This window comes from Nelumbo nucifera, chromosome 1 (assembly GCF_055504915.1).
Source record: "Nelumbo nucifera cultivar China Antique chromosome 1, China Antique-T2T, whole genome shotgun sequence".
Lineage (NCBI taxonomy): Eukaryota > Viridiplantae > Streptophyta > Magnoliopsida > Proteales > Nelumbonaceae > Nelumbo > Nelumbo nucifera.
Window position 1 is genome coordinate 18,845,750 of NC_142649.1, and position 72,089 is coordinate 18,917,838.

The window sequence follows — 72,089 nt, forward strand, 5'->3', positions numbered from 1 at the left end:
TTTGCAAAACATTTTGAAACCATAATATATATATATATATATATATGTATGTATATCTCTATATAAATATATTTTGCAAAAACAAATTTCAATGATTGAAATCAACTGTCGGTAGTTTAGGTTTCCATCAGAGAGAGTGCATTCCCGATCATTCACTTTGTCCGACAAAGGGATTGATCTTGTCACTATGATCACCCACTCAGATGAATTCTTGGACTGCCCTAACATACCCAGGTCTTGACCCCTTCTAAGGATCTCATTGATTGGCATATCAAAGACAGTTCGATCCGACACCTAGTGCAGTACCATAATCGAGTCTAGGAGTTAGGTGTAACATTCCAGTTTTGCCCATCTATCTCCAAGGTCTAGGGCAATACTGAAATTTTGGTCCAGTTCAGGGTTTCAAGAAAACCCACACTACATGTACCTCAGGTCTCACCCTCGTAGCTGAGACAAGCCACCCCAACCAACTTGGCAGCACATCGGTGTCAGCTTTGGTAGGATAAATATCCCCAGATCTATCCAATGGCTGTGAAGATTCTAAACTAACACAAGTCTCATAAGTGTCCATTTTAAAGGTATTACACAGAAATACACCACAATGACATGAATCAATTATGTACTTTATTCATTTACAATAAATGTCAAAAGGTACATCAATCTGATTGGAGCTAAGGGCATAACTGTTTAACACCCGGGCCGGGTCGGGTCAGGCCAAACTGAAATGATCACCCCTAGGGTTTGTTGTTTCTTGGTCCTCATTATTGGTTTTTTTTTTGTTGTAGTGTTTTGTTTTTGTTATTGTTGTGTTTTTTTTCTACTTTTATTTGGCTAGTGTGGCCTAGCCTTTGGTTTTTTCTTGTTGTGGTGCTCTCGTTGAGGCTTCGTAGTGGCCTCCGCTGTATACATCTTGTATACCTTTTTTTTTTGTTCCCTGCTTATAAACTCTACCTTGCTTTCCTCAAGACAAATGACAAAAGTAATAGAAAGAAATCCACCTTTTGAACATTGGAGAAAACCCCTACCAATGCTATCAAGCTCTAGCCTTGTAGGAAGCCATTCAATTTGCTGCTTCCCTTGGAATCACTATGGCCGTTTTTGAAGGTGATGTGGAAATCTTGATTAAACTCTTATTGGAGGGCACAACTCAACCTTCATGGAGCATTTATATGCTCATCGCAAGCTACATGAGTCTCTTATCACATTTTTCCAGCTACTCAGTTACATTTGTTCTATACCTCATGTCTTTGTCGGTCCTATCTTGGACTCTGATGTAACTAAGTTAAATGGATGAATATAGTGGATTTACCATAGATGATGCAATTTAAAACTATACTTCTACAAGCATCAAATCACTTTTTAAATTCAAGAATTAGACAAATGGGCCTTTAAACTAACTAATAGGCCTCCAACAATCTTTTTAGTTAGAGCTTAGAGGGTTTCTAACAATTACTTTGTTAATGGACTACTTCTAATAGCTAGTTTGTTAGTGGGTTTTTACATTAAATGCTCCAACAACTAGTTTTATTTTTTATATAAAACCTTCTATTCTAAACTAGCTAGAGGCAATCGAGTTCTTACAATTGTTTTGAAAAGCCTAGAACTTTCTTTTGAGATTTGAGAGAGAGTCCTCTTTTAGGTGAATGAGTTCCCTCTTCTTTGGGTGATTGAATAACCAACCTTGTTGTTCATTGTAGTCCATCTCTTTTTAATGAAGTTCCATTAAATTTCCTTTTCCTTTTTCTATTTCTTTGAGCAAATTAATTTCTTCCATTATCTTTCTTTATGTTTGAATTGCATAAGTAGGGCATTGATTAAAAATAGCTTATTAAATTAAAAGACAAATTAATTATAAAGACTTTCAGTGGTATGGGTCTCATTCTTTTACATGAAATAGCTTATTATTATGAACTTGATTTATGTTTCAAAATTACATGAGTAACTCAAATTATATATATCAAATAAATAGTGGATCTCAAATAAAGTGGGTTATTGTGTAAAAATGAAACCTCATTTAATCTCCTAAACCAAACACAAAAAGCCAACATAAATTGATAATGAGTGTCAAACAAACTAGGTCAGAATAGGTAATTGTCAATTATAAAGATGTTAGACCATATTAATATTTCTAATTGAAAGATTCTTTCAATGGTGTGGGTTTCACTCTTCTAGTCAAAATATGTAATCAATTACAAATAATTAAACCTGATTCAAAATTTAAATTAATTAAGAAACTCAAATTTGATGTACTGGATCAATAGTGAATCTCAAGCAAAATGATATATATGTATAGTTACCCCATACTTAATATTGATCATTCCAGTTTCAAACAAAAGAAAGTTCAACTAACGTTTGATCAAAAAAGTTATATATATCAACGTTAATATTCAATACTCCTTGGGCGACCCCAGTTTTGTCTTTCACTCTTTCTATCGCTTTTTTCAATTTTGTTTTTTAAAGGGTGTGGAGGGGGTCCTCTGGAACCCTTAATATTGTTTGCCATAGCACAATTTGAGAGATCATGGTAGCCTTAATTTTATTAATTTGTTAATTGTTTATGTTTTCTTTTTTTTTTTTTAATTCAAGAAACAAGATTGGCAACTTGTTCAAAGAGAGAGAGAGTGCTCTTAACAGTTGTTGTTGCTGATTGTATACAATATGTTGTAAAGCATTTTACAGAAAGCTGGCAAAATGTAAGCAACTTGTCAAAGTGGAACTTGCCACTACAGCAGCACGTGGCTTGTGGGGAGGCACGTCCAAGGCACTGATCTTATAGGCCATATATACTAAGTTATATATTAATCCTTCCAAGTTGGCAACGTTGGCAAATTACTTAAGTATTCTTTAAATCCAATTATTTAATAAATATTATATATTCTTATTAGGAGTAAATGGTAGCACAATGTGATTGATTAACCTTTTGTTTTCATTGAAGAATTCAGGTGGTTAGTCCACAAGAAGCTTTTCCATTGGATTCAGCCTTTAGAAAGAAACGAAAACAGTAGAGGTTATTAAATTGGCAACTGAGTCCATCATCAGTTCATCAAAACTTACAGTCATTTGATATTTAGGAAACAAATTAAATTCTAACTTGAAATGGCAGTCATCAACTAAGAACATCTTGATCTATAATCTTTAGCTAGATTCAAAGCGAAACCTACCTTGTTGTTGTAGTTAGACCATAGATTCTAACATTAATTGTGTTTTGGTAGCAAGTATTTAAACAGACTCTAACAGTGGAAGGAAAAAAAGGATGCCCCGGTACTGCGATATTTATTCTTGAGATTTAAAAGGAATCAATTGACGCAAAACATGATCAAATATAAAACCTACTATATATACTGATCAGAAAACAATTCAACCAAGTACAAAGAAGTTAAGGGGAAAAAGAAGATAACTTTAAATTAAGCACATGAACAGGGCAACATTCAAAATAAAACATATTCGATCAGTCTCGTCAGTTCTCACTTTCAATTTTGAATGGATAAGATATTATTAAACCCATATCTGTTGAATTCAAACTGCTGTCATGGACATTATTGACATTACAAAATAAATCAACTGAGAGAGAGAGAGAGAGTAGCTTTTCTGCGAAGGATAATTATTATTTGACCATCAGACCCACTATCTTCATATATATTCCTTTTGGACTTTTGTTTTAAATTTCTTTTATGTTTATTTTATGTCCCTCTCTCACATACTAAAAAATGTTTGCCTTTTGAAAGAGATCTGTTGAGATCTTCTTCCAATTTCTTTGAAAGTTACAACAGATGTTTGTTGGATCAGAAATTTTAAATGCAAATTTTCCAACTACAAACGATCAATTTAGAAATGAAAAGATAGGGTTCGTAAGTTCGCTGATATGTGAAAAGGCACCTTTCCAACACCATGAATGAATGGGTGAGGTCCATTTGTATGTGGCGATTCGTCTATAAAAACCACTAAACCAGCTAAAGTTTGGATAGTTAAGTAGCTTTTTTTATCAACTGAATCAGCTCATCGTCATTCAAAAAATAAAATAAATAAATAAGTAAATTTTATTCCAAAAAAGTAAATTAGGCTAAATAAAAGGAATTTACTAATTATAATTGATGATACATAAGCTTGTGATAAGTAACTTTGACAAGTAATTTACCATAAACCTAGTGATGAATCAAAATGTCACCTTTAAATTTCACATGCGTGCTGGGGTTTTCACTTAACTACTTACTAGTAGAGGTGGCCATGAGTCGAGCTTCTCACGAGTTATTCAAGATAGGCTCATGAAAAGCTTGGCTCGATTTGGTTTAAACTAAGGTTTGAGTCGAGCTCAAGCCCGATACATAGGTTCGTTTGCTAATCGAGGCAAGCTTGAGCCCAGTGAAGCTCGGCTCGTAAGGCTCGTCGCGAGCCTAGTATAATAACTAAATAATTTTTTATTATATACATACATATACATACATATAAATATACATATAAATATAAATATATATATAAAATAAATAATTTTTATTATATAATAATATTTTTATTTTTATGTATATAGTAAATAATTTTATAATTCTTATTTTTTTGTATGCAAAATAAAAAAAATATATATAATTTTATATGTATAATTTTATTTTTTAGAAAAAAGTTGGCTTGTAGTCGAACTCGCAAGCTTTGAACCAAGACTATTTCAGCGAGATAAGCTCAAATAGCTAGATATTCGGCTTGGCTACGCTTGAATGCACCCCTACTTACTAGCCTCATCAGTTCAATTAGTAAAAACATGAGTTTGGATATTGTGCCTAGTGGGTTGGATTAACTTCAAGACTGAAGAACACATGTATGGTGTACCTCAGTTATTTTCGTGTTAATAATTAAAAGTAGTCAAATTGACTTTAAATTATGGTAATTAAACTTTGTGAGATGTGAAAGTGCACTTTGTTAATGTAATGTGAACCTTAAAAAGTAAATAGACCATGTGACAACTTTTAATGTGATTAGTTGAAATTTTGATCTAATGTGAAAATATTCCAATGTACCATAACTATAGACTTCATACTAGAGAGTAGGGGTGAGCATGGGTCGGTTCAGTTTGGTTTCATGGTAGAACTTGAAACCTACCCTGTAGGGGCAGGTTCCAAGTTTTTGGAACTAGAATCTATGCTAAGAAGGTCGGTTCCAAGGACGATTTTGGCTGGAAAGTTCCGGGGTTGGTTACAGGGTTTACTTGTGGAACTTGTTCTTTCTTTACCATCCCCCTTCAAAAAAAAATGAAGCATATTCTTTTAATTAAAAGCTTGACTTTATATAGTTTAAAACTTACATTGTCTTTATTGATGAAATTGAGTAAATTAATGTGTAGATTATAATGATATATTAGTGTATTGTTCAAAACTTAAATATTAACTTTTATATTACTTTTTTATATGCATTCAAATATTAAAATGAAAACAAATGATCAAATTACTTAATTCAATGGTCAAGTAAAACCATGGCCTTTGTAACCATGAGTTTTTAGGTTTAAATCTTTATATCCTTAAAAGTATTTTGGGGTTTACTTTCAAGGAAAATTCAGTTCCAAGCTAGGTCAGTTCCACCAAGGCTGGTTCATCGGGTTGATTCGGGTAGGGTAAACCCTTAGACCCTAGAACCGACCGTTTGGGTGGGGGTCAGTTCCAAGAATTTGGAACTAGACCCTTGTAATAAATTGGGTAGGGTCAATTCAAGGATAGTTCGGGGTCAGTTCCGAGTAGAACCTATTCATTTGCTCATCCTTACTAGAGAGTTTCTCCCTCAAACAAGTGGTAACTTATTTTCTCAAGAAATAAACATCTCAAAAGTACGTAGTTACTTTCAAATTCAAACAAAAACTTCCTTCCTTAGACATGTGTCCACTCATTAATAAAAAAAAATATGAACTTTAAATAGTAATTACCTCCTCTCTAAAAAAGGTTAATAGTAATTACCTTCACTATAAAAGAAAAAAAGGTAAAGAATAAAATATAAACACCTACCCTACAATTTCACTTTAACAAAAACACCACTTATAGTTTTACAAAAATCTGCAGTTACCGCCCTTCCATCTTTGTCCCAGTAATGGATACTATAGGTACATAGTGCTCACTTAATCCTTCGGAGCATAGAAAACACTAAATGGATACCATATAGATGCTTGTGATTGGTCTACTGTTCATCGGTTGCATGCAATGAACTTATAATATATTGCATGCTTGCGATGAACACACGGTTCACTGCACGTTAACAATGGGTTTGTGCTTGGTACGAGCGTAAAACAAGTTTTAGTTAAACCTGCGATGAGTGTTATATGCGCGCGGTTATTCAATGAACCTTGGTCACGCGCGACCTTGCGATAAACCTCATACACATGCAGTTCTGTGACAAACCCTGAAGGAATGCAGTCTTATGATAAACCCTGGACCATTGCGGAACCGCGGTTTGCTGAAACCGGGCTCGAATATCGATTGTACATGTAATTTTAAGTTACATGCATGACCGGGCATATGTTATTTTACATTGTATTATATATTTTATATATAAATATTATAACATGACATGTATAATTTATATTATATATAATATTTTATATTATATAATATATAAAATAAAAGTTTATATGCATATTATGTCATTTAATATAAAATATTATAGATATGTAATGTTTTATATATGAAAGACAATGGCCAAGAATCAGGCCCAGCCCAGCCCGGGCCCGTGTAGACCTAGGCTAGGGCTTATGTTACAAGCCTAGAACCCCGGGCCAAGTTGGGCCCGGGTCTAAGCTATAGCCCATTTCATAAGTGCAAAGCTTGGTCCGGCCCGACCCATGATCACCCCTAGTAAACCCTATGCCAAGAACAACAAAACAAGACTACTAAAAACCACTAAACCCTAGGGGTGTTAATTTGGTCAGTTTGGCTCGATTCGAAAATATAACCTAACCAACATTTTGGTTAAAACATTTTAATGAACTATACTAAGCCAAATTAGACTTGAAAACCAAAATGAACTGAACCAAATTCACATCGGTTTGGTTTGGTTTCAAATTGGTTAATTTGGTTAGTTAAAATGTAAATGTATGTTTTATTTATATTAATAATTACTATTAAAATATATCAATATTTATAATTTAAATACATATATTATAATAGGATGCCACTTATTTGAAGGAAATATGTTATAGGAAATATCAATTAGGCAAAGCAAAATACTAGCCAGACAAAGAAACCAATGCTTATACACCATTACTGAGTAGAATTAAACTACTTGAAAGAAAGGGATTATAGCTTATAAGGGCAACTTTTGGGCCCTAATATCAATAAAAGTAATACTTTTAGTAAAATTTCAAAAATAGGTTAAGTTTTTAAAAATAATATCAAATAAGGGCAAAAACACTGTTCATCTTCTTCTTCTTGTAGATCATTCAGCAGCGTTGCCGCCCACCACCGCCATCGGCAACGCCTCCGCCTCTACCCAACACTGCCACCTCCGCCCATCTCCACCTCCACCTCCAGAGGTTCTTAGAGTGATGTTGCAGAAGCCCCCAGTCAATGAAGTGTGTGCTTCCTACTGCTGAAATGACAAGGTCCTAGTATTTTAATCTTTTTTTTTAAGAAATTTACTACAATTCCAATTCCCGGATAAAATTCAGTCGTAGTTGCATCGTCCTTTGGTCTAGAACACGTTTGATGATATGGGATTTTTCTCCAATTCGTGAAAATATGAAGATACAGTAGTAGTGATAGGCTCAAAATATTGAATCAAAAACCATTTATGCTGCTGAAATGGCTTCTGAAATGGATGATAAAATCCTGGCGGTGATCCATTTCCGCTGCTGAAATGGTTGAAGTCATCACCGCCAGGTTAATGTGTTTGATAAAATCCTGGCAGTGACGACTTTAGCCATTTCAGCAACAGGAAGCACATACTGGGACCTTTTCATTGATTGGGGGTTTCTGCAACATCACTCTAAGAACCTTTGGAGGCGGAGGCAGAGGTGGTGGCATTGGGCAGAAGTGGGTGGCGACACTATGAATGATCTGTTAGAGGAAGAAGATGAACAATATTTTTGCCCTTATTCGATATTACTTTTAAAAAGTTAACCTATTTTTTTAATTTTATTAAAAGTATTACTTTTATTGATATTAAAACTCAAAAGTTGCCCTTATCCAGCTATAATCCCTAAAAGAAAACTACGAGACATCCTCCACCTCAACTCAATTTTCCCAAAAGAGTTGGTGGAGGGGGGGTAGATAGATAAATACATAAATAGATGGTAGGTGTGACTAAGTTTTGATTTAGCTGCCAACCTGGATCAACCTTCCTCCTCCAATCGAGTTTGAGAATTATGACATATAACAAACTGAGAAATGGAGGAGTTTAGAGTCAATTTCAGGTTGACCCACCAAGACCCAGGTAGAAGTGCCCAGATGTGAAGTCCATAATTTTTCGAATGGATGCAACTTAGGGGCTGTAAGGCACATATAAAAGGTTGGTATGATACTCAAAATCTAAACTGATATGATGGTCCCAAAACATGATTGGACTCTACTTCCGTAACACTAACTTTTAACTATCTCACGTTACCACTTAAAGGTTATGGGTTGACTAAAGAATATAAAGTACAAACCTCAAACCGCAAGCAAAGACCAAGGTTGTACTAAAGAAGAAAAAAAACACTTCTGATGATTTTTTAACTCCAATGGACGATTCCCACCACACATAAAGAAAATAAGAGATTAGTATATTTTGCTTATCCCCTTCATATTCTTGTTTATTCTATTCTCCATTTCTATCTTTTTCTTTGTTGATAGAGTACCATATTCCACTTATCCACTGTATAGTACATCGATCTTTTGGGAACTTGGATAGTTTAATTTATTAATGTTTCAGCGACTAAATTAATTAATGTCCTCGTGTTGTAAGCAAACTAAGCAAACAGAATTTTCTAATACCCAGATATGCTTTTTAATATCTACAAGTGACAAATTATTTTAATTAGTTTTCCCTTTCTTTACCCATGGATAATCCCTCCCCTCTTGGCAGACCTCTTCCCTTCAGGCTGACCTGGGTTCAGCTCGTAGGCAGAAACAACATATTGATCTTGGTGTTTTAGATTAGTTGTCCATGTAGGGTCCTTAGTTAACTTGCCTTATTTTTTCTTTCGTTTGTGATATGTTGTCTTTGTTGTTTAATTAATGAATTGTTTCTGTGAAAAAAAAAAACATTAAAATCCCTGGAGAATGAAAGCATTAGAACATTCACTAACTTTCCAAAAAGAGTTCATGTATTCAAGCATAGCACAACGAGTGTCATTACATATCTTCTTATCCATTAAAATTCCGGAAAGAAAACTGTTAGTAGCCATCTCTCGTAGCGTCACTTATGAAATCTTTCACTGGTTCAGAAACAAGCTCTCCTTTAATTAGGATGGACCCATGGAGTGATGTTGAGGGTCAGGTCCTCCGGGACTCAGTCGCTTAGACTCGTACTGGCTTTTGCTTGGCTCTTGTTTTCCTAGCCCAGCCTTGAATGCTTCTCTGGCGCCGTTGATCAATGTTTTAAACGACTCACTTAGCGTCCTCCCCTCTAGAAAAGGCTGGAGCGGACGAGGTTCAGACCTCATGACGAAGGAAGCAAGGAAGAATAGGCACACCCAGAACTTCAAGTTAGTCATTCTTCTCTCAGATTGCTACGAGATTCTAAGCTAAGTTGATTGCTATATATGCGCAGCTTACTCTGATTATTTTTATTCTAGTGGAAGTGACGAATGGCAGCGATTCCGATTTTTTATTTAAATTTAGTAGGGCCGACCATGGATGGTTGGTTTTTTACATGCGCTAACGGCTTTGGATCGATCTACTAGAAAAGAAGAACCGACCAATGTCTGTGCAGTTATGCGCTGTCCATTACATACTCGAGAAAAAAAAACAAAACTTAGGCAGGACCCTGCGCTTCAACTAATTTTTCAGTTAATTCACCAATCTGCTTCATTAAATCTTTAACGATGTGTTTGTCTAGTCAACAATGATGCTGGAAAGATCAGAGAATGAGCTTGCCCTCAAATACTTAATTTCCCTATGGTGCATTCACATGTTGTGTCTATTCATAAGCACTCTCTCTCTCTCTCTCTCTCTGTAAATCCACTGTTCGTAAACGTCCAAGTCCAGGTCTTGTCTGTACTAGTTTTTCTTAGTCATAAGCAATTGGAACTCTTCTTCTGCTGCCTGACGTTTCTCTGGAGTGTTCTTTACTGTGATCAGCAAAGAGATGATATATTGGACTAACCCAATGGAATTGAGCTTAGTGTAGTCAGGACTGATCAAGAGATTGTGGAAGTAGAAAAATATAAGAGATGGCGGCCCTCGGGGCCACCTTAAGCACATGATTGCTCCTTTGAGTGCTCTCCACATCCACAGAGAGTTCCAACACAAATTGATCATTGATGGATGAGTTTCTTCAGAGAAGCAGAAAAAATCATCATTGCAATATTCACTAAAACCTCTTTGAATTGTGAACTGTACATCAATGAAGTAATAAGACGTGTAAGACATTGACTCGTTCTAGTTAAGTTCAGGAATGGATTAATGGATTATTATGTCAACTAGGTATCAGAATTCAGAACCCACATGAATCCAATTCACCAAATTATGATCTATTTAATAAATTAATTATTACCGCCCATGTCATCTTGATAAGCATGCAAGAAGTGTACTACTCTGGAGGATAACTATGACAGGTCTTAAAGTTGGTAAAACAAAATTAAAAAAACGGTAACAATTAATCAAGGATTGTTGGTAAAGTGAAAGTATTGGTTGAGAAACTTGGATCGATATCAGATGCCGACCAAGACATTCTCTATTTAATTATCCATTCAATGGATTCCATTAAAAACCCTGTGAGACTGTGGCCTCACAAGGGTTAATCTGTAGAAAGCCTAATTGCAGATAAGGAAAACAATGCTGAAGTACAGCTACTATTGTTATTTGGCATGTTTATCGTTACTTACAATTAAGTAGTGCTACTAGATAAACATGATCTCTCTTCCATGTTTATCATACCATTAATACAATTTATCAACAGTATCAAACCCTAAAAAAGAAAGGATGGGTGGGGGTGAACATACCAGATTCATCTAAAGTCTCAAATAAGCAGTCTTGGCATTGTTTTCTGATGGTCATCTTAGTCTCAATCAATATCAAGTAGGGTAGTAAGATCATCCTCTGGAGCATATCTAAACTACTAGAAGTTGTATAAATCTAATAAGTGGGGAGAACTGTTCTAAGAGTCTTTGGCAAGTGAGTACTGTGATTGACTGATTGTGAATCTTCAGTTTCTCCTACCTTGTCATTGTGCTTTATCTTTTCCCACTCAAATGACCTCACTAATTTCTGCCATGTTGAGAAAAGATTGGCAGATCTAAATCGTCCAATAGATAAGAAACCCTTATTAATTTTAGATTGGCTACGACTTCTTCGATCACTTCTAGCTAGTGGAGTGCTTGACTGCTCGTTATATTCAAAGCCTTTACTAAGTGATGTTAGCCCTTCCAAAAGTTTCAGTTATTTTTTAATTCAAAAGAAACCCACAAAGAAAAGCTCCTTTTCGATCGACACACATGGGATGTTTTTTCTGGACTGAAATTCGCCCCATTCCATGAAATAGTAGAGAGCGTGGGGATTAAGAGGGTGGGACATCAGGTACGACCGTTTGAAATATTTCTTCAACCATGTCGCCACAACCACTAGAGGAAGATTCTTGTCTGTTAGACTTCATTAATTCTCCAAACAACCCACCCAGAAAATCCCTTCCCTTCAAACGAAATTGGGTTTTAATAAATTAATTGATCACTTTCATTGGACAAGTGTTTTTACTTCTGGCAGGATGAAATTAACTCAATCCTTCAACGAATCATCTTCCACTTGTCAAAGCGTTACAGAGTGTTTATATTCATTTAAAACCTCTTGCGTAGCTGCTGTCAGTTTGGCATATATATAATATATATTCTGTTGAACTTTTTCTTATCTTTTGCCATCTTGGCCGCAGCAGCTAGCAGTACCTAGATATATATCAATAAATAAGTATGGACCGGCCTGCAACAAGTTGATAACAATGAAAAGCTCAAGTCTTAGTGATCGACCATAGTTGGTTGACACTTCTTTCAAAACTAGCTTTCCGCCTTTTCACATCCATTTCCACGCATTCAACTGTCCCAAGATGCAAAGTAAAACTCTCCACCTGAGCCTGTCGGTGATACTATTAGCTTAGCTGTGCGGCCGAGCAAGAGCCTAAATAAAACACCCACACACAAAGCTACTGTCATTGGCGTCGACATAAGGACGAAAGGGATGAGCCCAGATCCATTAACCTCCCCTCACTAGAGGATCCGTACTGGATGGACCCAGAAGGATCAAGCTGAACCAAGTTCCACAGTAACAGATGTGATTTAAAATTTGTGGAAAGAGAATTTGACTCCATTAAACAACTGGGTTATGGATCGATAGTGCCCCACGATAGCAAATTTTGGGGATGGGTCGTTAGTGGGAGAAGGATGGATGGTGGACGAATGGTGGACCACTAGATACATCGTCTGATGATTGTGGCGAAAACCTTTCTGCATTATTCAACCCAAAAAGCCACTAGTCCCATCTTCGTGTCTGTTCTGGGTACACTCCAGTGTCAACTGTCAACGCAGTTTGTTTTGACAAAACTACTTGTCTGCGTGTCAAATGTTGTCAGCAGAGATATAGGTCGGCAAGCTGCCGGACAAGAGAATCGGTGATCTTGTACTGATTGGTTCTATACTCAGTATATCTCATCCACAATGGCATGGTGTACAGTACCACACTGGACTGGATTGAACTAGGAGAAGAAATCCGAGTCAGAAATGACGAGGAAAGAAATATGGAAGAGTCATGCAGCTGCTTAGAGAAATAAAGGAATTGAAGAACCAAAATGAAACTCTTACACTGTAGACTGTAGTAGATGAGATTACAGTTCAAAATATTGGACATGGCATCAATAAACATAGAAATGGGTTTGTGTCGTGATAGCAGGTTTTGGAATGCCAATGGATATGGTGGAAAGATATAGACATTTTTGGATAAATTTGGGAAACTTTATAAATATCATAACTATATATATATATATATTAGTGACATCAAATTTACTGTTAAAATAACCATAAATAAGATATAAATATGTAAGAAATACATACTATGATAGTTTATATAAAGAAATTCATTATAATGGGAATCTAGGGATATTGATAACATACCATAAACTTGCCAATAATATATGAAAAATGTATTAGATAATTAATTTATAGATATATTAGACCCATGAAAATGTATAAGATCTATAAATGAAAGTGTACAAGGTACAAATCAAAAGGAAATTTTTATATTTTAATTACTTTATTAATCAATCTTGTTATATATTTTTAAATTTGTAAACTACCAAACAAAACTATAAGACAATGTGTTTAACTTCTTAAATAATACAACTGTAAATTAAGTCAATTTTGTAAATAATATTTTTTTCATTTCTATAAATAATCTAGATGTTGTTATTTAATTACTTATTTATTGTAAACTACGTTATTAACTAATTACAGAAATATATAATCATAATGTAGAAAAATATGAGACTCTTCCAAAGTTATATGATACATGTCATGCCATATGCAATTCATAACTTTTAACTTTAAAATAGTACTCCATTTTATTATTTTAGTTCTCTAAATTATCAAACAATTTAAAAACAAAACTATTTTGATGGTTTTTGGATTTCACCAAATTTTGGAGAAGTCCATAAATCTACTTATACAAGCAAAAACATCTTAGAACTCAACAACAAATCAATATGTCATAGCATTTCTAATGCAAGACTTCATGTGTTTAATTTGTAGATATAAATTCTCCCACAAATGTCTAGAATGAAAATGAGAGGCTTGGAAGTTGAAAGTGAGAATGTGCTAGAAAAGTGAAACCAACAAATATAAATTATTCCACCGGCATGTGGTTCATATGTATCAACTTGTATCAAAGTTGGATACAACGCGATATAGATGTACCTACTAGGATGTGTATAATGAATGTACACCAACTCCACTCCACCCATGAATGGATTGGGTGTATCATATCGATGAGATATTGTTCAGTTCATTATATTTGCTCTTATGGACACAGTTTTCTTCTATATGTTCCCTCTCATAGTTAGGGATCAAACCTTAATAATACAATCATTATTAATACAACAATGTCTTGGTTTTTGCATATCAAACCCTAGCATAGCTTAAACTTCAAAATGCCACTGATGTCAGGGTGTTGAGACTTTGCTTCTCAAAAAAGAAAACAATCAAATTGATGTTTCTTGTCTTGAAACATCCCCTAACATATATTTTCATGCCAAGTGTTTTGACCGTTTTAACTACAAACGTCTCCAAACAAACTAAAAAAAAAAAAAAAAATCAACTGTTAAAATCAAAATAAGGGATGTTTTCGAATATTGCTTTGAGCTCGACTGTCCTGTTAGGCTTGGTTCTGAAGCTAAAATTTCAATTGTGTGAATCTTATAACGTTTTAATTACAGAATAGAGAACACTAATTAGATTGAATATTCTTGGACAGATTATATACCATCTGTAAAGGTATTACTAGCAATCCAGAAACCACTCGATCAGTCGGACCTGACATTATATTACAATTAGGTACATATTTATTTAATGGTCTAAGATCCATTTAAGAAACTTTGCTGCATCAACCACGCCAAAGAATACGCTCTCAATTCAATTATCTCCGGTTTATGAATTATGATAATTGCGACTCTTATTTAGACATATTATAATTTTAAAACCAGAAAAAAAGATTGCAGTTGTGTCGGATTGAAGGTAAATCCAAGCCCAACCCTAAAAGTGAAAACCTTTGGTTTGAACCTGATCCAACTCAAAACCAAGCTCAAGTTTATCAATCCAAGTCTAATTTTGAGCTTAATCTAACACAATTCAGGTTGGGCTGGGGCAGGTTTGGTTAGATTAGTTGGGTTTGAAAGAATTTATATATAGTCATTTTTATTGGGCCAGGCTTGGGCAGGTATGTACAAATTTCATTTATAAATGTATAAATACATATTTGATACATGTATATATAATTAGAAAAAACATATTTTTATATTAATATAATATATATAACATGTATTTGTTCGGGCGGGCTCAGGTTGGGTTCGGCTTGAACTACCCAAGAGTACTTTGTGCCTACAAATTCTAACTCTGGGCTGAACCGTCTTTCTCCCAAATATCACAACCACAAAGGTATGGAGAAAAACAGAGCTAGCATTAAATTAAGTTACCAAGTAAATTTCTTGGAATGGAATCTCATATCAGCTACTAGCAGAGGTGCACACCTCAAACCGAAATAGAAACATAATTTTAGGTTATAATCTAAACACAACTCGATACATATTTCGGGTTTAAATGGTTGCTCTTGAAAATGAATATTGCCTATAGCTAAAAAAGAGATGGCACAGCATAATTCCATTCATCAGTGTGTGCAACGATGGCAAAACTATCACTAAACTTATGCATCTCATGTACCAGAGATCTTTCAACTTTCCTTAGGACACCTAACACCAAATGCCAATGCTCCTACATGTTACATGTAAATAGTTTTTTTGAGAAAATATAAAGATCTTTGAAAGCTATGAAGTGCATAAATGAAAAGAGGAAAAAGAACTTTTCAATTCTTCTTTTATCAACAATTACAATATGTTGGATATCTATTGGACATAAATTTACCTTTGACACAAGAAAAGACCATCGATGAAGCTGAACGTCAATGTGGCTGTGATGTGGCATCCAACGTGGATGTTATTTGAATTGATATGGTTCATCACAATGCACCATATCGTAAAATGCTTCTATATTATTAATGTATGAATTTTTCTGTTTTTTCTATGTAATTTTCAGATTTTTTGCCATTTTTTTTCATGATTTTCTGAATTTCTTTTTTTTTATAGTCTATTCAACAATTGGGACCATAGGATGAAATAGGTTTTTTTTTCCACCGTTGGATGTAAGATAATATATACATAGTAAAAGCACTAGATAATTGGCACCAGTGCTAAAAACAGATATGGAGCATTGATACCAAACAGAAGGTGTTGTTGTTGCCCCAGGAAATGTCCTACCTGACAGCAACGTTTCCAAACAAAAAAAAAAGACATTGTTTTCTCATAAAATGGTGCTTCCAACCCACACATATACAACACCGTGAGAAAATGGTGTTGTATATGCAGCATCGATGCCAAACACATACTAAGGTGGAACTAAACTTCTCATACCATGCTCGAGGGGCTTGTCAAAGGCCACAAAGGGATTTGTGCATTTTGCATAAATATTGTGGCCACTCTGGATCAATATAACTGGGAGGCTAGCCATGTAAGCATCCTCCTATAAGATACCATAGAGGAAAGCACACTCCACATCAAGCTAGTAAAGTGGCCAGTTATTAGAGACCGCCAAGGAAAGAATAACCCTCATTGTAGTATGTTTAACTAAGGAGTTGAAAGTCTCAATGAAATCAACCCTAGGTTGTTGAAAAAAGCTCTTGGCCACCAATCTGGCACTGAGTTTGTTAATGGAGTCGTCAGGGTTATGTTTGACCCGATAAACCCACTTGCACCCTACTTATTTATGTTTTGTTTGAACTTTGAAAAAAATTGGTTATTTATGATAAAAACTAAAAACGTAAAATCAATACAAATATAATACAATGGTACAATATTTAATTTAGTTTTGTATAAATTTAAATATATATTGACAAAAAATCAGTTTTGCATAAAAACTAATCGATTTAAATATATATTTTGATTTTGCATAAAAGCTAAAAAGAAATAAACTTAAATATAAATAGATATTTTAGTTTAAAATATATATAAAAACCGACTAAACCGATAAACCGACCCATCATGTTTGGGTCGGTTTTGCTTCAAGGTTGGTTGGTTTCGATTTAATCAATGGGTAAACCGACTAGGTCGACTCGATTGAAGAAAATGTCTCAAACTGACCCAACCCGACCTGTAAACAGCCCTAGTCTACATGTCCTAGGATTGTAGGATAGGTACTATATTTAGCATCCATGGCCTGTCGCCATGCAACACTATGGTGGGCCTATGTATAGTACATCGGTTCAAGGACGTGGTGGGCTAAATGGGCTTGAGGAATGGGGTAACGGGTGGAGTACAACATGGGTTTGAAGATCCCAAATTTGGATCAAGTTTGCATGGGGTGGGTACGTTGGGCTGGCATTTGTTGCTCAATGGGCCTAGTTTCAATAATGGGAGTAGGAAACGGGGTAGGGAGAGGTCCAGGGGTAGTAGACGAGGTGGTGTCAATAATAGGTGGAGGCATGGACCTGGGTGTAGAAGGTTGATAGATTACTGGAGTGGACCGGGAGAGAGGCCCATTAGTTATTTCAATAGGAGGTGGGAGTTTATCAAGCATTAGGGTGGGATGTGAGATAGGGGTGCTAACGGTTTGGTTAACCGAACCGTGGGGTGATTTTCTGGACCGAACCAACTTGTTTGATTTTTACATTTAACCAAATCGAAACCGAACCGATGCAACTGGTTAACCATGGTTTGGTTTTTTGATTTTTTTTATGCCCTCAAAATTAAAAAAAAGGAAAAAATAGACAGTTGAAGAGAACTGGGAGATGCAGTAGAGCCTCAAGGGAAAGGAGAAAAGATAAGACTAACCCGTCGAGCAAATGTAGCCGAGTCTCTAGGTTGTGGAAGCAGAAGGGATCGCTAGTGTCACTGAAGCAGGAGGAATCACCAGTGTCGGAGGCCGTTGGTGATTCAGTTAGAGGGCGAAGCGCTAAAGGCCGTCGGTCCGTTGGGGAAGAAGAGAACTATGAGAATGGGAATCTAAGAGAGTGAGAGTCTGAGAGAGAGAGAGAGAGAGAGAGCGTAGGAAGAGAGAGGGAAAGAAAGGGAAAAGGCCAAAGGGAAAGACGCGGCGGGTGTCAAACAGGAACTAAAACCTGAAAGTTATAGACAGGTTGTTCGCTAGTCAGTTTGGCATTCTGAACACTCTTAGACTGCCGAACTTTTTTATTAGATTTTCAAAAAAAAATATAATCGGTCAATTCGGTTAACTACTGGTTTTTTAAATAGTTAACCAAAACTCTCAGTTTTTTGAAAACATCGAACCGAAACCGAACCGACCAATTCAATTAACCGATTTTTCAGTTCGGTTTCGGTCGGTTCGTTTTTTCAGTTTTTTTTTGCTCAACCCTAATGTGAGTTACCTGTGATAACTTTGTATTTTGATGCCTTAAGGGCATCATTTCAAAGGTATTTTCTGCTTTAGAATAGTCAAAGTGTGACCTTTTCCCAATTAAGTTCAATGTTGTGACCTATGAGGGTCTCTGTGCAACTTCTGTGGAAAACTGGGGAAGTTACATGGCTGAAATGCAGTTTTTGGGAAGCTGGTGTGAAGTCCAACTGAGAGAGGGGGTGTTTTTGTGAAAAACTGAGAACAGAAGGGCGCCTCATATCTGCTAAACCCATAATGGCGCCCCTCCTACTGTATTAGCATGCTCCCCTCTCATTAGCAAACCCTAGGGCGCCTTCTAGCTCATTCTTTTCATCCTTAGCAAACCCTAGCCACCCCTATCTGATCAATCTCCACCTTCCATCCCTTCTAATCTCCACCATTCATTTTAGGGCACTCTCTTTTTAGTTTTTCAACCCTAGGGCACCACCTAACTTCTAATCCTTACCATTTAGCCCCTAGTCATTAGATCTCAGCCCTCCATTCCATTTTCTATCTCAGCCATCCACTTTAGGTTGCCACCCACTCCTTTTAATCTCCATCTTTCAACCCTAGGCAACTCAATCTCCACCATCCATTTTTTGGCACCCAAATCTCAGCCCTATATAATATTCGAAGCCCTCTCCTTCTCTTCTCAACCTTAGGATCAACCCAGAACCATCCTAACCCTTCATTAGAAACCCAAGGGTGCCCATATCTTTGCTAAAACCCAGTTGTCGCCCCCCTCTTTCTCTCTAATCACAGTTGTGTCCATCCTTCTCCATAAAAAGGACCCAAGGGCTCCTGAGAAGGGGTTGGATTCTGCCCCCAAGTAAGATGGAAGGTTGATTTTGAGAAGTTCAAGGATAGAGGATAAGGAGAACGCCCAAGCAAGAGGAGGGGTACCTGCTTGCAGTTAGCCTAAGCCACTACTGCCACCTCTGGATTCGGATCCCAACCATTAGTCTTAGATTTAATTTCTATTCTTTCATTTCCAGTTCCATTTTTTTTCCTTTCTGCAATTTACGGAAATCAGCTAGGTAAGATGGAAGGCCTAGCTCGAGAAGTTCGAGGGTCAAAGGAGAAATCTGGAGACTACTACCTCTGATCGGATTACAGACTTTTTATTTCGTCCCTTTTATTGATTTATTTCTGTTATTTATTTATTTTTCTACACTTTTCACTTCTAGCACGGTTCGAATTTTATTTTAATGAATTTCAGTTTAATTAATTAAATTTTGTGTTTTTGCAACTCTCAATTGTGTTCTCTTTCCCAGATTTAATTAAATAACGATTTTTCCCTCGCTTCCTTGTGGATATGACCCGTTCTCACCATTTACTGCATTTGAAATTGTTTGAGAATCAAAAAAAATTATAAATATTAAAACTGGTGTTCCAAAGTGGTTAACGACATGCTTCCGGCTACACTAAGTTTTCGGAACCGTTGTTGAGGAAGCAACAGAGAAAAACATTTATTTGCTTTATCCAAATCTGTTTCATTATTTTTTTTTCTTTTCATTTTATTACATGATCCGTTATCACATTTTAATTCTTACTTTTCATTGATTTTGCAGGACGAAATAGCAAAAGGTGGGCTACCGAAGCATTACGGGACTACGGGAGAGAAGAGAATAGAAGATTAATTGCATTGCATTTCAGGTGTAGTCGTCCCATTTTATTTTTGATTTTTTTTTTATTTCTTTTTAACTCTTTTATTTGGTAGAATAGTGTTTTTCAAATTTTTAATTATTTTTTTTCTAGATCCAATTTATATTTTTTTTAGTAATATTTTTCTTCCGTTTTGTTTCTAGATCTATGTTTTTTTTCTTTATTTTAATTTCTTGTTCGAATTTCTGTTTTATTAGGTTTGTTTGTTTTTTATTTTCAAATAAAAACAAAAAAAGTTTATTCGCTTATTTTATTTTATTTTTTTATTGCCACATAATCTTTCTTTTTTTGGATTTTCGATTTCATCTTTTGAGTAGCTAATTTTTTTTCTCGTTAGAATTTATTTTGGTAGTTGTTAATTTATTTTTAGCACAATTAATTGTTTATTTTCTGTTTGCAATAATTATTTGTTTTAAATTTTAATTTTAATTCGAATCTAAATTTGAATTTAAATTTCAAATTTTTAGAAAAAAAATAAAAATTAAAAATTAAAAAGTTAAAAAATAATTCAAAAAAATTTATTGATATTTTAAAATTTTTGCATTTGCTCCAACATTTAGGGTTGGATATGCTAGAGCATGCATCATATAGGATTATTTAATTGTTGAAATTATCTTGTTAGTTGTGAATGTGTTAGGTTTTCTTTTTTATTATTATTTTAATTGCTTCTTCGGCTTAGTTTATTTTATTATTTTATGTTAAATTGCTAAATTGCATATTAGAAATAATTGTTCATTCATTGTAATTAGTTTCATTTATTTTGTTTATTGTGTTTTTTTTCGTTAATCCATTTAAGGCAATCCAACTTAAATAAGATAAGGTGGGGATTTCATCACCCTTCCTTGGCCCAAAAGTCACCACCCTTCACGTGCGATTCACCCTAAACCCTAATTTAAAATTTGGATAGCAAGATCTTTTAGGGAGCCCCACATTTGGTTCAAAGGTGTGCTGAATTTTAGGGAATCTTGTAATTACTTTCCATAACCAGCGGTTGGTGTTTAAGGAAAGAGGTTAAACGGCTAAGCCTATGCAGGTTTTGTGGTTACTTAATTAGGTCCTTGCGAGAGCAAGGGCAGCCTCCCACATCCCCACCTCTTACTTGGCTAACCAAAGGAAATGGTGCAATTCAAAGTGAACGTAAGAGGATTCACATTGGTTGAACCACTGGTTTAGGAAACCTTAGATCAACCCGTAGGTTGTGTTTGAATTTCTTCATTTTCGTTAAAATTTAAAAATTCAAATTTGAATTTAAATTTCAAGAATTTAAGTTTCAAAATCTAAATTTGAATTTAAATTTAAAATTTCAAATAAAAAAATTAAAAAAAAAAAAGATAAAATTAAAAAATTAAAAATTCAAATTTGAGTTTAAATTGCAGAATTTAAATTTCAAAATCTAAATCTGAAATTAAAATTCAAAATTTATATTTCAAATTTCAAGAAAAAACAAGAAAAATGGTGGTAAAAACAAAATAAGATAAAATGAATTCAATGACCCGAGTTTGTGGAATGGGAAACTACTTCCAACCTGAGCCATGGATAGATTGGAACCATGTGTCTCAACAACTAGATAGGATTAATGGGATGGCCCAAAGACTTGATCAAGTCCTTGCATTTCGTCAACAAAGTGGCCCATACCCAAACTTCTCATCCTATCAAACATGTTCCATCTATGCAAGCCCAACCCATCATGTTAGCCAGTTCCATGCGGCGGGCCAATGTCAACCAGTCATTCTAGACCAAGTACATGCGGCCAATAGATTTTTCCAACCCCATGCTAACCTATTCTTTTGCCAACATAACCATGGGTGGGAAAATCAGCCCAACTTCACTTATAGGGCCCAAGTCCAAGAAACCACCCTACTAGATATGCACTCTCAGTGGTCTGAAGCCCAAACTCACTGTGAGTATAATGTTTACCCTGGGACTCAACCAGCTCAACCAAGTCAAACCTACACATAGTCCCAATAGCAATATCATCATCCATCTAACTCCATGCCCAGCAATTTCAGAGGCCACAATTGTGGAGCCAATTCCAGCAAATGGACCCTAAGAATCAACTGGCTCAATCTTATAAGACCAACCCACAACCTCCTGAAATCTGTACAGTAGATGATCAATTCATGCAGCTTCAACAGCTGATCCTAAAACAACAACAGTCCATCGATAGATTAGAGAGACAAATAGGACAGCTAGCTGAAGCCAAGGTGAGGAGAAAAGTAGGGCAACTACTGATTCAATTGGTTGCGAATCCTAGAGATTAGCCACCGGGTTTTCCTCTACAATAGATTCAACCACCTCCTAAGAACCCTCAGCTTGAAAATACTAAGGATATTACAACCTTAAGGAGTAGGAGGATTTTAGAGGACCCGTATGAGAAAAAGAGAGTTAGTGAAGAAGAAAATGAGCAAGAAGACCATAAGTTGGGGGGGAAGAAAAATGAAAGGAAAATTTAGAAGAAGAGCCTATAGTGAACCAATCTATAGTTCCCTTTCCAATTGCACTCACAGCCGGAACGGTGCGAAAGAAGAAAGAGACTCGCAACAAAGAGATCAGGGAATTATTCAAATAAGTCCATATTAACATCCCTCTCCTCGATGCGATCCAACATGTTCCGGCCTACATCAAGTTTCTGAAAGAGTTATGCACTCAAAAGAGGGAGCCACGATCATCCCCACAAAAAGTGATGCTCTCGACAGATGTTAGTGCAGTCCTCCTGAATCAACTTCCCCGAAAAATGAAAGACCCGGGTGCTCCTCTCATAAGTTGTGTCATCTTTGGAATCACTCTCGATTGGGCCCTATTGGATCTTGGGGCCAGTATAAATCTACTTCCGTCCATTATTTACGACAGGTTCAGGATCGGCAAGTTAAAATCTACCCCGGTAATTCTGCAACTCGTTGATCGGTCAGTCAAGACTCTTCGATGTATTATTGAGGACGTCATTGTCAGGGTAGAGGGTTGTCACTTCCTAGTGGATTTTATCATCCTAGACATGACCCCAATCGAGGAACTGAACCTTAACCCGATAATCTCAGGATGTTTGTTTCTAGCAACAACCAATGCAAACATCAACTGTAAATCGGGAGAAATGGACATTTCATTTGGGGAGCAAAAAGTCCAGTTAAATGTTTTTAGTGTCTCTAAGTATCCAAACCTAGGGGAAGATGAGTGCAACGTGGATGTAGTAGATGATCTTTTAGATGCCCTGTCTACCCTTTGGTTAGCCCAATTTAAGCCCTATATGTGTGAGGAAGAAGACGAGTCTGGGAATGTAGATGAGAGAAGTGCATGAATGTGTCCGGCTAAAGATGTTAAACTTAGCGTTGGTTGGGAGGCAACCCAACGTAGTTTCCAGTTGTCTATAGGATTAGAGTTTTTGTTTCTTTTCTTGATTCAAGACCAATTGGCAGACCATGAACCCCTCCGAAAAACCCTCTTGATTGTTCCCTTTGGCCCAAGTCCTTTTTGCAACAGTCTAGTCATGCCATTGGGGACAATGGCATTTAAGTTGGGGGTGAGGAAAGAGAGAAAGAGAAAAAAAATGAAAAAAAAAATTGATTGAGAAGCTAAGCCTTTAAATATGTAGAATTAAAATTTCACTAAAAATTTTAAAATTTGTTTTCATTAAAAGAGATTCCCAAACAAAAAAAGTTAAGGAAAATGAAAAAAGAATATTGAATTTTATAGAAATTGGTAGCAAGTGATAGGAGTCAAAATTGGTCTTATTTCAATATTGTCAAAACCGTTTAGAAATTTGAAAATACTCCCAAGTTTGCCCCTGTCAGGATAAGAAGAGAACGATTGAGAAATTAGACAAAAATTCTTCAAGTTGTTAGAGACTATGGACTACCCTAACTAAAAAAAAAAAGAAAAAGAGAAAGAGAGAGAGAGAATAAAAGGTCAATGGACACCCTAACTGTTTCTCGCCGCCTCGATCTAACTGAAGGGTCTTAATTTCTCTCCCTAACTGTTTCTCGACTTCTTGTCTGAATTGTTTGAACTTTTCAAAGGATTCAAACTTATGTCTCATTAGGTACACGTAACCATACCGAGAATAGTCATCAGTAAAGGTTATGAAATAAACGTGCTGATTGTGTGTCCTAACATTCAAGGGACCACATACATCAATGTGTATCAGGTCAATTGTGCCTGTAGATCTTTCAATCTTACCGTTAAATGGTTGCTTCATCATCTTACCCTAAAGGCAAGGTTCATAGGTTGGAAGATCTTCTACAGTTAGAAAATCCAAAGGACCATCCTTTACCAACCTTGTGATATGATCTATGTTAATGTGGCCAAGTCAGTAATGGCACAAGCACGTGGGACTAAGTGTATCACGAGTCCTCTTCTTGGGGATTATTTTCAATGTAGTTTTGGTAATGTTGGTTTCCAAAGAATGATGGAGAACATAGAGACCATTTTCAAGCTCTCCGTATGCGAGGAATTTGTTATTCCATTTAAAAGTAATCACATTACTAAATAAGATAGAATAACCATCCAAACACAATTTTGAGACAAAAATCAAGTTTCTTCTTAAATTAAGTATGAAAAGACAATCTTTAAGTACAATTGTTCCTTCTCTGAAAACTAGTTCTACAGTTCCTATGGTTATAGTTGTAACTATTGCAGAAGTCCACAAGTAGAGTGTTACTTCTCCATCACTCAGCCTTCTGCTTATCTTGAACCCCTAAAGTGAGTTACACACACAAGTCGAAGCCTCAGAGTCAATACACCAGGAAGCAGAAGTGACCAACAAATTGGTCTCTATGATAAAAGATTCAAAATTACCTTGCTTCTTAGTCCCTAGATATTGAGGACAATTCCTCTTCCAAGGGTCGGTCTATTTACAGAAGTGACATGCATCTGATGCCTTGTCCTTCTTTTACTTTTTCAGTTTGCTAGTCTTCTTTTGAGGCTTTTTCTTTGCCCTCCTCTTCTTCTTATCCGAATTGCCACATTCAACAAGCATGGCTATTGGTTTATCCTTCTTTATCAATTCTTCAGCCCTCTTTAACATATTGCTGAATTCTTGAAGGCTAACATTTAGCTTATTCATGTTGTAGTTCATGATAAACTGATTGAAGGAGGGAGGCAAGGAATTTAGGATGGCATCAACCTTGGTGACATGATCTAGCCCTGACCCGAGTGCCTCTAGTTTATTGATGTAACCCATCATCTTAAGACAATGGTCAAGAACCATCTGTCTCTCAGACATTTTAGTGGTCATGAATAGCTTCAAGACCTTCTGACGAGTAGAATGATTTTGCTCTTCATACATGGTACTCAGATTATCTAGTATATCATTGGACACTTCAATCTGATCGAAATGTCTCTATATTGGATTGTCGAAGGAGGCTATGATGTAGCACCGGGCAAGAGAATTCTTATCTTCCCATTCTTGATACTCTTTCCTACGTGCCTCAGAAAACCTATCACTCGGACGATCCGGAGCAGGATTCTTAGCAACCTTGTCCAATTTCTTAGACGTTAACACCAACATAAGGTTACGGTACCAGTCAGCATAATTGGGCGCTTAAGTTTGTTATCGTCCAACAACTTGGCAAATTTTCCATTTGCCATTTCTGATAAAAAGGCAAGGCAGATTATTAGTCTGCAACATAAATTGATTCATGTTTACCACATAAATATGGTTTTTAATCTATGTTCCATTTTCATTTATTCATCTCCAACATTTCCCTCCTATCTTAGTGACGGAGATTGCGAAATATGCCTCTGGAAATGTGGGAAACCACATATAGTGCAAGGAGCCAACTGTTTCAGCTGCATAACCCCACCACCTTCTGTAAATGATCATATCCACTCATCTCATGAGTTTTCCCTTTGGCCTCTGTTAGACAAGGTTCATTACCATTTTAGGTTAAACCTTTATGTCTAATAAGTGCTTACCCATCATATTCATAAACGCCAAGGTACCATGAGAGAGTCTTCCATTTTAGGATAGGCCCCTCCCACATCGGTCTATGACGCCCCTATCATCTTATGAAATAATCCAATAGATCCAACAACAAATGGATAGCCCAATTTTGTAGTGCATCTCCTCATTATTGAAGGATCCATCTTCATGCTAATGGTGGAAGGCCTTTAGAGAGTTCATCATATGAATCTCCCTATCACATGCACTTATATTTTCTAGAGGGAACGAATAATTACACTCTAATTTTATTTAGGTCAAACCAAAGTGGCTCCTACTGACTTTCTCAAAGTTAGATTTAAATGGGCCCTAAACGGCTAAGGTTCTGCATGGTTCCTCTTGGGGATGAAGTTGATGTGGGGCCCATTAATCAGGGAGATCATCCATTGATCTTATGGACACCATTGAAATGATGTGCATTCAGCCATGGTGTGTGAAAGAGCCACTATTGAATTAACATGGGCCAAGTGCTTATTGCCCATGTACATAGCACATCACACATCCATACGTCACATGCACGAAACAAATTGATCCAATCAATTAAAATATCTATAAAACCCACAATTAAAGCCTACTGAAAACCCATAATATTACCAATTAATATTATCTATGTATCTGGGCTGAACAACAAAGAGCAGTTCGACCCATATAGCTTTTATGTTGTATTGGGCTTATGTAGTTTTAATAAATCAAAACTAGGTTTTACAAATGTGGGTTGATAACCCTGCATTTTGATGCCTTAAGGGCATCAATTCAGGGGTATTTTCAGCCTTAGACTAGTCAAAGTGCACCATTTTCCTAGTTAAAATCAATTATGTGACATCTGAGGGTCTTTGTGCAAATTATGTAGAAAATTGGGAAGTTTTCATGGTTGAAAAGCAGTTTTTGGGAAGCTGGTGTGAAGTCCAACTGAGAGAGGAAGTGTTTTTGTAAAGAACTAAGAACAAGAGGGTGGCTCCTATTTGCTAAACCCAATTGGTGCCCATCCTATTGTATTACCATGCTCCCCTCTCATTTGCAAACCCAAGGGAGCATTTTTAATCGAATCTTTTCCTCCTTAGCTAACCCTAGCCACCGCATATGTGAAATCTCCATCATCCACTCCTTCTAATCTCCACCATTCAGCTCCTTACCATTAAATTTCAGCCACTCCCTCCATCCTATATCCCAATCATTCAATCTAGGGCACCACATATTCTTTTAACCTTAACCCTTCAACCCTAAATGTTCTAATCTACACCCTCCATTTCTGGTCGCCCAAATCTCAACCATACATAATATTCGGTGCCCTCTCCTTCCATTTTTAGCCATAGGATCACCCCAAAACCATCTTAGCCATCCATTAGAAACCCTAGGGCATCCCTAACTTTGCTAAATCCCAGCTGTCGCTCCCCATCTTTCTCCCTATTTCCATTTGTGTCCACCCTTCTCTATAAAAATGGTCACAGGGGCCTTATAGAAGGGGTTGGTCAATTCACCAAATTAACAAGGCTAAGGTTTCGTGAGGAGTTCAAGAGTTATAGAAGGCGAGGATGCCCAGATCTTGTCAAGAGGGGTTCCTGCAAGTTGTTCAACCATTCTGCAACTACCGCCACTGGATCTGATCAACCATTATTTTCTTTTCTTTATTTTCTTTCCTATTATGTTTATTTCCGCAATCTTTTAGATTTAATTCTTTTTCGTTTCTCTGTTTTGCATATCTGAATTCGTTTGGTTCAAGGCTAAGGTGTCTTGAGGGGTTCGAAGGTTGTAGAAAGGACAAACGCCCAGTTTTTGTCAGGAGGGGTTTCTGCAAGTTATTTGGCCGATCTACAGCTACCACCACCGGATCCAAATTCTGGATCATTTTTTTATTTATTTCTTTTATTTCCTTTGTTGATTTCCATACTTTATTAAATTCTGATTTTTATTTATTGTCTTGTTTAAATTCGAAACATTTAATTTCAGCAATAATAGATTTTATTTTCATATTTTCTGCCATTCCCAATTGCGTTCTCTTGTTCGGATCTAAGTATATATTAATTTTTCACTTGCTTCCTTGTGGATACGACCCGTTCCCACCCATTTACTATGTTAGTAGTTGTTTCAGAAATGGAATAAAATTATAAATGTTTAAACTAGTGTTCTGAAGTGTTTAACGACATGCTTCCGAACACACCATGTTTTTGGCACTGTTGTCGGGGAAGCACGAAGAAAATTTTTTATTTACTTTTTTCGGATATGTTTCATTATTTTTTTGTTCTTTTTCGTTTGATTACTTGATCCATTATCTCAGTTTAATTCTTGTTTCTCTTTGATTTTGTAGGACGGAATAGTGAAAGGTGGGGTACCGGAGCATTGCGGGACTACGGGAGAGAAGAGAATATAAGAGAAATTGGATTGCGTTTCAGGTGCAGTTGCCCCATTTTATTTTTAATTTTCGAAAACCTTTTTTTGGTAGAATAGTGATTTTTTAATTTTTTTAATTAATTTTTTCTCTAGATCCGATTTTTTTAGTATTATTTTGCTTCCACTTTGTACCAAGATCTATTCTTCTTTCTTTATTTTAATTTCTTGTTCAATTTTTTGCTTTATTAGGTTTGTGTTTTTCTTTTATTTCTGATTTAAAAAAACAAAAAAAAATCGTTTATTTTATTTATTTTATTTCTAGCAGCATAATTTTCTTTTATTTTATTTTCGGTTTAAATTTTAGATTTATTTTTTTCTTTTATTTCAGATTAAAAAACAATAAAAAACAAATAAAAGAAAATTTTATTTTCTTTTGTTTATTTTATTTTTGGTTTAAGTTTTTTAGATTTGTATTTTTTCTTTTATTTTATCTATTTCTTGCATAATTTTCTTTTTGATCATTTTATTTTCAGTTTAATTTTTAGAGTAGCAATTAGTTTGTTAGGATTTATTTTTGGTAGTTGTTAATTCTGTTTATCACAATTGATTGTTGTTTTATTTTCTGTTTGCAATTATTATTTGTTGTTTATTTAATTTCTTTTCTTTTAGTTGTTTAATTGAATAATTAATTGCCAAATAGGAAATTGTTGAAATTCTGGAATTTGAGTTTAAATTTCAAATCTGAATTTAAATTTATCTTTTAATTCGAATCTGAATTTGAATTTGAATTTGAATTTCAAATTTCAAATTTTAAATTTTAAATTTTCGAATTTAAAAAAAAAAATTGAAAAGTAAAAAATAAAAAAAAAGTAAAAATTTTAAATAAAAAATCGAATTTAAATTTTAGGAATTTAAATCTCAAAATCTGAATTTGAATTTAAACTCCCAAAAGTTTAAATTTTGAATTAAAAAAATATATAAAAAATCAAAAATAAATAAATATTTCTCTTTCATTTTCATTCCATTATTTAGGGGTTGATATTTTAGATCATGCATCATATAGGTTTATTTAATTGCTGAAATTATTTTGTTAGTTGTGAACGTGCTAGGATTCTTATTATTTTAATTGCTTCTCTTGCTTAGTTTATTTTATTCTTTTATGTTATATTGCTGAATTGCATTTTAGAAATAATTGTTCATGCATTGTAATTAGTTGCATTCATTTTGTTTGATTGTTTTTGTTTCGTTAATCCATTTAAGGGCTCCCAACTTAAATAAGATAAGGTGGGGATTTCATCATCCTTCCTTGGCCCAAAAACCACCACCATTCACGGGCGGTTCACCCTAACCCTAATTTAAAATTTGGATAGAAAGATCCTTTAGGGAAGCCTCACATTTAGTTCAAAGGTTTGTTGAATTTTAGGAGAGCTTGAAATTATTTTTCATAACCGGGGGTTGGTGTCTAAGGTAAGAGGTTAAATGGCTAAGCCTAAGCGGGTTTTGTGGTTACTTAATTAGGAACTTGCGAGAGCAAGGGGGGCCTCCCACATCACCACCTCTTACTTGGCTAACCAAAGGAAGTGGTGTAATTCCAAATGAACCTAAAAGCATTCACATTGGTTGAACCACTAGTTTAGGAAACCCTAGGTCAACCCCTAGGTCGTGTGGTTGATTTGTTTGCCTTTAGAAAAAAAGGAAAAAAAATTAAAATTCCAACTTGAATTTAGATTTTAGGAATTTAAATTTCAAAATCTAAATTTGAATTTAAATTTTGAATAAAAAAATTAAAAAATCAAATTTGAGTTTAAATTTCAGAATTTAAATTGCAAGATCTAAATTTGAAATTAAAATTCAAAATTTAAATTTCAAATTCCAAAAAAAAAGAAGAAAAAGGGGGTTAAAATAAAATGAATTCAATGGCCGGAGTTTGTGGAATGAGAAATTACTTCCATCCTGAGCCACAAATAGATTGGAATTACGTGTCTCGACAACTGGACAAGATTAATGGTATGGCCCAAAGACTTGATGAAGTCCTTGCACGTCGTCAACAAAGTGGCCCATACCCAACCTTGTCATCATATCCATCATGTTCCATCTATGCAAGCCTGGCCCATCATGTCAGCTAGTGCCCTGCAGCGGGCCCATGTCAACCAGTTATTCCAAACCAAGTACATGCGACTAATAGATTTTTCCAACCCAATGCTAACCCATTCTCTAGTCCATATAACCCTGGGTGGGAAAGTCAGCCCAACTTCAATTATAGGGCCCAAGTCCAAGAAAACCCCCTGCCAGATATGCACTCTCAATGGTCGGAAGCCCAGACTCGTTGGGAGTACAATGATTACCTTGGGACTCAAATGGCTCAACCATGTCAAACATATACACAGTCCCCAATAGCAATACCACCCATCTAACTCGATGGCCCAAAATTTTCAGAGGACACAAGTATAGAGTTCATTCCAGCAGGTGTACCCTAAGAACCAACCGGTTCAACCGTATCAGGCTTACCCACAACCTCCTCAAACCCATACCGTCGATGACCAATTCATGAAGCTTCAGTAGCTGATCCTAAATCAGCAGCAGTCCATCAATATATTAAAAAGCTGAATAGGACAGCTAACCGAAGCCAAGAAGAGGATAGGAGTAGAACAATTACCAACTCAACCGGTTGTGAGTCCTAGAAATCAGCCACTGGGTTTTCCTCCACAACAAGTTCAACAACTTCCTAAGAACCCTCAACCTGAAAATACCAAGGCTATTACAACCTTAAGGAGTGGAAGGATTTTAGAGAACACATGTGAGAAAAAGAGAGTTAGTGAAAAGGAGCAAGAAGACCCTAAGTTGGGGGGAGAAGAAGAAGGAAAGAAAACATTAGAAGAAGAGACCATAGTGAACCAACATGTAGTCACCTTTCCAACTACACTCATAATCGGGTTGGTGCAAAAGAAGAAAGAGACCCACAATGAGGAGAGCAAGGAAGTCCATATTAACTTCCCTCTCCTCGACGCGATCCAACATATCCCGGCCTATGCCAAGTTCTTAAAAGAGTTGTGTACTCATGATGGAGCCATGATCGGCCCCACAGAAAATGATGCTCTCGGCAGATGTTAGTGCAGTTCTCCTAAACCAACTTCCTTGAAAAATGAAAGATCCTAATGCTCCTCTCATAAGTTGTGTCATCGCTGGAATCACCTTTGATCGGGCTCTATTGGATCTTGGGGTCAGTATAAATATGCTTCCGTCCATTTATGATAGGTTCAGGATCGGCGAGTTAAAACCTACCCCAGTGATTCTGCAACTCGCTGATTAGTCAGTCAAAACTCCTCGAAGTGTTATTGAGGATGTCATTGTCAGGGTAGAGGGTTGTCAGTTCCCAGAGCATTTCATCATCCCAGACATGACCCTAATCGAGGAACTGAACCACATCTAGATAATCTTAAGATGTTTATTTCTAGCAACGGCCAATACAAATATCAATTGTATATCGGGAAAAATGGACATTTCATTAGGGGAGCAAAAAGTCCAGTTAAACATTTTTAGTACCTCTAAGTATCCAAACCTAGGGGGAGATAAGTGCAAGGTGGATATAGTGGATGATCTTTTAGATGGCCTGCCTACCCCGTGGTTGGCCCAATCTGAACCCTGTCTGTCAGAATATGAAAGTGAGTCAGGGAGTATAAATGGGAACAATGCGTGAATGTGTCCGGCTGAAGACATTAAACTTTGCACTGGTTGGGAGGCAACCAACGTAGTTTTCAATTGATTTTTGTCTATAGTGTTAGAATTGTTGTTTCCTTTCTTGATTCGAGACTAGGTGGCAAACCTTGAACCCTCAGGAAAACCCTAATCATTGATCCCTTTGGCCCAAATCTTCTTTGCATCATTCTAGTCATGCCATTAGGGACAATGGCATTTAAGTTGGGGAGTGAGGAAAGAGAGAGAGAGAGAGAGAGAGAGAGAGAGATGAAAAATTTTCTGAAGCTAAGCCTTTAAAGATGGAGAATTAAAATTTCACTGAAATTTCTAAAATTTTCTATTAAAAGAGATTCCCAAACAGAAAAAGTTAAGGAAACTAATAAAAGAATATTGAATTCTGTAAAAATTGGTAGCAAGTGATAGGAGTCAAAATTGGCCTTGTTTGAATATTGTCGAAACCGTTTGGAAATTGAAAATTACTCCCAAGTTTGCCCCTGTCAAGATAGGAAGAGAAAGATTGAGAAATTAGACAAAATTCTTCAAATTGTTAAGAGACAGTGGACTACCTTGAACAATGTTGCAAAAAAAAAAAAAAACAAAGAGGGGATAAAAGGTAATGGATACCCTAGACTTAGTAACCGGGTCTCTTCACCTAAGTCAAGTGTCGAGATTCGCGTCAAACGGAAAATGGAATGCCAAAGACACTTACCTAACACTTAGTAACCAGGTCTCTTCACCTAAGGCAAGTGTCGAGATTCGCGTCCAACGGTGAAAGGTAACAATAAAAATAAGTTCAGGGGTAGAAATTCATTGTTAGAAATAATAAGAAGAATACCTGTCTGATTTTAAAATCAATCTCATCTTATCAAGACAGTTTGCAAATGAAAGGGTAAATAATATTTTTTTAAGCCAAGTTTTTATAATATTCAAAACAAGACAGTTTTACTCCCTAAAGCCCAATACCGATCTATATAGAGTTTGAGAATGCTGGAATCAGGATGTTTGACTAATTCTGTTAGGGAGGATCTTGAGATGGGAAAGATCTATATACTCAGTGTAATTTTAAGGTTGCATTGCTAAGGGACTAGCAATGATTAAGTTGGGGTGTGATAACCCTGCATTTCGATGTCTTAAGGGCATCAACTCAAGGGTATTTTTGGCCTTAAAGTAGTCAAAGTGCACCCTTTTCCAAGTTAAAATCAATTAAGTGACCTCTGAGAGTATCTGTGCAAATTATGTAGAAAACTGGGAAGTTTCCATGGTTGAAATGCAGTTTTTGGGAAGCTGGTGTGAAGTCCAGCTGAGAGAGGAGGTGTTTTTGTAAAGAACTGAGAACAGGAGGGCGCCTCCTATCTGCTAAACCCAGTTGGCACCCATCCTATTGTATTACCATGCTCCCCTCTCATTTGCAAACCCTAGGGAGCCTTTTTAACCTAATATTTTCCTCCTTAGCTAACCCTAGCCACCCCATATGTGAAATCTCCATCATCCATTTATAAATGTTAGTAGTTGTTTGAGAAACGGAATCAAATTATAAATGTTTAAACTGGTGTTCTGAAGTGTTTAACGATGCGCTTCCGGACACACCATGGGCCGAATTGCATATTGCAATTAGCCATCAAACCCTTGGCCCATATGTGGTATTTCAGGACTATAAACAGCCCTAATAGAACCACAGATTCGGTCCAACCAATTTGGTCCAATCTATGTCGAATAGGTCTAGGGTTTTATGTTAAATTCAAGATCCAATTCTTAAAACATGATCTGAAATTAAAAATTGATACATGACAATCAAGAATCAATAAACAATAGCAAGAGGGTTGCTCGTAAGGTTGCAACCCTACAAAACAACAATTAGTTTGCAGTTTGTAGATTTCAAAACTAAAAATTATAGATTGTCGAACCCAAATCTGCAAAATTCCTCCTCCGCGCTTCTAGTAATTTATTCTGATGAAAATAAAAGAAAAAAATCTAATTTCTCTATTAATTACATCAGAATCAAAATCCTATACATTTCGTCTAGAAAATAAAAAAAAATAATTATTTATAGACCCAAAATGAATAGAATAAAGAAGCAGATGTGCAGATTCACAGTGCCTAAAGAAATTCAATCTCCACTGTATGAACAACCTACATTTCAAGAAATATAAATAGAACAATTCTAAATATATTGCAGAAAATAAATAATTTAATTTCATATCAATCGCCCATAGCTGAAAACCGATTTCTCAGAAAAAACCTAATCTGTGCAAATCGGGTAGAACCCTAAAGGGATGAGAGATCCATCATATGGATGGACAAACCCTGTAGGAAGGTTGGGCGAAATTTCAAAAATTTCTCTCTCCCATCTAGGAATCGCATTCCGATTTTAGAAAACTGCATTTTCAAGGATCATTCTTGAAACAAAACCAGACCATATCTGAAATCAAAGGAAGGGAGAGGGATATACCTGATACAAAGTAACAGTAACTCCCAATGAAGATGTTCATGCCCAAGGAGAAGACCAAAACCCACCTCCACTGAAGGTGACACAATGTGTGGTGAGGCAGGATCAACAGGACGGCTCTTCACCTAGAACCGAAATTCTTCAGCAAGAATGAAACAAGGGCTGGTGATCACGACTTCAGATTGTTTCTTCAGCCAAGAAACAAAATCAAGAACCTTTCTTGATCAGATCCACAAGTGGAGATCGAACTGGCTAGGGATGGCAAGAACAGGAGAGAACCCTATATATTGTTGTGCAAGAAACTAAGGAATTCGCCCCCTATTTATAGTCTTCTTTGGATCAACCTCCTAATCTAACTAGGAGAGAGTTTCTTGATCCAAATATGATATTTGGGTCTGGACTCTTAATTAGATAAGACTTATCTTATCCTTCAGCTAATCCTAATCAAATTATAAATCAGATCTTGCCCCTTTTAATTAACTAACTTAAGCCCAGTTCAAATTGGGTCTTAGGCCCATTAATCTTACGTGCTCACTTCCTCCTTAACCTGATACTCAGTTGGCTCTCTTTGTATGGCGTGGGACCCTAACATTGATCTACACATCAGACACATGGGTTCAGCACAGCCTCTGTTACAAGGCCTGACCGAATTCCCTGTAGGAGGCAGTGAACCCCTAAGTCCATCACCATGGTCTCTTAATGGGCCCAATATTTACACTAAATGGTTCTTGGATCCAGCCACCTTATGAAAACCAAAGAACTGTGGGCAGATGCAAGATTAGCCCATCAGGTATTACCCTCAATGGTCTTACACTTAACCTCTCAGCCCTTAATGATCAAACACTGCCCGACAAGAGAGGACCTCTCCCTCGGCTACAAGGTATAGTGTTGCACTCTCTACTCACATGGATCCCGGGAATTAAAACCTTTTGCAAACCAATTTGAAACCATAATATATAAGTATATTTCTATATAAATATATTTTGCAAAAGCAAATTTCAAACACATTTGAAATCCATTGCCGATAGTTTTAGGTTTCCATCAGGGAGAGTGCAATTCCCCGATCATTCACTATGTCCGACAAAGGGACTGATCTTGTCACTATGATCACCCACTCAGGTGAATTCTCGGACTGTCCCAACATACCCAGGTTTTGACCCCCTCTAAGGATCTCACTGATTGGCACATCAAAGACAGCCCAATCTGACACCTAGTGCAGTATCATAATCGAGTCTATGGGTCAGGTGTAACATTCTAGTTTTGCCCATCTATCTCCAAGGTCCAGGGCAACACTAGAATTTGGTCCAATTCAGGGTTTCAAGAAAACCCACATTTCATGTACCTCAGGTCTCACCCCGGCAGCTGAGACAAGCCACCCCAACCAACTTGGCGACACATCAGTGTCAGCCTTGGTAGGATAAATCTCCCAAGATCTATCCAACGGCTGTGAAAATTCTAAACTAACACGAGTCTCACAAGTGTCCAATTTAAGGGTATTACACAAAAACATACCATAATAACATGAATCAATTATGCACTTTATTCATTTACAATAAATGACAATACGTACATCAATCTGATTGGAGCTAAGGGCATACATTGTCTAACAGCCGCCCCCCTCTTTCTCTCTAATCCCAGTTGTGTCCATCCTTCTCTATAAAAAGGACCCAAGGGCTCTTGAAATGGGGTTGGATTCTGCCCCCAGGTAAGACGAAAGACTGATCTTGAGAAGTTCAAGGGTAGAGGAAGAGGAGAACGCCCAAGCAAGAGGAGGGGTTCCTACTTGCAATTCGCCTAAGCCACTACTGCCACCTCTGGATTCGGATCCCAACCATTAGTCTTAGATTTAATTTCTATTCTTTCATTTTCAGTTCCATTTTTTTTCCTTTCTGCAATTTACTTTCATTCAGTTTATTTATGTTTTCTTTTCTGCAACTCTGGAATTCGGCTAGGTATGACGGAAGGCCTAGCTTGAGAAGTTTGAGGGTCAAAGGAGAGATCCGAAGACTGCTACCTTTGATCGGATTATAGACTTTTTATTTTGTCCCTTTTATTTATTTATTTCTGTTATTTATTTATTTTTCTGCACTTTTCACTTCCAGCACTATTCGAATTTTATTTTAATGAATTTCAGTTTAATTAATTAAATTTTGTATTTTTGCAACTCTCAATTGTGTTCTCTTTCTCGGGTTTAAGTAAATAACGATTTTTCCCTCACTTCCCTGTGGATATGACACGCTTCCGGCTACACCAACCTACAAGAGGAACACTTGGAGAAGAGACGTGGGGGAGTGGAGGGTGGGGCAACAATGGAAGTTGAGAAACAAGAGAGAAGGAAGAGAATGAGAAGATGTGTTCATCAAACGCCATGTGATGGGAGATATAAACCCGATGAGAGGAAAGATCAAGACATCAATACCCCTTGTGACATGAGTTGTAACCAAAGAACAGACATTGGGAGGAACGGAACTCAAGTTTGTTGTGGTTATAGGGTCGTAACCATGGATAGAAGAGACACCCAAAGGAATGGAGATGGATGTAGTCAGGGGTGTAGCCAAATAGACATTCAAAGGGAGACTTGCGTATAGGGATGTTAAATGGCCAGGTTAAATGGTAAACCTAACTTGACCTGACCCTATAGGGTCGGATTAGGGTCAATATATTTGGCTTTATGGTAGGGTTAGGGTTTTGATTATTCAACCCGAGTCGGGTTTGATTTTTGGTTGACCCATCCACCAGGTCACGATACCATGCATATATACAAAGTATTCTTGTAACTTTTTTACTTCTAATTCTATAACTTTAAAGTTTAAGATTTATTTACATGTTGGTTTTTTTTTCTTTTTTTAAATGAGAAAAGTGACATCTTAGATTCTATAAAACAATTTCCTAACATAAATTAATGGATTTTAGGTCTTCAAAACGTGTTAAAAAAATACAATTGAAATGGTACATATCAAGTCAGGTCGGTATCAGGTTAGACCCTATAGGGTCGGGTTGGGTTTGGAAATCAAGTGTTTTAAGATGGGTCTGTTCGACTTCAGGTTGAGGCACTATAGGGTCAGGCTATGATGGAGGCAAACCCATGCCAAACCCAATCCGTTTACATCCCTACTTGTGTGACTTAGAAAAGAGGGGCATGTGATTGATGAGGTAGACGACTGTTTGAAATGCTTCAACCTAGAACTTGAGAGACAAGGTTTCATGAGCAAGAAGGGAAAGACTAATTTTAACCACGTGAAGGTATTTGTGCTCTACTACAGCATTTTGTTTTGTTCCAGTGTGTGAGGACATGAGAATTGATGGGAGATGCCATGATTAGATAGATAAGTAGAGAAGGGAGTACTAGAAAATTCACCACCACCATCAGAGGAAAAGTATTTAATTTATTCTCAAAGAGAGTTTCTACCTTCGTCTTAAAAGATATGATGAATATAACAAAGAATTCAAACTTTAAATTTCATAGGAAATATCCACAAGTACCATGTAAGATGGTCAACAAATAAAACATAGTAACGATACTGATAGGAGGATAAAATGAGGGATACATCGCAATGAATTAAATCAAATGGCTTATTTGAATAATAACGATAAGTAGAACTAAATGGCTAATGACAGCTTTTTCCCTACTGGAAGGAAGAGCAAATGCAAAGGAGACTTGATTGAGGAACTAATGAGAGAGAAGAGAGAATCATGGCTTCAATGTCGCAGGATGGGTGGCCAAGACAATTATGCCAAACTTCAGTGGACTGCTTATTGATAACTCTGCATTTTGATGCCTTAAGGGCATCATTCCAGGGGTATTTTCGGTCTTATAATAGTCAAAGTGTGCCCTTTTCCCAGTTAAATTCAATGTTGTGAACTGTAAGGATCTCTATACAAATTTTGTGAAAAACTGCAAAAGTTATATGGCTGAAATAAAGTTTTTGGGAAGCTGGTGTGAAATCCAACTAAGAGAGGGGGTGCTTTTGTGAAAAACTAAGAACAGGAGAGTGCCTCCTATCTGCTAAACCTTGTTTGGCGCCCCTCCTACTATATTAGCATGCTCACTTCTCCTTAGCAAACCCTAGGGTGCCTTTTAACCTATTCGTTTCCTCCTTAGCAAACCCTAGCCGCCCCCAGTTGTTTAATCTCCACCCTCCGCTCCTTCTAATCTCCACCACTCATTCTAGGTCACTCTTTTTGTAGCTTTTAAACCCTAGGGCGCCACCTAACTACTGATCCTCACCATTCAGCCCCTAACCACTAGATCTCATCCCTCCATTCCATCTTCTATCTCAGCCATCCACTCTAGGGCGCCACCCACTCCTTCTAATCTCCACCTTTCAACCCTAGGCACCTCAATCTCCTCCATCCATTTCTGGGCACCCAAATCTCAGCCCTACATAATATTGGGTGCCCTCTCCTTCTACTCTCAGCCTTAGGATCACCCCAAAGCCATCCTAACCCTCCATTAGAAACCCTAGGGCGCCCATATCATTGCTAAAACCCAATTGCCGCCCCCCTCATTCTCTCTAATCCCAGTTGTGTCCACCCTTCTCTATAAAAAGGACCCAAGAGCTCCTGAGAAAGGGATGAATTCTGCCCCCAGGTAAGACGGATGGCTATTCTTGAGAAGTTCAAGGGTAGAGGAAGAGGAGGACGCCCAGGCAAGAGGAGGGGTTCCTACTTGTAGTTCGCCAAAGCCACTACTGCCACCTCTGGATTCGGATCCCAACCATTAGCTTTAGTTTTAATTTTTGTTCTTTCATTTCCAGCTCCATTTCTTTCTTTTTGCAATTTTCTTTAATTCAATTTAATTTTCATTTACTTCTCTACAGATCTGGAATACGGCCAGGTAAGACGGAAGGCCTAGCTCGAGATGTTTGAGGGTCGAAGGAGAGATCCGAAGACAGCTACCTCTGATCGGATTACAGATTCTTTATTTCATTTCTTTCCTATATTTATTTATTTTTCTGCACATTTAATTTTCATCAATTTTTGAATTCTATTTTATTCCAGTTTAATTAATTATGTATGTATTTCTACAACTTGTAATTGTGTTTTATTTCCCAGATCTAAGTAAATAACGATTTTTCCCTCGCTTCCCTGTGGATACGACCCATTCTCACCCTTTTACTACGTTTGTAATTGTTTGAGAATCGGAAAAGTTTACAAATAATTAAACTAGTGTTCCGAATTGTTTATAACACGCTTTTGGACACACCAAGTTTTTGGTGCCGTTGCCAGGGGAGCAACAGAGAAAATTTTTTATTTGCTTTATCTGGATTTGTTTCATCATTTTTTAGTTTTGTTTGATTACTTGATCTGTAATCTTATTTTAATTCTTGCTTCTCTTTGATTTTGCAGGACAAAATAGCAAAAGGTGGAGTACCGGAGCATTGCGGGACTATGGGAGAGAAGAGAAGAGAAGAATTAATTGGATTGCGTTTCAGGTGTAGTCATCCCATTTCACTTTTGATTTTTGATTTTTATTTTCAAACTCTTTTTTTTAGTAGAATAGTAATTTTCAAATTTTTTTATTAATTTTTTTAGATCCGATTTATATTTTTTTTAGTGTTATTTCTCTTTCATTTTGTTTCTAGATCTATTTTGTCTTTATTTTAATTCCTTGTTCGAATTTCTGTTTTCTTAGTTTTTTTTTTCAGATAAAAAATTTTCGTTTATTTTATTTTATTTTTTATTGTCGCATAATTTTCTTTTTCTTATTTTATTTTCGGTTTAATTTTTGGAATAGCAATTTTCTTTTTAGAGTTTATTTTGGTAGTTGTTAACCTTTTTAGCATAATTATTTCTTTTACTTTTTGTTTGTTATAATTAATTGTTACCTTATTTAATTTCCTTTTTTGTTATTTAATTGAATAATTAATCATTAAATATGAAATTGTTTAAATTTTCAAATTTGAGTTTAAATTTTGAATTTGAATTTAAATTTAAATGTAAAATCGAATCTGAATTTGAATTTGAATTTGAATTTAAATTTCAAATTTCGAACTTAAAAAAAAAACAAAAAATAAAAAAGTATTAATAACTTAAAAGTTTTGCATTTGCATTCCAACATTTAGGGTTTGATATTCTAGAGCATGCATCATATAGGTTTATTTAATTGCTGAAATTATTTTGTTAGTTGTGAATATGTCAGATTTTCTTTTTATTTTAATTGTTCTTTTTGCTTAATTAGGTTGCTTTATTATTTTATGTTACATTGCTGAATTGCACTTTAGAAATAATTGTTCATCCATTGTAATTAGTTGCATTTGTTGTGTAATCCATTTTAAGGGCATCCAACTTAAATAAGATAAGGTGGGGATTTCATCACCCTTCCTTGGCCCAAAAATCACCACCCTTCACATGCAATTCACCCTAATCCTAATTTAAAATTTGGATAGCAAGATCCTTTAGGGAGCTTCACACTTGATTCAAAGGTGTGTTGAATTTTAGGGAAGCTTGTAATTACTTTCCATAACTTGTGGTTGGTGTCTAAGGAAAGAGGTTAAACGGCTATGCCTAAGCGGGTTTTGTGGTTACTTAATTAGGTCCTTGCGAGAGAAAGGGGAGCCTCCCACATCTCCACCTCTTACCTGGCTAACCAAAGGAAGTGGTGTAATTCCAAGTAAACCTAAAAGGATTCACATTGGTTGAACCACTAGTTTAGGAAACCTTAGGTCAACCCATAGGTCGTGTATGAATTGCTTGCATTTTTTTTAATTTTAAAATTTCAAATTTGAATTTAAATTTCAAGAATTTAAATTTCAAAATCTGAATTTGAATTAAATTTCAAATTTTTAAATTTCAAATTTCGAAAAAAAAAGAGAAAATTAAAAAAAATTGAATTTAAATTTCCGGAATTTAAGTTTCAAAATCTAAATTTGAATTTAAATTTCAAATAAAAAATAAATAAATAAATCATTAAAAAAGAGAAAATAAAATATATAAAAAAATTAAATTTGAGTTTAAATTGTAGAATTTTAATTTCAAAATCCAAATTTGAAATTAAAATTCAAAATTTTAATTTCAAATTTAAAAAAAAAAGAAGAAAAAGAGGGTTAAAACAAAATAAAATGAATTCAATGGCTGGAGTTTGTGGAATGAAAAACTACTTCCAACCTGAGCCACAAATTGATTGGAACCATGTGTCTCGACAAATAGACAAGATTAATGGGATGGCCCACAAAATTGACCAAGTCCTTGCATATCGTCAACTAAGTGGCCCATACCCAACCTTGTCATTCTATCCATTATGTTCTATCTGTGCAAGCCCGGCCCATCATGTTAGCTAGTGCCCTACGGTGGGCCCATGTCAACCAGTCATTCCAGACCAAGTACATGCGGCCAACAGATTTTTCCAACCCAATGCTAATACATTCTTTCACTCATATAACCCTGGGTGGGAAAATCATCCCAACTTCACTTACAAGGCTCAAGTCCAAGAAACCCCCTTGTCAGATGTGCACTCCCAATGGTCTGAAGCCTAGACTCACTAGGTGTACAATGATTATCCTGGGACTCAACTGGCTCAACCATGTCAAACCTACACACAGTCCTAACAGTATCATCATCCATCTAACTCCATGGCCCAGCAATTTCAGAGGCCACAAGTACAGAACCAATTCCATCAGATGTACCCTAGGAATTAACCGACTCAAGCTTATCAGGCTCATCCACAACCTCCTCAAGCCTGTACAGTCGATGACCAATTCATGCAACTTCAGCAGCTGATCCTAAATTAGTAGTAGTCCATCGATAGATTAGAGAGCCAAATAGGACAGCTAGCCGAAGCCAAGAAGAGGAAATAAGTAGAGCAACTACCAAGTCAACCGATTGTGAATCCTAGAAATCAGCCACTGGATTTTCCTCCACAACAAATTCAACCACCTCCTAAGAACCCTCAGCCTGAAAATACCAAGGCTATTACAACCTTAAGGAGTTGAAGGATTTTAGAGGACCCGTGTGAGAAAAAGAGAGTTAGTGAAAAAGAGCAAGAAGACCATAAGTTGGGGGGAGAAGAAAAAGGAAAGGAAACATTAGAATACGAGCTTTTAGTGAACCAACCTGTGGTCCCAACTACACTCACAGCTGGGCCGTTGCAAAAGAAGAAAGAGATTCGCAATGAGGAGAGTAGGGAAGTCCATATTAACTTCCCTCTCCTCGACGCGATCCAACATATCCCGACCTATGCCAAGTTCTTGAAAAAGTTGTGTACTCAAATGATGAAGCCACGATCGGCCCCACAAAAAGTGATGCTCTCGGCAAATGTTAGTGCGGCTCTCCTAAACTAGTTCCCCGAAAAATGAAAGATCCTAGTGCTTCTCTCATAAGTTGTGTCATCTCTGGAATCACCTTCGATCGGGTTCTATTGGATCTTAGGGCCAGTATAAATCTGCTTATGTCCATTTATGACAAGTTCAGGATCGGCGAGTTAAAACTGACCCCAGTAATTCTGTAACTCGCTGATTGGTCAGTCAAGACTCCTCGAAGTGTTATTGAGGACATCATTGTCAGGGTAGAGAGTTGTCACTTCCTAATGGATTTTATCGTCCTAGACATGACCCCAACTGGAAGGAAGAGCAAATGCAAAGGAGACTTAATTGAGCAACTGATGAGAGAGAAGAGGAAATCATGGCTTCAATGTCGTAGGATGGGTGGCCAAGACAATTATGCCAAACTTCAGTGGACTACTTATAAGAGACATGCACTATTGAAGGGAAGGTGATGGAGGTTGGAGGTGAGACAATTGTGAGTGGGTAGAGCCCTCCAGGATGAAATATCACACCCGTTATTTTGTCCTTAACCACAAAACTAGATTCATCAAAGATAAAATAGCAATTATTATCTGTAGAAAAAGTTGAGAAACAACAAGCAAATTGGTAGTGGGTTGTGGACAATGGAGAATGTTTGACAAGTGTAGCGAGGTGTTGGGTGCATTCAGAGAGTGTAAGATTGAGAAACCAATGTGTTTCATACCTAGGCCATTGCCATTGCCATTTCCAACAGTGACTTCACCAGTGCCTCTATAACAAGTGGGGTGAGAGATGTCACCAAAGTTTGGCAGTGATAGCTATGAAAATAGCCCTACCAAATGCACTAATTATCAAGTAGTATAAAAATATCGTTCCCACGGGTATTTAACAAAATAAGGATTAGAACCCCAGTCTTTCCTAATTATTTGGACAATCGAAATTCAGATTTGAGGGAGCCAGAACTACTGAAAATAAAAACTAGGAAAAGCAAGGACAATCAACAACCGAATATGCAAAGGATGAAATCACTAGGGCTTTAGGTCCACCCAACCAATCTAATGAATATTGATGGATGCGATTAACCAAGATTAATTGTTATTCCCATAAGCTGAAGTTTTTCCCAATTTATTCAATATTCTTTCCCAAGATATATTAAACCTATTTCTATCAAGTAACCCCTCGATCCCTCGACTAGAGTTCTCAATAATATAAATGCATGAAGTGCAAGAAAAACTCATATATTCAGATGAATCATGTGTATATATCCCTATATATCATTCAATTCACACCATGAACTATGTGGTCGAGTATATAAATTCCTCTCCCGATTCATTCATATACACCGAATCAACTAAGAAATGGCCACTCCTAATCGCATTAAGCAAATAATTCATAGACTATATGGAAATCACAATCTTGGATAAATCATAATGATAAAAATATATTCATTATCATGGTTTAGCTTTCCACAGCCCTAGCTAAAAACAAATCAGTTCATAATAAAGGAAATAAAGCAAACAAGATGGAAGAAAGAACTCATGAATTCGCCCAGGGTGCTGAGATTTCCTCTTCTTCTTGCCACCACCTCCTTCTTGAAGCTTTCTTGATCTCCTTCTTGAAGTTCTTGAAGACCTTCTTGATTCACTTCAGAGGGACTTCAGGAATTCCTTCAATTGTTGATTGATGATCCCTCTAGTCCGCCCCTTACTTCTTTATATAGCCTAAAGGGGAGGGGGTGGTCTCTTACTCTCTCTTGAAGTTAATCTTTCAAGATTAGAAAGTCCTAGTCTAATCCTACTCTTATCTCTTTATTTAACGAACTCAATCTTTTTATCTCTCTGTGATTATATCATAAATTTAAATCTGGTAGGACTCTTCTCATTTTCTTGTTCTTCGATTCGTATTAGAACTCCTCTACGAATTGGGCTTCAGCCAGGCTTTTTTGCAAATTGGGCTTCAGCTGCGGATTGGGCCTTCCTACAAATTTGCCCCGACTTCGGGCCCAAATTTGACTTCGATTCAGACCGAATCTATGAAAGCCCAAAACACAAAAGTTGTGGATTTTTCTCTTGTCTTTCTAGTGGGTCTTGAATCAGCCCATTCAGAGTTCGGATACGCGAGTTAGGTCCAAATTACTGAATGGTGCCGAAACTATGAAAAATCATCCGAATTGCCTTTCTTTGCTCCTGATGCCTTCTTTCATGCCTTGAACCGAAATACAAGAAATATGAGTCCAATTAAGTACTAATTAAGTGTGAAAGACAGAATATTTGGGGATAAAAATATGATAAATTCTACTCTCATCAAATCCCCCCACACTTAAACTTTGCCCGTCCTCGGGCAAGACAAAACTCAAAACAAAATTAAAACAGGAACCAGCTAACTAAAAGATTGTTTTGGATTTTTCTCAATAGGGTACTTGTTCTCCCGCATGCCTTGATCCAGTATTAATGGTCCTTCCATTCGTCTACTTCTTTTCCTCTTTAACTTGTCAAAGAATAATCTTAAATTGCCAATCCTCATGTCCTCAAGTGAAATCGATAATCAAGGGAAACAAGCATCTTTTCGCATGAATAATTTAGGACTAGAGTAAGCCCTCTTTGTTTTCACAATCACATGCAGCAAGATTCAAAAATACACTCATGATTTTTTAGAACGAAACAAGGAATGTTATTACCATAAGCTTGTTTATGTATCACATCTCCACCACTTATCATGAGTTCAATGCATTAAAAGGTGAATTAGGGTTTGGGACCTAGGGATGAGTGCATTTTATGCTCCATCTCACCCATTTCTTATGCTTTTAGTGTGAGTGTATTTTATGCTCCATCTCACCCTTTTCTTATGCTTTTAGTGTGAGTGCATTTTATGCTCCATCTCACACTTATTCAGAAAATAAAAGATTTCTTTTGATAGATCACGTTCCAATCCATGAACTCATTATTGTGGTCTCAACATGCCTAACAAAACAAGTTCTAGAATAATCAAACAATGTCTGTCTATCAGAAACCAAATGCTCACAAGGGTCAAATATGTATTGCATTTTTCCCGTTGATCATTCCCACTACTGAGATACCTTCCACAGCCAAAAATTTTAACTAGATTTGCTTGCATCCTTTCTTGTCTATCTCACCTAAGCACATGATTCATGGTGGTTTGCAATCATTCAAAAATGTCTCTAAGGAGCAGAAATTTCGAAAGGAAATGTTAGAGAGTTGTAATCGAAACATGCCGAAAAAATTTATCAACCCCTTAATCCTCCCCCACACTTAAGATATACATTGTCCTCAATGTATGGAATATGAATAACAAGAACAATGAGAGAAAGGTTTAAGAGGACTTCCCTGAATACCTCATTGAGATCCTGTGAGATACCAAAAAAAACACACTCATAAGAAAGAAAACTGAACAAAACAAACAATTAAACTTAATGGGTTGCCTCCCACAAGCGCTCCTTTTAAGTCCTGAGCTAGACTTTCACCTTTCTTTCATGGCGGTTTTAAGGGGAGAGAATGGACCCATGGTGGATGGGTTGCTCTCCTTCAATATAATTCTTTAAACGCTGCCCATTTACCTTGAATGTGTTGCCCTTACCATTATGCAGTTCAATCGCTCAATGAGAGAATACCCTAGCCACTACAAAGGGTCCACTCCACCTTGTTTTCAACTTCCCAGGGAATAGCTTGAGATGAGAATTAAAGAGCAATACTTTGTCTCCTTCCTTAAATTCCTTATTTACAATACGGGAGTCATGCCATGCTTTGGTTCTTTCTTTGTAAGTCTGGGCATTCTCATATGCTTGATTTCTCCATTCCTTTAATTCATTTAGCTGGAACTTCCTTTGATCACCTGCATTTCTTAAATCGAAATTTAGAAATTTGGTAAACCAGTAAGCTCTATGTTCCAGCTCAACGGGTAGATGGCATGCTTTGCCAAAGACTAATTGATAAGGGGACATACCGATTGGGGTTTTGAATGCCGTACGATAGGCCCAAAGTATCGTCTTAAGGACCAATCCCTCCTAGAAATGGTAACCGTCTTTTCCAAAATCTGTTTTAATTCTCTATTAGAGATTTCTACTTGGCCTCTAGTCTGGGGGTGGTAGGGGGTTGCAATTCTATGTGTAACACCATATTTGCTTAATAGTTGTTCGAATTGTTTGTTACAGAAATGCTTCCCCCCATCACTTATGATAGCTTGAGGTGTTCCAAAATGGGTGAATATGAATTTTTTTATGAACTTAATGACAACCCGAGCATCATTAGTGGGATATGCACATGCTTCCACCCATTTGCTCACATAATCCACAGCCACAAGTATATAGGAATTATTAACCAATTTTGGGAAAGGTTCCATGAAATCGATGCCCCATACATCAAATATTTCGCAAACAAGAATGTTGTTTAAGGGCATCTCGTTTTGTCGGGAGATATTAGCTGTCCTCTGGTAATGATCACAAGCATTTACATATGTGTAGACATCCTTGAAGAGTGATGGCCAATAAAAACCGCTTTGTAGAATTTTCGAAGCGGTTCTTGATGTTCCATGGTGACCTCCTACTTCTCTGTCATGGCAGAATTTTGTAACACTGAGCACTTCCTCCTCGGGAATACATCTCCTTATTAGTCCATCCCCGTAGATCCTGTACAAGTAAGGCTCATCCCAAAAATAATGCTTTACATCAGAGAATAATTTCTTCCTCTACTGATATGTCAAGTGAAGTGGCACCACCTTCCCTAACAAAAAGTTAGCCAAATCAGCAAACCATGGTTCATTGTTTCTGCTAATCGCATATAGTTGCTCATCTGGGAATTCATCATGCAAGGTCGAATTATTAATATTTTCAACATAACTTTCATCCAGCCTTGATAAATGATCAGCTATTGTATTTTCACTACCCTTTTTGTCTTTAATTTCTAGGTCAAATTCTTGCAAAAGCAAGATCCATCGTAGCAGCCTAGGTTTTGCATCTTTCTTAGCAAGTAGATATCTCAAGGCAGCATGGTCAGTGAAAACAATGACTTTAGATAAGAGCAAATAAGATCTGAATTTTTCAATAGCAAATACTACTACAAGTAATTCCTTTTCGGTAGTGGAATAATTTTTTTGTGTTTCATTCATGGTCCTACTTGCATAGTAAATGGTGTGAAATTTCTTATCTTTTCTTTGCCCTAAAACTGTGCCCAAGGTATCATTGCTTGCATCACACATTATTTCGAAGGGTAGTTCCCATACAAGGGCTGATACAATAGGAGCCTAAATCAATTTCTCCTTAAGAGTATTGAATGCATACAAACAATCATCATTGAATTCGAACGGTACATCCTTAACTAGTAGATTTGTTAGGGGTCTGGCGATTTTAGAAAAATCTTTGATGAACCGTCTATCAAAACCGGCGTGCCCGAGAAAACCCCTAACCTCTTTTAATGATTAAGGTGGAGGTAGTTTTTCAATCAGTTCTATTTTGGCTTTATCAACCTCGATGCCCCGGGAGGACACCTTATGTCCTAGAACTATTCCTTCCCTAACCATGAAATGACATTTTTCCCAGTTCAAAACAAGGTTAGACTCCTCACACCTTTGAAGTACCTTTTCCAAATTAAGCAAGAATCCATCGAATGATGATCCATAAATGGAGAAATCGTCCATGAAGACTTCCATGAAGTCATCGATGAAATCACCAAATAATGACATTATACAATGCTGGAAAGTGGCAGGTGCATTGCACAGTCCAAATGGCATTCTCCTAAATGCAAAGGTTCCATATGGGCAAGTAAAACTGGTCTTCTCCTGATCCTCAAGTGCAATGGGTACTTGAAGATACCCGGAGTAGCCATCTAGGAAGCAATAATATTCGTGCCCTGCAAGTCTCTCTATCATCTGGTCAATAAATGGCAAAGGAAAGTGATCTTTCCTAGTGGCCTCATTCAGCTTTTGATAGTCTATGCACACCCTCCAGCCAGTTACTGTTCTTGTGGGAGTTGATTTATTATTTTCATTTAGAATTATAGTAATCTCTCATTTCTTTGGTACGACTTGAATAGGACTTACCCATGATGAATCAGAAATCGGGTAGATAATACTTGCTTCAAGCCATTTCAGAATTTCTGCCTTCACTACCTGTTGCATTTTAGGGTTCAGCCTCCTTTGTGGTTGTTCCTTGGGATTGCAGCCTTGTTTCATCATAATTTTATGTATGCATACCAAAGGGTTAATCCCTTTTATGTCGGTGATGCTCTATCCTATGGCCGATATGTGTTGCTTGAGCACCCTCACAAGTTTTTCCTCTTGGGGACCTGTCAATTCAAAAGAGATAATTACAGGTAAGGTGGAACTGTCTCCCAAAAATATATATTTTAAATGAAGAGGCAAGGGTTTAAGTTCCAAAGCTGGAGGTGCTTTGATGGAGGGTAATAATTGTTTATTGGAGGTCGGCCCATCTAGTGGTAGAAATCTCCCTTGTCTTGGTTTGCATTCTTCTTGGCCGGCCCCTAAATAATTCACCGCCTCCTTTGCCTCTTCCTCCATCACCTGTATGTTATTACAAGGGTTAACAATACAGTTTTCAACAGGATCATCTAACTTTGAATTATTAATTTTAGCTGCCCAAACATCAATAGAATCAATTGCATATATCTCATGTTCTTTTGTGTTGGGATACTTCATGGTTTAGAAAACGTTAAATACCATCTCCTCACCGTTGATCCTAAGGGTAAGTAAACCCTTTTGTACATCAATTAAAGTGTTACCGGTAGCAAGAAAGGGTCTTCCAAGGATCAATGGCATCGATCTATCCTCCTCCATATCCAACACAATGAAATCAACAGGGATGATGAAATTCCCTACTTTAACTAAAACATCTTCCACTATTCCCCTAGGGTATTTAATGTTTCGATCAGCCAATTGTAGGGTAATAGTTGTAGATGTTAGTTCATGCAATCCAAGCCTTTCTCAAATTCAGCATTCCCTATGGTGCAAGGTATAGAGAAACTCCCTGGATCCTTAAGTTTTGGAGGCAGTTTATTTTGAAGAATGGCTGAACACTCTTCATTTAGCTTTACCATCTCGCAATCCTCCCACTTCCTTTTGTTGGACATCATCTCCTTTAGGAATTTGGCATACTTCGGCATCTGTGACAATACATCAAGAAAATGAAGGTTAATATGGATCTTTTTAAACACTTCCAAAAATTTTTCAAATTGATTATCTAATTTAGCCTTCAAGACTCTTCTTGGGTAGGGAATAGGGAGTTTAATTTCATCTAAATTCAGTTTAGGGGTGCTTCCCTCATTCTCCTTTTGTAGATCGGCCGATTCAGCTTCCTTGTCATCTTCTTGGGCTTCGCCGACTGTCTTCCCACTTCTTAAGGCTATGGCATTCACATGCTCTCTAGGATTCTTCTTTATGTTGCTGGGTAGCTGTCCCTCTTTTCTTTCCAACAGCATGCTTACAATCTGCCCCACTTGAACTTCTAAGTTCTTAATCGATGTTTCATGGCTTTGGAATTTTGCTTCAGCAGTATTGATGAACTTAGAAATCATCTCTTCCAAATTGCTCTTTTTTTCTTGCGGGGGCGGCTATGGTTGGAATCCCATGGGTGTCTTTTGCTGATTGTTGCTCCATGAAAAGTTTGGATGATTCCTCCACCCTGGGTTGTATGTATTTGAGTAGGGATTGAAATTCGGCCTGCCAGCATGAGAGATAAAATTATCATTCTCATGGGAAATAAAAGGACTGCTTAATTGACAATCAGAATTTATATGTCCTATTTGACCACATAAATCGCATGAGATGCTAGATGATGTATTAATGGCTGCAATATTAAAAGTATCAAGTTTCTTATTCAGATTAGCAATTTGCGCAGATAGGGCTGCAAAGGAATCGATGTGGTGTACTCCCCTCTGATTGGTTCGGTCATTGCTCCACTGGTAGTTGTTTGATACCATCTCCTCCACTAGGTCATAAGCTTCCTCTAGAGTTTTCCTCATGATTGTGCCACCTGTGGCTGCATCAATAATGGATCGATTAGAGGGGGTAATATCATTATAAAAAGTCTGGATTTGGCGCCAAGTTGGTATCCCATGGTGAGGACACTTCCTAAGCATCTCCTTGAATCGTTCCCATGCTTCATACAAAGATTCTCTCTCAAATTGAGCAAAAGTAGTAATATCATTAATTAATTTTGCTGTTTTGGAGGGGGGGAAATATTTAGCCAAAAAGTTCTGGGTTAGATCATTCCAAGTGGTGATACTTCCTGCAGGGAGTGAGTTAAGCCAATCTTTAGCTCTATCACGCAATGAAAAAGGAAATAATCTAAGCCTAATAGCATCATCACTAACTCCATTATGTTTAAATGTATCACATATTTCTAGGAAGTTAACAATGTGTGCATTAGGGTCATTACTTGGCAACCCACTAAACTGAATACTTGTCTAGATCATCTGAATTATTGTAGGCTTGATTTCAAAATTATTGGTCTGAATGGTGGGCTTGCAAATGCTGGATGTCGCCCCATCAATTGTTGGACAAGCATAGTCCAAGAGGGTGCGATTTGCTTCTGCCATCTCTCTTTCGATTTCTATTGTTGGTTCGCCAATAACAACCTCCTCTCTTGTCTTACCTTTGTTAGTTCTTTGCAACAAACGAAGGGTCCTCTCAATTTCTGGATCGAATTCTGCTAGTCCCTCTCTTCTAGTGCATGTCATGCACTAGTAAATCTGAACCAACAAGAATCCAAACAAATAAAATAAAATAAAAATAAGGAATAAAACAGAAATAAAATAAAAAAATCCAAATTAACCAAGGTTAACAAGTTCTAATATTATTTTAGGATTAAATCCCCGGCAATGGCGCCAAAAACTTGATAGCTATGAAAATAACCCTAGCAAGTGCACTATTTAACAAGTAGTATAAAAATATTGTTCCCATGGGGATTTAACAAAATAAGTATTAGAACCCTAGTCTTCCCTAATTATTTGGACAATCAAAATTCAGATTTGAGGGAGCAAGAACTACTGAAAATAAAAACTAGGAAAAGCAAGGACAATCAACAACCGAATATGCAAAGGATGAAATCACTAGGGCTTTAGGTCCACCCAACCAATCTAATGAATATTGATGGATGCGATTAACCAAGATTAATTGTTATTCCCATAAGCTGAAGTTTTTCCCAATTTATTCAATATTCTTTCCCAAGATATATTAAACCTATTTCTATCAAGTAACCCCTCGATCCCTCGACTAGAGTTCTCAATAATATAAATGCATGAAGTGCAAGAAAAACTCATATATTCAGATGAATCATGTGTATATATCCCTATATATCATTCAATTCACACCATGAACTATGTGGTCGAGTATATAAATTCCTCTCCCGATTCATTCATATACACCGAATCAACTAAGAAATGGCCACTCCTAATCGCATTAAGCAAATAATTCATAGACTATATGGAAATCACAATCTTGGATAAATCATAATGATGAAAATATATTCATTATCATGGTTCAGCTTTCCACAGCCCTAGCTAAAAACAAATCAGTTCATAATAAAGAAAATAAAGCAAACAAGATGGAAGAAAGAACTCATGAATTCGCCCAGGGTGTTGAGATCTCCTCTTCTTCTTGCCGTCACCTCCTTCTTGAAGCTTTCTTGATCTCCTTCTTGAAGTTCTTGAAGACCTTCTTGATTCACTTCAGAGGGACTTCAGGAATTCCTCCAATTGTAGTCGATGATCCCTCTAGTCCGCCCCTTACTTCTTTATATAGCCTAAAGGGGAGGGGGTGGTCTCCTACTCTCTCTTGAAGTTAATCTTTCAAGATTAGAAAGTCATAGTCTAATCCTACTCTTATCTCTTTATCTAATGAACTCAATCTTTTTATCTCTCTAGGATTACATCATAAATTTAGATCTGGTAGGACTCTTCTCAGTTTCTTGTTCTTGGATTCGTATTAGACCTCCTCTGTGAATTGGGTTTCAACCAGGCTTTTCTGCAAGTTGGGCTTCAGTTGCGGATTGGGCCTTTCAACGAATTTTCCCCGACTTCGGGCCTGAATTTGACTTCGATGCAAACCGAATCTGCGAAATCCCAAAACACGAAAGTTGTGGCTTTTTCTCTTATCTTTCTAGTGGATCTTGAATCAGCCCATTCGGAGTTCGGATACGCGAGTTAGGCCCAAATTACTGAATAGTGCCGAAACTGTGAAAAATCATCCGAATTGTCTTTCTTTGCTCCTGATGCCTTCTTTCATGCCCTGAACCAAAATACAAGAAATATGAGTCCAATTAAGTACTAATTAAGTGTGAAAAACAGAATATTTAGAGATAAAAATATGATAAATTCTACTCTCATCAAGCAGGCGTTATGTGGTGTGAGGCTCTTGTATCTGAATACCATGTGATATCATCTGTAGGATCTTGCGTTGCGGCAGTCATAGCTTTGAGCTTCTCAGGTGGTTTCTTGCTTGCCTTGATATGACAAGTTCAACCTCTGAAAGCAACCTATTGCTTTATGGCCTTTTTTGTTGCAAATTTGACAAATGGGCCTATTTCCATTATGATTGAGGTGCAAAAATTTGGCCATGACCAGATCAAGTTAGTAAATGAGGCTCCATTGTTTGGTCTTAGGTTTGGTCCAACTCTTGTAATCGCCATCATGGACTAGTGATGATTGCTTGTTGGTGGAATTCCCATGAGAACAATTGCTGGGGTCAATTCAACTTGTTGGTAATAAGGGCTTAAGTAGGTTTAGTAATCTTCCAACTGAGACATCTCTTCACAAATAAGCAAAGTCATGTAGTTCTTCGGATTTACTCGTGATCTGCTACGAATGATTGATAAAAACACTATATAGGATGAGGGTGTTAGAAAATAAAACCTATTCAAGGACCTCACTTAACATCTTAAGCTTTTAGGTTGAATGGTTCTTTGAGATGGTATCAAAGCCACTTTGACCAAGTGGTTTAGTGTTTGATTCTCATCACCCCGGTTATAATTAATTAAGTTTCAGCACAAGGTATGGGTGGCCGAATCCTCCCTCAAACTTTTACCACCGAAACCTCTCTCTCTCTCTAGACTCCCTCTTCCCTTCCATCTTCTCCATCCATTTCGGCCAGCTATCACAACAAGAAAACAGAGGAACGAAAAGAAAAGAAACCTCTCACCTGGATCGTATTAGAAGGAAGAAGGGAGAAAGAAGAAGATTATAAGAAGAAAGAAAATAGGAGACTCAACTCAAGTTTGCAATCCACCTTCCCAACAAGATCAATATATCTTCTTATTTTGCCCCATCAAATAGGAAACATGTAGCCTTAGCCTCTCCATCGAAATATCATTCCTAACATCCCCAATATCTTGAAGGAAAATCTACAAAGAAGGTAAAACTTCTAACCGAATTCATAGTTGTTTGTTTCTTCTTTTTTTTTATCTTCCTCTTTCTTTTGTAAATGGTCTAGCATGGTTGAAACCATTCGTTATTTCCCACCCCACTGGCTACTCCTTTTTTAGTTATTCTGTCCAAGAAGATGTGCAAGCCAAATATATGAAGCTTGCTAATCCGCCATGATACTTGCTAGTCTATGTTTAGTATCGACTAGTATGTTTAGCTGAATGCATCTTGGTAGTTTCACAAATGAGTAGTATATGTTTGATGCCCTCTCTTTGCTATCCCTTAAGTTCTTTTGGATTGTTTTGAAGGTTTTTCCTTGGATTTATATGTGCTTAGGTTGTGTAGTTTTAGGCTAAATGTTTGGCATGGATATTAGTTTTTGTTTATTTTTATTTACTTATTTATTTATTTTTTGTTCTATTAATGCTTGTTTAGTTTAAACCTTATGTTCTTTGGGTGATTGGCAATCCTTCCTGAGACTTAATAATCCTCCCCTCAAGCAGGAACGTGGGAGGCTTTGGATAAAGAAGGGAAGGCTATGTATACAGCTGTCCCTTTGCTCCCTAAGAGCTTCTCATGCCCGGAAAGAGGGAGAAGAGGAGATGAAGCCTCATAAGAGAGTATCCCCTTCATGGTAGGACTTTCATTGGACCAAGAGAAGTCCTTAAGTATTTTTTGTTTTTATTAAAATTGGCATTCACAAGATAACAAAGGGAGAGGGGTGCCCAACACCTTCCCTCTCCCTTCCTTTGGTGCCTAGAATCATGTCTTTGTCTTGGATTGGGAGTCTTTTCTTCTTTTATGCTTTTCAAACTTGGAAGACCCGTCACTCCCTTGTTTAAGTTGTTGATGGGTGGCAGCTCCTTTCATAGCCATGAAGTGACACCCAATTTTAATGGGATTTACACAGCATGGAATCAAGGTTGTTGAATAATTCAATTGATCATTTTTCACTTTTGGTCTCTCTTCCTTTCAAAGATTCTAACCTGATCTTAGTTAGTTAGTTTCCCATTTCTGTTAGCTAATCTTATTCTCGTTGTGGTTTCTAGTGGCCAATGTTTTGTTCCTAGAGTCTCCTACTGGTATAGGTTTTTCCTACTCCAACACAAGTTCCGATTACAGTACAAGAGGAGATCAAAGTACGTTGAGGATAATTATGTGTTTCTGGTGAATTGGCTAGAGAGATTCCCCGAGTACAAGACCAGAGATTTCTATATTGTTGGAGAGAGCTATGCTGGGCACTATGTGCCTCAGCTTGCTAAATCAATTCTCCAAAACAAGAAAAGCAGGAATGAACAATATCAATATTTGAGGGATCATGGCCTGAGTCTCTCACTTTCTCTTTCTCCTGGGTTAAAACGAGGATAGAGAATCGGTTTTATGGTATCTGATCAATGGGTCATTTCTGTTTGCAGATTGGCAATCCATTGATCAATGGGGAAATCGACATGAGGGGCATGTATGACTACCGTTGGACACATGATCTAATTTCTGATCAGACCAATAACGCTATCAACAGTTACTGCTATGCCAGTTATCAATCTGAACATGCAATTACGCCATGAATCAGGCTAATGCAGTTGTCAATTCGATCGATATCTGCAACATCCATGCCCCCAGTGCAATTACCCCTTCTGTGCTTGTCGGCTGAGCATCCGGACAATGAGTTGTGGCGGCTATGGCCGAGTGGAACGGAAAACAGAGGAAAGAGGGAAAAAGAAAGGGGAAGGGGAAGAAGAGAGATCGGGGGAGAGAGAGAGAAAGAGAGAGAAATGTGAAGGAATCTAAGGTAGAAGGGATTATCGCCGCTGTTGTTCGTGTATCGTAAGGAAGATGAATAGTGTTTTTCTCCCATTTGTCCAAATAGTTATTACAAGGATAATATGAGAATTAAAAAATATTGCAATGACGGATTTCAACAAAAAGCTAATGAAAGGTCTTTGTCTCACGGTCATAGTATGGGAGGGTCTTTGTCGCAAACCAAAGTATAGGGGTCTTTGTCACAGACCCCTAATACAGGGGGGTCATTGTAATTTACCCTAAAAATTATTATGAAAAAATTTTAGATTAATACCTTGTATTTTAGGGATAGTCTCATTTTTGCCATTACAATACCTAAATTTTCAAAAACTGTTAGTTTAATCTCTGTCTTTAACAGTTGTCAATTATCTGTATCACGTATTATCTGTATCAGGTGATGATATGAGCGATTTAAAACTTTTAAAAATGTTAAACTACCTTTCATAGAAGACACTGTTTATCGTCTTCTTCCTAAAGAATGAACCAGGAAAGACATTGTTCATTTTTTCCATCCTTATACGGTCCACATGTACTCCCAAAGAAGGGGAAGTGGCGGAGGTAGCAGCGGTTTATGGATATACTGTTACTCTGCCGGTCTATCATTTATACTCATTAGAAGCTCTGGTAGCTAGTATTAAACAAGAAATCAGAACTTGTCGCAACTCAAAACCTGAACATGACAGTGAAATAAGGGTAATGAAACATGTACACCTAGCCATTCTGATTCATTATTTGCCACAGCGATGCGAACCAGTCCAGATGAAGATGTTCTTGCGACAATACCGACACCGGCGCGGACTAAAAGTATGGCAACGAGATGTTAGGGGATAAATTTACAGTTGGGTCGACTTCTTCCAAGAGTTCTTCTGAATGGAGAAGCTCCGCTAATTTCAGGGATTCAGGAGAAGAAGACCCTTTTTCTTCTCATCACGAAGGAGCTGCCCCAACTGGGAGCCGTACACTGTCTTCTAAAAATATGATGAGGAGATGTTCTTTTACCGAATTAGTGCACAGAAGCTCAGTGGAACAAGTAAAACTTACTATCTGCTCCTTTTTGTCTTAGGACCATTGAAGTATGTCCAAGGTCTATTTCGCAGAGGATCGTAAACGAGTTTACAACCAAAGGCAAAAGGCCACCTGGGTACCAGATCTGATAGTATCAAACAAACAAGAAAACAGAACTTGTCGCCATTGTTATTGTGTTGTCGTTTTGACATTCTTCCATTCTTCCTGCATTTTGAAGAAACAGAGGTATAGGTAAACCCATTTCTGGCAACATGTATTTTCAGAGAGAGGTATTTGTAAACCCATTCTTCCTATTTTGCAGAAACAGAGGTGGAAAGGAGATTCCAAGGTCGTATATCTCAAGGTATGCTTTCCAAGTTTTTTTTCTCTTTCAAAATTCAAACACCCTTCCTTATCATATCTTTTAGTTCAGATTTATATAGCTTGGATAAAACCTCGAAATTGCTGTTGTGCTGAACGAACACCGTAAGTTGATGAAGAAAATTTGACACCTGAGCATCCAAACTGGAACCTGCACCCAACTAGGGTCTTAAGCTTAATGCTTACTATGTTAGGCTTAACGCTACAAGTTATTTTACCAGTTTAGGCTCATTTTTACTGCATGTGGATCTTGGATTTCAAAATCATATCCATTTGAGTGATCAGGTTCCAGGCTTCCAGATCGATGTGGATTGTGAAATTTGTAAGATCAAACCCGAAAGCATAAGCATGCACTGATCCAGGCTTGATGTAGTGATGCTCTGTATCATTCGAGTATCAGACTGAAAATAGATCTCATATAGCAGCGCACACAGACCCCAGTCAGACCCAATTGTTACAAGTAATGTTGATTCGTAATACCATGGAAGTATGGAACAATAGAATTGATTTGGAATTTTGGATTAGTGACAGAGAGAGAGATCATTGAATTTTCATTCCCTTTATCTATTAAAAGATATACAATGATCAAATAAATGAAATGTATCATTTATTGGTTATGGGTTGCCATACCAAGCAAGTTCCATCGCTTACTCTACCAGAAAAGAGTATGAAGAAAATGAGCGAGAGGCTCTTTCATCGATCAATCGGAGGTGAAGAAGGATGACATGAACTACCTAAAATCTTTCCTGAGAGACCTCCAACGAACTGCCCTCATTGAATCAAGACCATAACTCGTTTTCCTCTTACGAGGTTTCCCCATCCAAATCAAACTTGGCTGCAAAAGAACATCACCATCGGCAACCGAACTGCATCGAGCTGATGGGTAGATGAGATGGGTAATGTCTTCGAGAGGCCTTCTGATCCTCCTCTTTTTGACTGCATGGATTGAGCTAATCAGGTTGGCAGAAAAAAGAGGGATGTTCCCTTTGTTGTTGTACTCACAGAGGGAGAAGGCATCCATTGCCGTTGTCCGGGGAAAGCGAGCGAGAGAGAGAGAGAGAGAGAGAGAGAGAGAGAGAGAGAGAGAGCAGGAGAGATGGTGAAACGATGATGGAGGGAGAGATATATGTAATGGTGGGTAATGGATGTTATTTTGCTTCTTTTTGGAGGGGAAATTCAAGTTTTTTCCTATGATTTTCATTTTTAATTTTAGGGAGGGAGAAGAGAAGAATTCTCAAAATCTCAATTCTGGTTTTCGAAATCACAAACAGAAAAAAAGCTATTAATGGAGAAAGAGGGAACCAGGGAAGAGCGGGCGGGAATGAAGATATGCTCACGAGGGGGAGAATTTTGATTTTAAAAACAAAACAAATGCCAGAGGTCAGGTCTTTGAAATTTGGGAGTAAGTCTTCTCTGAGATACTCCTAAGACATACCTAGAAAACCGCAAAAAGGTCGCGCGCGCGCGCGAACCAATCAAGTGGAGGGAAGGTGTAGGAAAACCATTGGAGCCAAGGATTTTCAACGAGTCACCAGACTGGAGTAGTCCCGACTCCCGACTCCCGCGGGCCGCGTCCACCCAGGCCCAGAACGGTAGGAACGATATTACGGCCCATGATTTTCCCTGTTGGCTTTCGAAACAATAACATCTTCCACATCAGCAAAACTACAGTTTTTCTGAGTTGGAAGTTCTTGTTTTGAAAAGCAGATCATTTTTGTTTTTTGATGGAAAGGGTGCTACACAAGGTGGGGGTAGTACGTCCCTAACAATCACTCAAATAAATGAGGTCCAAAGATCCATCCGGAAGAGCCCGCAGCCTTTGCAATCCAGTCCACCACTTGATTAGCCTCTCTGTATATTGAACTCCACGATTCAACCTAGTCTTCAGATCTTCGCAACCTTTGGTGATGTTCCTCATACTCCACGGGGGATCAGTCTGACTATTAAGGCATGAGACAACCAGACTCGAATCACCTTTGATGATGACAGGACAGGACAGGAGCATCCTTAAAGTTTTGGGCTAAATTATAGGCTTCCCATGCAACCCAAGCCTTAGCTGCATTGATCGTAGAGTAACCCAAAACATAGCCCTTGGAGTCTAAAATCTTCCCAAAATGATTTGCCAGAGGGTGGTCTATCAAAATTTATTTTGATAGGACCACAAAATAAATTTTCATGACTTTTCGTTCTTTGAACTGCTTTGAACCTTAATAATATTGTTGAAATCCATCCAAGAATCAACAGCTCTATTAAGGATAGCCTGAGGGTGGTCTGATTTATTTTGAAACACTTTCTTGTTCTTGTTCTTCCAGATTTGCCAGAGAATGTGAACAATTTTCTCTAAAACTTTATCCTTTTTGTGAAGAGAATTTTTACTAATTCTCACCCACCAATCTAGAAGATTTGAATCCACCTCTTTGGGGCCTTCAATATTATGACTAACAATCGACCAAATCTCCTTTGAAATCTCACACTTACTGAAAATGTGGGTATTATCCTCTTCCATACCGCAAAAGCAACAGTCCGGATTGATAGAGCGACCCTATCTCTAAGTAAACATTTAGAAGGGAGACTATTCTTAAGCAAAAGAAGGAGAAAGACCTTCAATTTCGGAGGACATTCCAGATCCCAAACCAGAAGCGCCCACTTCACCTCATTATCTCTATCAATGTTCATTTTGCATTTTAATTTATAGGCAGACTTTAAAGAGAAATTACCATTAGTGTTGAAAGCCCAAATCATTTTGTCTTCAGTATCTTTGTGCGGGATAAAAATTGATTTAATTTTATTTCAATCATTTGAGTTCACTAAGCTTTTGACTTTTCTTTCTACCCATATTTTCCTATTATGATCAATAACTTCGTTGACAAGGGTAGTGGCATTACCAATTTGAGAAAAGCAGATCATTTTTGAGTCTGAGGTGGAAGTTTTATATAAAAAATAAATCATCTTTTCTAGTAATGTTGTATAACAAAGGTCATTTATAAAACCTTATTAATACTTTGAAGTTAATAGGCGTACGTCGCTTCATGCAGCTAGCATACACGGTATTCTTTACAAGGCCAAAGAATACCAATCAAGTATTTCCAGTGTATATTTTTGTTCATGTTAACATAACCCAGAACCAAGTTGTTCATGGTAGAATACACGGTATTCTAGTTCCATCAATATTGCAAATTTGAGAAGAAATGATGGGGAAAGAAGAATAAGTAAATGTGTATGAATCTGTTCATATCATGGATACAACCATTAAAAACTCAGTTACCATTGAAAAAGAAAAGTGTTTTAGACCAAGACAAAGTTCCTTAATTTCTTGAAATAGGAAATTGGACCCCAATGCCCAAATTATAACAGGGCAGAAAACTTATAACTGTTTCCTGCAATTTCTTCAGTACATCAAATCATAGACCTATAGAAAGGCAAACTACAAATGCATGAAAATGAATATGTGAAGGAACATGGTTCAAATAGGCATGTAACTTCTAACTTGAGCATAAAATGCAAGGAATTTATACGTGTTTGCACTGTTGCATCGGCGGATCAACTTTGAAGTTTCCTAGTCATCATGCGAGCTAAAAACCTCTGAATCATATGGATGTATAGATTATGAAAGGAGATGCAAGTTCAATTTCTGATTGACAGAAAAATTAGGTGAAAATGATACCAAAAGAAGAATAAGTATATAAATGAAAGGATATCTTCTCATCATAGATGGGATGGTTCAACATCAAAAGATTATTGTTGTTTACAAGAGCTCGGACTAGTAACTCCTTTGCTTCCTCATGTTTCTTTTTCAGCATCCTGCAGATCTGCAGGAATGAAATCAATCAATTTTAAGATTTATCAATAGAAAAAGATAAAGGCAAAGAAAACTAATATCTTTCTTTCTTGCTTGCAACCAATTTTTCTTCTTTATTTTCAGTCATTCTACTAATAAGGAAATATCAGTCTGCATAATTATGCCTTACAAGTAACAAGCAATTTAGTACAACACAAGCATGGATAAAGAAACTAATATTATGCATAAATATTAAAATGATGCTCACAGTTATAATATGGAAGTTGGTTCTAGATTGATCAGGGCAATGAAAAGATAAACGGACTGCCACTGTCTATGAAGATGAACAAAGCTAATTACCAATAAACTGAAGCTAAGTACATATGTTGGATCAATTTTTAGCCATCAAGTGTAGAAATAAGCAGTTGAAATAACAAAGAAAATGTTAATGCTGAAGCCAAGTTTCTTAGAATACAAATACATGCCTGAAATCAAAGAACCATGTTAGTAAATATTGAAAAGTGGCTTAGAACCTCCAAGAATAATACTTGACTAAAAGGACAAGCACTTAACCAGAATGATAAGTCAGTTTCTCATTAATGTGAAAACAAGAATTGGATTTCCCTGATCAGCAGCTTTCTCTGAATTAATAAAAATAAAAATAAATAAGGGAGAACTAACCAATTCAAGTAAATTATTGAACACACACCATTGTTTTCTCACAGGATCTTGAGAAATGCCAAGATGATATAGGGGAAAGAATTATTTTGCCTCCAGAAATTTTATTCAAAAAAGGACCGGTTTCATGTGCCAATTGCCTGAGCAGCTGACAACACACTAATAAATACTGGTTATCATATAATCTGGTCCATCTAATTGCAATGAGCAAGGAGTATAACTTACTCATAGTCAAAATAGTATAGAAGGAAATAATATATTTTTCTAGGAAGCTCATAATTTGATATTCCCGATTGAATATCTCAGGTTCACAGTATATTTCTTGATCATTGCCAATATTGAAGCAAACATGGTGCAGCAATATTACCACATCAGATTCACATGTTTTTCACATATCCCACTTGATTTCCATATTGAAAATATGTTCTGTTGAAGCAACCATTGCTCCCAGTTTAACTACATAGAAAAGTAGATCAGGTCTTGATGCTGCTCATTGGACAAAGAAAGAAGCATGAGGGGAAAAATACAACTTCAACACTTTTGAGAATCTAGACTTCTAGGGGTTGAAAAGTTTAATTTACTTGGAGAAAACAATGAGAAATTTCCTTAAACCGGCCAGATTATTAAGTCAATAATTGGAGGTGTTCCTACTTATGTATCCCTGTGATAATTTGTCTCTTGGGCACTCTTCCATTTCTATCTAACCATAGTATATATTGTTTATCTTCATGCAGCTAGGTAGAACAATTGTTTTAGTTTTTTGATGAAGAGTCTCTACATGCCATTGGGTAGATTTCAGATATGCTGCACCACCAAATGATGTATGTTGTTGAAGGAAGAGCATAAACATGAAATAGAGCAGAGTGGGCACTGAGAAAACAATGGATGATATATGTTGAGAGAAGGTTTAAGGAAACACGGACTTAGTAGCAGATTTAGCTATGTCATGAACATTAGGTAGATAAAAGCCACATGAAACTTATAAGGGGAAACAAAGGGATACTTATTTGGACGTTTGAGTTGATAAAATAGGATAACCAGATTCTGTAAGAATATCAGTTGACTTTTTCCATAAGCCAGAGATGAGATTAAATCAACAAAAGACGATCTCGTGTAATATTCAACTCAAAGAATAAACTTTTCAATGAACTGATCTAGTTAAAATTTTAGACCAATAGAATCCATAGTTCACTTACATCTTCAAGCTCCTTTGTGCAGGCTTCAGCCTTTTCAACATTTCCATCATTCTCCAGTACAACAGGAATTAGTTCTGTCAAGCATGCTTCTTGGCAAACATCAATTGTAGAATTGAGGTGATTATAGGAAATATCCTTGGTACAACTATTGACCAGATTCTCAGTTTTGCCAATCTAGGAAAAAGCAGACAATAAGACAGGTAACAATTATTTTGTATCAGAATTCAGCCTTGGAAGTTTCCTGTGATAGAAGCATTATATCTGCAGTCATGAATATATGCATGTTTCTTTTGACAATTACTGGTTTTTCATCATCCTTTCGGGAAGCTTTCAGATGTCTTCTGCAAATTTCAAGAGAAAATTTTTGTTACAGGAAATAATGCAGAAATGTAATTTAACCTCCATAAATATTCAATGGTATTAAAGAACCTGATTTCTCCAGATGATTCTGTCATACGCTTTAATGGATATAAGTTTACTGGATCTGCATTTGATGCCTGCAAAATTTTGAGGAATTTTTTATAAGAGTATAGATTAAGACAAACTATTTATGAAGTATTACAGCAGTTTTCATGAAGAAACAAAAGAGTGTAATATAATCTGTAACTTCTTTTAATATGATTTCTTAGAAAATTTTCTACAGTCAACCTTACAGTAGAGAGAGAGAGAGAGAGAGAGTATTTGAGTATGGACCTCAATTGCTTTCCGCTTCAAAGATGCACTTAACAGGGTTTGTTTCTCTGAGCCAATAGATTGGACTGCCTTCACTGCTGCTTTTGCTTGAAGTTCAATGCTTTCTTGTGAGTGCTTTAATGCTTTAATTTCTTTTTGGGGTGTAGAAATGGATAGATCATTTTTTGATGTCATATTCCTATTTTAAGAAGTTCAGTCACTCATCAAATCTTTTCTCACTGATAAAATATTTAGAAAAACAAGGGAAGTTAAAAAGAAAACATGGAATAAGTGTTATACCTTAAAACCTTCAACTTCGAGGAAGTGATATTAGATGTTGTCTTACCAAATTTCATAGGAGAAAGTCTATTCCGTTCTACAGGAATAAATTTTGAGTTTCTAACAGGTTCCTTTGAAATTAGAAGTTTAGGATCGATAGACTTCAGAATGCTAGATTTAGGTGCTGGTTCGGGGATGCTGGCTTGATGAATTTGGGAACTGCAAAGAACTCATTCCAGGTTAATGCAACTCATTTCAAATATGTACATTTTTTATTTTAGTCCACATTTTCTGTTCCAATAGAACATAGCACATAAAATTATCGGCATATCTACTATTCATGAAAAATCCAGAACAGATAGTAGATAGACTACTTTTTTTGAAAACAAGAAAAAAGGAAAAAGGGAACAGAAATATATTCCTTTATAGAGAGATTGAACAATGGAAACCCTATGGTTCAAATTTTTATTTTAGTCCAAATAAAATTGAATAATGCAGAGAAATTTTCTCATGGAACTTGGGAAGAAAATATGTTAGGCTTCCTATTCAGCCATTAAAGGAAACTTCATGAAAAGCTAAAACAAGCACTTAAAACCAAGGTTTATATGTCAAGACCCAAATCAATTAAGGGTTTTCTATGAAACAGTAAAGTCACTTTTGGGTCCTGACGATTGTTATATGTAACATAGTTTAGAACATTGCCTAGGCCAAGCACTAGGCTAAAGACTTGCCATGTCAAGACTCCTAATAAACATAGTAGGCCTTAAAAAGTCATTGGTTATAAGGTAATTTTATGTACTGATCTCAATTATGTGCACAAAACCTTAATAGAACTACAAAAATACCTCATTTATGGGTAACTAGGTAATTGCATCCTCAGGGCCCAGGCAATAGCTAGCTTTCATATGACAAAAAACACATACCGACACCTGGACATCTTGCTCATATTGACTATGTATTTATCCTTAAGGGTAGTGGTCTCTGATCATGGTCACAATCTTCACAACTGATTAATTGGAAGCTAAAATATCTTCTTTATTTCTCATTTAACACACCTTCCAAACATCGAGCCCATAAACTGTAATGATTCTGGAATGACATTATTAGTGATAGGGGTGAGCATTGTTCGGTTAAAACCAAAATACCGAACCGAAAATTTCAGTTTCGGTTTTTTCAGTTCAGTTTTTCGGTTTTGGGTAATTTGGTTTTTAGGAATTTTGGTTTTCGGTTTTGGTTTTCAGATTTAGAAATTTGGTTAATCTAAAAAACCGAATTAACTAAAATTTATTATATAATATGTAATATATAATATATAATATATAACATTTAATATATAATATGCTATATATTTATATATTAATATATTATATATAATGTATTATAGTGAAATTCAATTTCATAATATATATTGTAATATATATATATATATATATATATATATATATATTATAGGTTACAATATATAATATTATATATATTAATTAAATTCGGTTTTTAACCGAAATAACCGAACACTGAACCAAAAATTTTGGTTCAGTTATTTCAGTTTTATTGTAATTCGGTTTCAGTTCGGTTTTCATTCTTTTATTTTGGTTTTAAAATTTTCAGTTTATTCGGTTCGGTTTTTAACCGAATAAACCATGCTCACCCCTAGTTAGTGAGTTATTGCAATCCCATGCTACTAAAGGTTTGGTAGAGTATATATTAAATGGGGGACAACACCTAATTGTTATTCAAGAAGTACATTTATCTTGAAAGGCAAATTATCCTTATATATTAACTTTTATCATTATATGCAGAGATATTGTTTGTCTTTTCACTAGGAGTGTGCCAACAGAATGCATCCAAATCAATCCCATAAACATGTCAAATCAACACCTCCCAGTATAGATGCCTTACTTGGATGCATTGGGATCTTTATCATGCTTTTCACTTTCCTGTATAATAGGTATCACTTTTGTTAGAGTTACGTCATGTGACTTTGAAGTGCCAACAATTTGATTCCCAAGTTGTGCATCATTGGAATTAAATTCCTGCCTGCAGAATAGATATAGGAGAAGATGAATCGTTTGAACCCTAATAATAACAATGGTTCTAGCAGAGAAAAACAGAAAACCACCTTCCAATAGGACCATGACACTCAGTTCCCATTTTGTTGTCACTGAGTGGAACAAATTTTGTTTGTTTTGAATGCAACTGAGATTCAATTTCCACTGATCTGTTGAAAACCTTCAAGTCAATACTACTACTTCCTTGTTCTTTCATTTGCATGGACTTATCAACCCTGGGTTCACTGTATCAAGTGAAAATGAAAACAATTACACAATACTTGACCAGACATGCTATGACCAATGGCAATAGCTTTCTCAATACAATTTAAACATTACTCACTATAAATGTTTGCCTTATTTTTCACTTTCTGTTTATAATTAATATCATTGTGTATAGTCAGATCTTTCCTAGGTGTGAACACAACTTTCTATTGGTTAATACATCATAACAGCATTTACAGACAGAAACATTCAGGTTTTTTCACTGAATTGTCTAAGAAAATCTTATTTAAAATTGTAAATAAATGGATAAAATATTGCAGTAAAAGATAACATAATCACAAATTTGTGACTTCAGCTTACATCTGAACTGGGGCCAGATGAAATTGAGAAACTGAGTTTTTGTTGTCTCTTGTAACTTTGTCAGGCAACATCTTCTGTGAGAGGCTTGTAATAGAAGAAATTCCGATATCTAACTCACCTTCGACTATTTCATCCATAGATTTACTTCCCAAGGTAACATGTTCCTCTACCTCCAGTTTTTTCCCAAAATTAGTGGCAGTTCTCTCCATGCCTGTGCTTTGTATTGTAGGTAATGGCTTATATGAACTTACAAGGTTAGGTTCTGATCTGGTGACCAGTTTGAAACTACCATCTTGATCCCCACATGGATTATTATTTACTTCCGGATCTGAGGAACAAACCTCAGCCTGTGCTTCTGCAACATTCTCCTCTATTGAACCCTCAGCAGAGACAGATCGGAAAGATGAATTTTGTATAGTTTGAGCATCTGGTTCCTTGGTGCTCGTCCTTTCTGATTGCTGGCTATGTTGATCTGTATCTTGTGCATTAATGGTTATGTTTTTATCTGATGAAATTGCTACACCACATGACATATTTAGATTTCCAAAGTTTACACAGGTGGAAGGAGCAGCACTAGTTACAAGATCCTCAACCAGTGTCTCGAATTTCGAAATGGTTGCCTTCTCAGATTGTAACTTATTATTGGCATCAATTTTTTCAGAAACATCAGTACTTGAAACAGAGTTGCTTCCAGAAACTTGATTCTTCTCATGACTAAATGAAGAATCAGATCCCTTATCATCTCTGCATTTATCAAATTTCTTTTCCCTTCTCATTAAGGTGGAATCCAGATCAAAATTGTCCAACCTGAGTCTCAGACAAAAACATCCAGTAAAAAATGTGCTTGTTAATCAATAAAATTTCACTTTACATATTCACTGACTTCTTATACTTGTATTAACTTCAAATTAGTGTACTAACTGTATGGAATATAGAAATTTCCATAGTCCGTGCAAAAAACATAACATACATACTCATTAAAATCAAAAGTGAAGGCAAAACAATCTTGTTTCGCTTTGTGTTTTCCATCAACAGATTCATTACTAGATCCTTCCTTTGGCTTCTCATTCTTCTTGGCTGGACTGGAGAAGTCCAGATCTGGCATATCTACTTTGAAGGATGATATTTTGCCAAAATCTCCATCAAGAGCAAAATCCATGTCCCTGGGAAAAGAATGATTATTCAGTATAATACAGAACAGTGTATTTTTGCTTTTACATTTATGTAAATATCCACAAGATGGTAGAATAGTTATTCCTATCCAGGAGCAGTTTGATTGAGGATTCAAAAAGAACATGCTTTACTTTTATTCATGTGGAAGTGCAGAGAAAAAGGGGGAAACAGAAGAAACTGTCCATGAAGTTTGAGTTATTCATTTGCTAAATGGCCACAGGTAGTGCAGTGATAAAATATCGAGCTGAAAAGGATGAGAACACAGGTTTGAGTCTGATGGTGGCCACGTTGTGCAAAAAAAGGGCAAAGGTTAGATCTGTATCCAGTCCACCCCTCCCAAAACCCTGGATCATTGGGACAAACACTGGGTAATGGCCATTTTAGATCATTAAATGGATATAAATATGATTTGATCATGAAGTGGGACAAAGTTCCTATCTTCTAAAAGCGCAGCCCAGTGCATAAGACACCCATCAATGTGGGGTCTGGGGAGGGACATATGCATTCCACCTTACCCCTGCACATACAGAGAGGCTGTTTCCAAGATTAGAACCTGATCACCTAGGTCACAATGGAGCAACCCAACCAACCATTGCGCCAAGGCCCACCCTCTCCTATCTTCTAAAAGATATAGCAAAATATTATAAATGATAAATTTCTTTTAAATCATATTTTATTCATGGAGGGTTAAATCCTTAGCCATCCAGTTATAGAAAAGAACTTTTATCTGCACAAAGTTTTGAGAAACTTACAGTTTATCAAAGTTGAAGCTTTTTTTCTTGCCTTTGGGACCTGTTTCACAACTAAAATCCATCCCATCATTCTCTGCCACAGAAATTGATTTCCAGGAGCTGAGGAAATCCTTTCCAAAATCCTCATCTGTTTCAGCCAGATAATGAATATCCCACTACATGGTTCACTTTTTGAAATTAAAAGGTGAAAAGGCTTTATAATCATTGTTGTTGTGGTATCTAAATGCTTAAATTTAAGTGAGAATTAAAAGAATCAATATGCATTCAAACACATAATCTCTTTGGTGAATTACTATATATATATAACAGTGACAACTTCCTCAAAGCTAGTAATGTCAGCAAGAAATAGAGATGTGCACACTCCCTCCTCATCAATTTGTCTACAGATACTGAATTTCTACGCATGAAAATGGAAACATGGAATTGTTTCTTCTTACTAAATGAAAGATCATGAACCAAAAATTCATGAAAAGCATACCTAGCAATGAACTCTTCTTTTGTGAATCAGCAGTTGAAGCAACTCCCTTTTGTGATTCCACCATGTAAACCTGTATAGATTGATCTTATCTTGACTATTGCATCCATATAAGAATATCAAGTAATGGGGCTATTTTGGAAATAATAATATCTATCTATATGTCAAAACTAGAAAATCTGTCTGGGGAAATAAATTAGAGGTAAAGAAAAGAAAGATGCACGGTACATGAACAATGATCAGATCCACTAACTCTAGCGGTGCAACTAGGGTTGGGTTTGCAATTTGTTAAATTTTCAATGGGCCCAAACCCTAGCCTGAGCCCAATGCAATTGAAATTCTTCAAGTCGAGCAACCCGACTTGCAGCCCTAACTGAGAGTAATCTAAGACAGTCTCAGATGACTCATAAGGAACAACACTCCATCTGATGCCACTGATCTGGATAGCTACTTCATCTATAAAACAGATACATTATCTGCAAGTGCAATGTAGTATTATTATCACTATCTGATAAAACAATGTAGTCTTTCCTTTGATTCAAATACAGATACATCTGTTGTCATGATTTTGGCAATATATTTAACCATGATTAATAGATTCTGAGATTTACTTTAGGAAAAAAAACTATATAAGAATATTCAACAGGCTTCAGAAATAGAATACATGAGAGAAACAAATGAAATATGTCATTTGTAAAACCTTCAAGATGTGCGTTTCTAAAGCTACCATCTTTAGGAGGAAGGAGAGGGAATTCTGGAGCAAGACCAACGGAACATATATTTCAAATACTCAAAAACTTAGTCATGCTTTTAGATCTTATTTATTTTTCATCTTTATAGTAGAAAACTAGACTTTCCCAGACTGATAAACTGTTATGATTCATTTGTCCCATGTTGGTAGTATGGGATGCTAATGTGAGGTATCCCACATCGGTAGAATGGGATGCTGTTGTGGGGTATATATGTGCTTGGGTTCCCTCCCTCTAACAGCTAGCTTTTAGGGGTGAGTTCTCCTAAGTTACGTATCGAATGGTATCAGAGCCTACACTATGCCTCCCAGTTGCAATCGTGCGGCGCAGGTGGTGATGTCAGTATTGCAGTGTTCGGCCGGGACTAGGTGGACTAGTGCAAAGCCAGCCTGCATGGTGGGATGTTACGATTCATTTGTCCCATGTTGGTAGTATGGGATGCTAATGTGAGGTATCACACATCGGTAGAATGGGATGCTGTTGTGGGATATATATGTGCTTGGGTACCCTCCCTCTAACAGCTAGCTTTTAGGGGTGAGTTCTCCTAAGTTACGTATCAAATGGTATCAGAGCCTACACTATGCCTCCCAGTTGCAATCGTGCGGCGCAGGTGGTGACGTCGGTATTGCAGTGTTCGGCCGGGACTAGGTGGACTAGTGCAAAGCCAGCCTGTGTGGGCGCTGGGACTGCGGAAGCGTGGTGGGATGTTACGATTCATTTGTCCCATGTTGGTAGTATGGGATGCTAATGTGAGGTATCCCACATTGGTAGAATGGGATGCTGTTGTGGGGTATATATGTGCTTGGGTTCCCTCCCTCTAACAGCTAGCTTTTAGGGGTGAGTTCTCCTAAGTTACGCATCATAAACTGCTAAACTTTATACTACTTATAAATGCTTCATTGTCATAGCAGGGAAGTTGTAGTTGATACTCCAGCACAAGAAAAGGAGATTATCAAGTTTGAATGACAACAATATTTGGGAGGGAAATATATTTTGGCATGACACTCCTGAAACCAAATTAGACACCACTACACTCATTTGAAGCAGGGCATATGACTAAGAATGAGGGATAATAAAATTCATTATTTACAAAATCCTGCACTTCTCACTTAAATGATAAAACTAATACCAGGTTTACCATATATCTGCAATTATATGATTGATAAGAGTATCTAATTGCCTCGTAGAGATCCCTCTGAAATGATTCCATCTCTATGTTGTTGAATGGTGCAGAAATATGGTTAGAAAACACGATGAGAAGAAATAAGAAGCAATGCAATATGAAGCTTTTCCCTAATAGAGAATTTCAGTTTTTAAGGAGATTACAGTTAGCAATCTCAGAAACTTGCCTATCCATACACAAATGAGAAAATAACAAAAATCAAGAAGTACGAAGAATTTGCAGAACAATAAAAGATCAACAAGAATATTTGCTGATGATATTTTATATGTTTGTGACTCAAAGCAACATTACTTCGTTCAGTACTGAGAAAATCCAATTGAAATTCGTTCAAACTCCACGGAGAACTAGAAAGATCGTTCATATCAAAATGATTCAAGAATGCATACAGATTATAGAAGATGCGAGAGAATTCACCAGAAACCATTCAAACTCCAACAGATCTACGAAGTAACAGCAGAAAGGGATTGAAACCCAAAATTAACAAAAAGAAGAAGAAAGAAAAAAAATTATATCTCAAAGACAGTATTTATAGTTCTATAGCTAAAATCTTCTTTTGTTTTCGCTACTGAAGCATTCCAAACTTAGAAGATCCACAGATTAGTTCAAAACTAAGCAAGATGAGTGAAAATATCAACATACAAAAGTAAATTTTCTCCAAAGAGAGTGAGAGAGTTGAGAAAACTTTGCAGCCGTGAATCGAAGAAACTCGCCTGGTATTGGCGTGATATGAGAAGAGAAATCGCGACAGAAAGCAAAACGTTGGCCGATCCTCTGATACTGAAGTTCTCAACGACCAAACGAGAAGACAAAAATGGCGCTGAAATTGATTTTCCGTTTGAAGTTAGACCAACCCCGGTATTTATAGTCGAATAGAGGCAACAGACTTGTCAGGAGTCCGCTGTTTAGAAAATCGGAACGGACCGATCGAACCGGTTGAACCGTAATCAGGGGCCTTGACCGGTTCAGTCACATGCTAAGAACTGTAATTCATAAACAAAATCGATCAAAACCACTGATCGGCTGGGAAATTAATGAACCGGTTCTGTTTTATAAAACCGCCTATTCAGCAAATGAATGGGAGTTTTAAAATGTTAATGGCAAGATTGAACCCATAACCTTCTCTCTGTCATCTTATTGTCATTAATCCATAATTCTTTAATGTATATGTTTTTTTTAAATAAAATGTAAATTAAGAGGCTTGAGTCATAATCATTTACTTTAAAAATTAAAGTTTTAACTATTTACACATTATATTCAAATACAAAAACATTTGTAAAATATTTAACTATAATACCGAAAAGACAATATATTGGAAAAAACTCAAAGCTAATCAAGGTATC

At 36.6% G+C, this 72,089-nt stretch overlaps 1 protein-coding gene and 1 non-coding gene across 5 annotated transcripts; one reads left to right on the top strand and one right to left on the bottom strand.

Moving 5' to 3' along the window:
- Positions 1-50,684: 50,684 nt before the first annotated feature.
- LOC148802979 (small nucleolar RNA R71) lies at positions 50,685-50,791 on the top strand. Its single transcript, XR_016081587.1, has one exon. It is a non-coding gene; the product is annotated as a small nucleolar RNA R71 (small nucleolar RNA).
- Positions 50,792-60,415: 9,624 nt separating this feature from the next.
- On the bottom strand, positions 60,416-71,576 carry LOC104612108 (uncharacterized protein At4g18490). 4 transcript variants are annotated; one of them, XM_088904193.1, is made up of 14 exons: positions 71,460-71,547; positions 68,821-68,890; positions 68,343-68,469; positions 67,392-67,580; positions 66,418-67,224; positions 65,904-66,077; positions 65,684-65,821; positions 63,806-64,003; positions 63,527-63,704; positions 63,263-63,330; positions 63,135-63,174; positions 62,834-63,007; positions 60,878-60,990; positions 60,416-60,776 (listed from the first exon to the last, which is right to left on the bottom strand). In XM_088904193.1, exons 2-14 carry the CDS (start codon positions 68,882-68,884, stop codon positions 60,722-60,724), a joined length of 2,325 nt encoding a protein of 774 aa, XP_088760319.1. In that variant the 5' UTR covers positions 68,885-68,890; positions 71,460-71,547; the 3' UTR covers positions 60,416-60,721. The 4 variants fall into 4 exon arrangements, with proteins under 4 accessions (XP_088760319.1, XP_088760311.1, XP_088760312.1 ...); XM_088904185.1 differs by having other exon boundaries at positions 60,416-60,990; positions 68,343-68,497; positions 71,460-71,533; XM_088904186.1 differs by lacking the exon at positions 68,343-68,469 and having other exon boundaries at positions 60,416-60,990; positions 71,460-71,537.
- Between the last annotated feature and the right edge of the window lie 513 nt (positions 71,577-72,089).

Excerpts from the sequence above, each read along its gene's own strand:
- LOC104612108 (XM_088904193.1), bottom strand. The coding sequence starts at position 68,884 with ATGGTGGAATCACAAAAGGGAGTTGCTTCAACTGCTGATTCACAAAAG. Across the intron at positions 66,078-66,417 it reads CATCTGGCCCCAGTTCAGAT|TGAACCCAGGGTTGATAAGT; the intron begins GTAAGCTGAAGT and ends CACTTGATACAG. Across the intron at positions 63,331-63,526 it reads TGAAGCGGAAAGCAATTGAG|GCATCAAATGCAGATCCAGT; the intron begins GTCCATACTCAA and ends AAAATTTTGCAG.